Source organism: Anopheles cruzii, chromosome 2 (assembly GCF_943734635.1).
Source record: "Anopheles cruzii chromosome 2, idAnoCruzAS_RS32_06, whole genome shotgun sequence".
Classification (NCBI taxonomy): Eukaryota; Metazoa; Arthropoda; class Insecta; order Diptera; family Culicidae; genus Anopheles; species Anopheles cruzii.
The window spans coordinates 25,945,697-26,016,469 of record NC_069144.1 but is presented as its reverse complement, the minus strand read 5'-3'; the positions used below and the strand labels follow the sequence as shown (position 1 = coordinate 26,016,469).

The following is a 70,773-nucleotide window of genomic DNA, read 5'->3' as shown; positions in this document are numbered from 1 at the left end:
CCGAGGTTGGGCAGGATAACTGCAGCCGTTTTGCCGGCTTCGGCTTCCACGAGTCCTGGGGTTCGCCCCAAAAACTCTTCACAGGGATGGAAAATGGAACGAATCCCAGGCGAGGTTCCGACAAGCGACAACACATCAACCAGCCAGCCAACCAACCAGCCACAAACGTGTTTAATCTAAAAACACATCACCTCGCAAAGAAAACGGGATGCAAGCGGGAAACCCCGGATGAGCGGGCGGTTATTTTCTTGCCACCGTTTTCCGGAAGCAACGTTTTCTGATGTGTCGCATCCATGGCCTCGCCGGTGCAGCACTCCCGGGAGGGTCTTTCCCGGGGCACGGGACCTCCGAGCCGTGTGGTTTTCTCTTCTTATCGACGGGCCCCGAAATCCGTTACCTTATCGCCCAAGAATCCATTAAATTTAATGAAAATATATCTTTCATTCGGTCGCTTCCGGCGGTCGCTTACGGGATTACGCCGGCTCGTTACGCCGGCAACAGAAACGCTACCAACACCGATCGCTATTTAGGGCACGTTTAAGGGGGTCAAAAATTGTGCTTCAAAGTGCACGAAAATTAAGTTATTTTTCTAGATTTTAAGCACCAAAACCAACACCAACCTTAACCGGTTCGTTTTTACGCCACAGATGTGACACGCCGCCACGTATCACGGCTTGACGTCGCCCTTAATGATGGGGTCCCTGCACAAAACTCGCGACACACAGGCGGTCGGCTATTTCCGGACGGGTCCGGCGCCCCAATTTAACTCCCTTACACCATTTTGCGCTTCAAATGTGCCCAAATTACCCCATTCAGTTCAGCGCTGCGAAGTGCGAAATGAATTTAAAAATAACGTAACGCTGTCGTTAAACCCAAACCCGCCCCCAGCGCTCCAGGGAGCCCTTTTTTGCCGCCGGCCGGCCATCGTATTGCATATGTTTATTGGGCGCATTAAACAATTTGGGCGCCAAATCGACGGGCACACACACGGCAAAAAAACGACAGATGGACACAGTCCGGCGCTACCTTTTATGGGTGATTTTCCACCGAACGGAAAAGAGCAAAAAAAAGGAAAAACTTTCCCGGTCCAAACCCGGGTAGGGGGATAAATAATTCATGTCCGTAATCCCTGGGTCCCTCGCGTGCTCGCGCGGGGACGCCTGTCTGATTGGCGGTATTGCTTCGCGCAGGACACGGCGTTCGTGTGACGCGTGAGCGACTTCATCATCAGCATTTATTGTTTGTAATTTTCTCTGGCGCGCCCCTTTTGCGCCCCGCTTCATCGGATGGGCCGAAGTTTCGGGGTTTTTTTTTTCACCCTTCCGACGTTTCGAAAACCTCAAACCGAGGCTCCATGGACGGGCCCCCGAAAATCCTACACCCGCTAATAGTTGCTAAAAGTTTCGCAATCAATTTAATTGGATTTATGGTGTCCTCCCTGTGTGCCGCCGCCAAAGTGGGGTCACCGTTTTAAAGTGGACTCAGTGGTCGGTTTGGTTGACGAAAAACTCCTGACGTTGGGGATTTTCATTTTCAAAGTTCAGGCCTCGGACCGGGGCTCAGCTGTAACGGTAATCGTAGTCAAACGGTCTTTTCGCTCCGAACGCTATGTTTACGAACTCTCTCCTCCCGCGGTTGGTTTGCCAAATGAGGGACATCTTTCTGGGTGAAAGATGGAGCGAGAAAGCGGGACCGAAAACCAACCTCCGGAAGGTGAATTTATTAGAAATTAGCATTTGCGCCATTTGGGCAAAAACTCAAATAGTTACGGATCCCGGACGGTGCGGTGCGGTGGTTTGTCCACAGTGAGTGGTTTTCAATTAGACGGTTATTCAACACTTCTGTGTCCCCACCGGGACACTGGACACACCCGGCCCGGAGTGGGAAAAATTAAATAAAAAAGAAAACCGAGGGAAAACTGCAGCCACAGCAGCAGCAGCAGCGGGACCGACCGAAAATGTAAATGAGCTGTGAAAGTTTGCCGGTGACAGATGCATTGAAAACAGTGAAATTGGAATCGGGAAATTGGAGAAAATGTTGTGCGCCACGCCGAAGGTCGGGAACGGGGTTTCCATTTTTTTTTATTTTGGACCCGGAACCGGAACGTGAATTCGTTTAGTTGGATTCAAATTAAATAATCTGTCCCACCATCGGAGGCAAACCGGAGCATAAGGGAAAAAAGCGCACGCCGGACACTTCCGAATGGAGCGAAATTAACTTTTAACACAACAACACCCGCGTGCAATGGTCGCGCAAGATCCGGAGGAAGGAAAAACTCAACCATAACGGCCCCGCACACGACGGTGGCAGGGCGGCATGTATCATGAACAGCAAAGCGCAAACAAGAAATTTCATTACCAGAAAGCGCTCCATTCCGTCCTTAGAACAGTAATTAAACTCCGACTCCGTTCGGGGCCCGTCCCAGGCACCAAACCGCAACACTAGCGGCAGCAGGCGCCAACCGTTTAGCCCGTTTTGCTTAACCCCCCGGCCAATGTATCCTTCACAAACCTCAAGGTTCCACAAAAAGGAAGACCACCGACCCGAACTGCGCGGGAGCAATTGATTATCCTTTGAGGGGGCAAGCATCTGCCACAGCCGTTCAAGAGCCGTCGGTTCTCCCCCGGAAAAACGTAAACAAAGAAAGGACGAGGTGAGTCAATGACCCACCTTTCACGCGGAGGTAGTGAAGTTTGTGGCCAACGACACCGGAAAGGGGCTGCCTGGAGTGTTCTTGGGACTGTTCGGCGAAACCAAAACACTTGAAAGCGGGGATGCCACGTTTTTGTCGGCACCGGAGGGACCCCGAATTGGGCACTTCCTGGTACTCCTGGAACTCCTGGTGATCCTCATCCAGATTAGGGGGTTTTCGCCCAACTGAATCCCTCCGGTATGGGTGCGAAAGGGAAAATGCGTCCGAAATGTCCGAAGATACACAAAAAACAAGCAAATACGAGACAAATCCAAACAGGATGCGCTCTTCCCGGAGGGTGGACCCCAGGACCCCGATGATAAATGATGATAATGATAACAAATTGATAACGGCGCGTAAACAGAGGACGCACGCATCGTCGTATCCTGGCCGGATGTGAAGAGCCCATCGTCAAGCGCCGCAGGGGGAGCCCGAAAAATTCGGACTGTCCAGACGAGAACCATCCGGACGTCCCCGAGTTCCGACGATTTTTCGTTTGATTTCGCCCCGAAAGAGAACGCCCACAAACAAGAGGTCCCATGTCCGGTGGCAATGTTTCTTTCCGTTTTCGGAAGCCTCGAGCCACGATTCCAATCGGAACCAGAACCCAGAGATAACTGTTGTGAGGTGGGGTGGTTCCCTGAAGGCCCGAATGGCATGCGTTGGGTCGGCGGCCAACCGTCGGCCGACCGTCGAGAGCTGCCCAAAGCGGGCACCAACTGAACTCGGGACATTCCTCGGCCGAGCAGAGAGCCAACCACAATGGCGCGCCCTGAGGTTGGAGATAAAATGGCCGACGCTTGTAGCAGCCCTCTGGCGCGGTGGTGACCGGTGATGACGGTCACGAGGATGATGATGATTATAATTGCGGTGTGCGTGTGTGTGTGGCATGGAAATTGAACACGGTGCCACCATCACCACCGGGCACTCTCAGTGCACCTGCACCGAAGGCTCAGCATTCCCGCTTCCGGTGGAGGGTTCACTTCAGCGTGCGTGTGGCGGTGGCTTTTGCTGTCGGCCCAGCGCGATAGGAAGAGGCCTACTGTGGCTCGAGAGCCTGGCGAGAGCCTCTGCGTACGACTGCAAGGCAGCGCACACACATTTCCTGCCCTGGTGTCCTGGCTTGCAAAGTATGCCCCGGAATGCCGGAGCCCACTTTTCCGAGACCGCCCGTCTCGATCCACCAGCGGAGGGCCCTTCTAACAAGAGCTTAACAAGAGTAATGAAACACGTTGCACGTTGCGGAATCGGCTCCATAATGCTCCGGCCACAATGTTGCAGTCGCCGGACCCTGGACGGTGCCGGCCGACCGGCTACGCCAATGATTTTCCATCTTGCATAAACCACACTTATGGTCTCCCGAGAGAGAGAGAAAGGGCCTGGGCTTCACATAATTACATCAACTATTATACATGCTTCGATTGAACCCGGCCAGGTAGAGTGCCGCGGTGAAGCCACTTTGTGTGTGAGTTTTTGCTCCGTTTTGAGCCTTAAAATTGAAAGACTTCGGAAAAATCAACCTGTGTTGTGTTCAGTGTTTACCTCACAGCGCTTCCATTTTGGTTGCTTCGCCTACTTCGTATGCCTTCAAGGTTTGGGTTCGAAGGTCGATCCAAACCAGCCTCGTTTGTTTGAAGTTTCATCGAAGAGAAGCATCCAAAAGTGTCAGCCCACGACGCCGCGTTGTTTCACGCTGCTGGTGCAAAGTAAATTTCGTCGTCGTCGGAAATTGGTTCCGGTGCCCGAAGTGCCCGAAATTGGCTGCGCTGACACCGCCGCAGGCCAGCGGCGGCGTATTATGACGCAAGCACAAACCATCTCACGGGTGGCCACGGGAGTCCTCGCACATCCTGACGTGCACGTGGGCTCCCACGCACACGGCCTCGGGGGCGGATGTGAGTTCAAACGTTTGCCCGGCATCACGACCAATGCCTTCAAGTGGTCCGCTCTCGACTCCCCCGGTACTCCCGACTTGACCGTAAGGAGCCTAATCCGTCTCGAAGGAAATGAGGAGGAGAGTCTATCGGAACGCCTTGTGCGTGTGTCTGTGTGCACCTCAAACGACGCGTCGAAACCTCAAAGCGCTCTTCCTTTGCCCCCCCCCCCCGACGAAAACGCGTCCCCAAGAGGGGGGGTGGCGGGGGCGGGGGGGGAGGGATAATTTCTGCCGGCTTTCAGTTGCAGAGAGAACGTGTCCGGAGTGTTGAGTTCCCCGTCTCGGCCGCAACCGAGGGCCTCCGGGCACCACCCGGGACGGCTGCCAAGGATGCGTTTCGCTTAACGGAAGCCGGCGGCGTGTGTAGCTTGTTAGTTCGTTTGTTCGCATTTCTTCGTCCAGTTCACTCCGACCACACTGGACTCCACCCGGCCGCCCGCGACCCTCGGAGAAAGTACCGGAACCGGAATGTTTACGTTTGCGTTTTCTTCTGCCCCGCCGTGCCGTGGCGTTCTTCTTTCCAGACTGCCTTCACCTGCAGCTGTACCGCGACTCGAAGGACCGCTACAAGAATGGCCAGACGAAGGCGTCGCTCTCGCTGCAGCACTTTCTCGGCGTGGAGTCGGGCTTCACGCTGGACAAGGAGTCCAACACGATAGCAATCATCTGCCAGGATGTGATCGTCGTCCTGGCATTCGATACCCGCGAAAGACTGATACAGTGGCAGGTAGGTGCCGCAGCCGCGCGCCCCGTCGCCCCCTTTTCCCTCGTCTTGGACCGGCATTAATCCGCCCCCCCGCGGTGCGTTCTCTCTTCGTTCTGTACTTCGCAAAAACCAGGTGAAAATATCCAACAATCTTGGCGATGATCTCCAGTACCTGGTGCTGGTCTCGTCGGCACCACCGAAAGCCAAACTCTCGACCGGCCCGGCCCGGATGCACATTCAGGACCATCGGTTTTGCCTGACGACCGGTGTACCGCCGCGGTTAACGGGAACGTGGCAAATTGAGCACTTAAGGTAGGAGCTGCATAATCCTTGCACACCCCACGATAACGTTCGCTGCATTCCACCCCACCACAGACCAATTCCCCCGCAACCGAGTGTGGTGGTCTGTGGTCACGGGAAATCAACATGTACCTAACCATGTTTTTTTTTCTCTCACTCGTCGGTATCTTCCACAGACGGTACGGTGTGGTGGACAATCGATTTTGCTTCGAAGGTGGCTCCAGCTGCGGGAAGGGCGAAGGACTGTACGTGTTCGTGACGGACTTGGGCGATGAAATCACGCACACCTTCAAGCTGGCCTCGCAGGGTAAGCTGGCCAGCAAGAAGCGGGCTGCGGCGAGAAAAATTGCCGGTAAGCGATTGGTACTATTGGGCCGGGGGCAAATTTGGAAATGGTCCATTTTCTTCTCACTTTCTTCTGCTCCACGTCAACAGCCCTCGATAGTCCGCGGAAGGGCGGAGTGGAGTCACGGTGCGCGAACTATAACGACGAAATCTGCACGGTGCACATCGAGAACTCGAACTGCACCTGCCGCAACTCCTACTGGCCGTCGACGGAGTCGCGTGACCTGGACAGCAATTACGGCTGCGGCGACACGGTCTCGGTGTCCGAGGTCCACGACAGCATCAACGATATGGATTCGTTTCCCAGGTAGGCTCCTGGGCCGTGCCCTGTTCGCCTTCAACTATAGCGTGGTCCAGCTCTAGTGTTTGGATTGCGAAGATGGGCCACCGTTGCAGCCAAATGTAGTCCATGTTTTCTACTTCAAATTTACCGAAGAACCAATCAGTCACTCGTTGTGGGTGCATTGGCTTCTCTTGCACGAAGTGTGGGTTAAAGTTTGTCAAAGTTTTTACTAAATGTTTACAACTTCCGGAACGAAGTTTGACGTTTTAAAAGTCAAGTAATTGGTAGTTTAAAATCCAAACACTTGTGGGATCACCTTATCGCCAAGCTCAGGGTAGTAGCGCCCTCCTCGCTATGTCTCTGTTTCTGATCAAGACCTTCGACTCCTTGCGATATTCCTATCCACAGAAGTGCGGTGGCCAATCTGGAGCGTTGCATGAGCTGCATCTCGAAGCTCGGCGCCCCGTCCATGTCGCGCAGCTCGACGATCACCGGGACGCCCGGTGCCGTAGCTCCGATCCCGGCCTGGCACATGATGACCGAGCAGCACAACAACCACATCAACCAATCGCACAAACTCCCACCGCTACAAACGCCAGGCCTCGACCGGATGTCGCTCTGTTCACACGGCAGCAGCAGCAACAACTCGGAGTACTCGATCCCGCGCCAAACCTGCGGCCCCGGTACGGAGGCCGCCTGGTACGAGAAGGTCCCGGCGACCGGTTCCCTGTGTGGCCACAATCGACCGACATCCCCATGCGCCGCCTGCCCACCGGGGCGACCACCGAAACCCCGAGAGATGCCGCTTCACATCACCGCTCCGCTTCACAACGCAATCAGCATGTCCTCCTGCAAGTCTCCCCAGCAGCAGCACAGTGTCGGTCCGTACGAGAACTACGACATACCGAAGACACCGATCGCCATCGACGGCTCGAGCGGGCTGACGCCGGGCGAGAACTACGATACGCCGAAGAAAATACAAGAGTACCTGTCGAGGGAGACACCCTGCAAGGAGCTGGCGGTGGACGGTAGCAGCTACGGTAACTACGACATGCCGATGTCGCTGACGAAAGCAGTCTGCAGCTGCCTGACCGGCGACGGAGGGTCCTCGAAGGTGCAGAGCTGCGTGCACGAGCAACGCCTGCAGGAGGCGCCCCGAGTCGACTGCACCTGCAACCGGGTGATGTCCTGGGCGGACAACTGGATCTCACTGCCGCTCTGCAAGCGAGGGAACGGCATCGAGCACACGGGCGTGCAGATCAACAAGGTGAAGCTGAGCGGTGAAGGCAAGATGCCGGTAATGGACGCGAGCGGTGGTTCGGTCGATGGCGCGATCTACGCGACGGTTGACGTAACGAAGAAGATCCGCCGGAAGCTGGGCGAGGGTCCGAGTTCCTGTGCGTGCGAAGAGCCGTCACCACTCATCACTCAACCCCAGGCCGGCGGTGCGAAACTCCCGAGCAGCTACGATAACTACGAAGACGTGGAGATCACGACGCAGGAACCACAGCCGGCCAACTACGCCAATCTGGAGTTTGAGCGATCGCTGGAGAACTACGAAAACTCGAAGGAGGTGCTACAGCGGGCGGGCTTGTGTCTCCGGGAGCTACAGGAGGAGTACGCAGGGGACGAAGAGCCAAAAGTGTGCCACAAGTGTGGCCACCCGAGTGCGAAAACTCCGGACACGGGCCCGGATCGCGAGGAGCACACCAGCACCACGGCGGCGGTCGAAGACAAGCAGGAGAACTACATGATGATGGAACCGGGCAACCGGAAGTCCAAGTTCCCGGGCTACATACCGATGTCACCGGCGGCTCCTTCGGCGACTACGGCTGCTGGTACCGCAGACCCCGCTATGCCACCGGATGGCACCCAGTCACCGACGGCTCCGCCCCTGCCATCGAAATCGGATCTGCTGAAGCAGCGCATGAATCGGATCATCGGCGAGAAGTCGGCCAGCAATCCGAGCCTTTCGGGCCCTGCCGTCGACCGCAGCCGGAAGCGTATAGACGATGGGACGCGCGTCCCCGGCAGTGCCATGCTGAGGGCGACGCTGGCCAGCCCGTACGCTCGCAAGCAGCTCATGGACAGCAGCGATCTGCTGCCGTGCGGTGACAGTCGTCTGTCACCCCGGAAGCGGTCGGCGTCCGCGGAATCCTCGCGCTTTCTGGACGAAGGAGAAGAGATCGAAAGTCCACTCAGTGGCACTGCGTCGCCCAGCACCGAAACGTTGCTCCGCAAGACGCCGACACCGGGTGGTACCGGAACGTTGCGACGATCTTCCTCACCGTGCGTCCACCAGGAGATGGAACCGGGTTGCCCGGCCGACGGGTGCTGCGATGCGGCCGCCGACAAACAGTCGACGACGGCTCCGGAGACGGAGGACGAGATGTCGGGCTCGACGAACCCACCGAGCCAGGCCTCGCAATCGGTCTACATCCGCCGATCGGAGAGCGTCCCGTGTAAGGCACAGAATCGTGACAGTTCCAGCTCGAACGATTCCGGCGTATCGACCGGTTCGCTCCGGCAACGCGGGACCGATTTCACGGACTTTGAGCTCCCGCTGACGACGGCCATGTCGGCACGACGCCACCAGCGGCACGTGCTGCCCCAGCAGAACTGTGTCCATGCGTCGCTGCCACGGCGCTCGAAGTCGTTCGATCCGCTGCGGGAACTGTCGTTCCAGTTCCAGAAGATTCGCGTCCCCGAGAAGAGCACGTCCGCCGAGGCCGAGGTGCCGGTGTGTCCACCGAAGGTGAAGGGTACGCCCGCGTACGGCGGGAGCCCGGACGTGATGGCGGCCCCCGGGGCACCGTACATCGATTCGCGCAGCACCAGCAGCGGTACGTCCGACATGTCGGACTACATCGAGACGCTTTCGCTCTCTAGTCACAGTTCCTCCGACACGCCCGAGGGCATGAGGTGAGCTAGCTAGCCGACGACGGTTTTGGGGCGGTTCTTGGGACTTAGTTTTTCGGTTCTCCATTCCACTCGACGGACCCGCAGGCACATTCGGCAGGCGACCTCGACGTTGCGGCCCCGGTCGGGCAAGGAGTACCAGAACATCGACCGCTCGATACTGTCCCTCACGCAGCCGACCACCGAGACGGCGGCCAAGATGCCGGGCACGCCGTCGCAGCTGCGCGGGCTGCTCTCGTGCTCCGCCAACTACGCCAACATCACGCCCGTGCCAGAGAACGCCGAGTCGCCCAGTCCCGGCTACCAGAGCGGCACGTCTCCGCAGGAGGCACAGGGTCAGCATTTTATGTTTAAGGTGAGTGCTCGCTGGACCGTTGCATAGCGCTTTCTGTTTTTTGTTATCTTTTCTGTTCACCCTTTTTCAACGCTGTCAATTTTATAACACTGTCAATTTTGTATGCCGATTTTGCGTTAGGTTTTTCATATTTTGTGCTTTTTGGTTTTTGGAATGCTTTTTTGAATCTTTCTCTTCATTTGCTTTGTTTGTCAATTTCGGTTTCGAAAAAAGTCTCAAACAGTTAGCCACTGTCACGGCGAAACGTTGGAAATGTTAAAACGGTTTTTTTCAAAACTTTCTTCTTACAGAACTCATCGTAAAACCAAAAAAAAGAAAATGATAATATTAAACGTGTAGATTGTACAGACCTTTAACGAGTAAGAGAACGATAAGATTACGAAATGCGTATACAGTCATAACAGCACACAAAATGCCACAAGACAAAGTTACAAATACAACATTCGATGAAAGCAATAACATAACTAAGCGTTACATTAAAATAAACGCAAACCCCCCGCAACGTTTTTTGTAAGTATTTAAGCGTAAACGGTACATAAAGGACTAGTAAATCAAAATCATTGTCGATCCACGCGAAACAGTACAGCGCAGCTATGTATGGTTGGTGAAAACACGAAGGACTTCACAGAGAGCCAATTGTACAGTTTTTCCTACGAAGTCGTCGTGTGTGAAACGATTGCATACACACTCTGGCGAACCTTAATGCACTGTAAACAAACACCTCGAGATCGAGGAGGAGGAGCTGCCCACAAACCCGAGCAGCTTTCGAGCAGCAATTTTCCGCTTTCGAGCAAGAACCTTCACCCGAAACACGGTGAAAATTCAAACGATTATTTGGTGCCCGTTCTGTGTTTGATTGTAATTATTTAACCTTCCGATCCCTCACGACATCATTCGTTTCCCATCAGCATCATCATCATCATCATCATCAAAATCAACGCCATCGTGGCGTTTCTCTTCGCTTGCTTACCGGCAGCAATGAACCGTGGCCAAGCCCTTCCAGCGTTCTGGGCGCACCGTACAGACGGAGGTCCTCGGAAGTCCGTTGCCCTCCGGGCTGCGAAACAATAAACAATTGCGGGGAGACCAGCCGTCCCCCGAATGTGTTTCCCGTGCAGCGGCGCTACCGGCATTCCCATTTCCGTCGGAGTTCGTGGGGAACAAAATGGAGACAATGAAGCGAAAGAATTGCTTTCTTGTGAGAAGCAATAATAAGTTTCCGATGAGTATGTTCGGTTTCGGTACCCGGGATGCGGTGGTGGGCGGTGAAAACAAATAGCCCGCCAACCTCCCGCCGGTCGCTGCCTCCCACCTACCTGCCGCTGTGGAGGGATAGAATGATAAATAAAATCCTCGTGCCCGGCGAGGACCGAGACGAAGACGACACCAAGTGTCTTATTTTGCCACGTTGCGAACAATAGGCACAATGGGTACGGATGTGTGCGAGAAAGCATATTGCCATGTTTACTACGGTCTGTTGCTGTTGTCTGGGATGGGCCCATGGATCAGAGGTTCGGTCGCCGAACTAACAGAACTCCAAATTGATCCCCAGGACCAGGATTTTGGGTTCGCTGGGCGGTGTGTGTGTGTGTGTGTCAAACGAAGGAGAAAATTTTTCGAGAATAAAACAAACATTTCCGACGCTTTAGGGAGCACCGGACGGGCGGGCAGCACCGTGAGTGTGGCCAGTCAACTTTGGTGGGTTTACTATATCGATTCCTTTTTTTCGCCTGATATTTTCTGGAATCAACTTTTACTTCTTCACCGGAGCCATCTGGTGCAAATATTTGTTTGGCAAGTTGGAAGATATAGCTCTCAGGTGACCCCAGTGGTCCCAGGGATTCCGTCGAACTTCGGTACCCTTTTCCCAATTTTTGTTTTGTGGTTCGATATTTTTGAACTTTGGACGAAAAATGGCCCACGTGACGACAAATGTTACAACGTTGCGGGCTACGGTGTCTTTTGTTGCTGGCCTGAGTTATTTATCTTGCGCCTAAGAACACCTGAGCCACGCGAAAAGAGCAAGATGATAAAGAGCAAGTTGCACAGCCGGCAAACAAGAGAGATTGTAAATAGAATCAGTCACTAGCGTCAGGGTAACCAATCATAATGCCGATACCATCAGATGCTGCTCGAAGGCATTGCCGTGGGATGTGCGCCGGCACAACACACAGGAGCATATTTATTTTGGAAAAACTATAACGGTTTGTTTGGCCACATACGTACATGGGACTCAAATGATGAACTGTTTGACTGAGTTTTTCTATTTTTGAAAATGTAAAAAAGTGATTGTAAATACGAAACCTTCGTATCGTCTACATCTCAGTCTCTGCTCCTATGGGCCATCCATCCTGTGTGGGCCCAACCACATATACTCACTGTCACCATCCTAGTCACGCTACATAACATACTCTGGAATGCTACCCGAATAGTGTTACTATGTAATCGATAGCAGGTTGTTGAGCCCTTTTGGGTTCCATCCATTTCTCGAAACAACCAGCTTACTTTCCATCCACCCCGAAACATCGACAAGAACATAAATCCATGCCTTAAGCCTAATATCTTTTTTTGAATAATTTTTCATACAGACATCATGAGACACTCAGACATCAACATCACTTTGTAATATAAACTAAATACACCACAATAACGAGCACTGAAACCCCAGAGCAAAGAGCGGAGTGATTGAGACTTTAGCCACAGTTAGCACAATTTTACCACCCCTCGAGAACGACACACCAAACAGCTTCCGACTCCAGCGAGCGAGCGAGGAGAGAGACAGAGATTTTTGGAGCAAACGTGTCCTTTAGCATAAATTGGCCAGCGTGTGATGACGCAAACGCACACCGGTAGTCCGGTGTGATCGAAACAAGTGAAAAGCACAAGGAAAAATTGCAAATAGAAAAAATTAACCATTGTACCATAGTAACTGTTGTGAAGCAAAGCAAATGGAAAGGAAAATGGAAAAAACGAGACTCGCAAAATTAGCAAACCCATTGGAGTAAATGTTGGTTAATGGAAACACACACAAAGCAGAAACCTAAGAGACTATTGCCCATCGGTCATGAGAGAAAAACTAAGCAAACCAAATGTTTCCTTCGTACACGGTTGCGGGCCGCTGCAGTTTTGCTGGCGGCTTTCGAAAAACAGAAAACTTTCCTTTCTTTTCTATACGTATATAACTATATTAAAGTGTATTCTATACAGGGAAAACGGTTTAGAAAAAAAACAAAAACTCACACGACACAAACACACACACACAGTAAAGACAACATTACCTAGCGCGAACTGTTGCGTGCGAGAACCGGTGGCTCACTGTTGACCGAGTAAGGAACCGAGAACTCATAGCCGTGCTCTCTATCCGCGAGCTGTTTTGTTCGAGGATGGATTGGAGCATAAGCGAGAATGTAGACGACCGAAAACTGATGTATCGAACGATAAAAAAAAACCGACCTTTAGTTTAGGTGTACCATTTTTTGTACCAATTTTACATGCAACCTAAAAAAGATGTCAAGGAAAATGGTGGAAAATCAGACGTAGATTGCTCGAGCGGAACAAAATCATTCAATCCGCCATCAGCAGTCAAGAAAGCCAACGAAGGATTACGGACACACGGCAGCGAATAAAACAGAGAACGCATGGAAGGGCACATCCTTACGATTAAGCGCTAAGCGGAGAGTTTCGACGAGACCGGAGTTTGTGTTTGTGCTAAAAAAGGTCATTTTTGAGTGGTTTGAGTTTTTCTGAAATCTACTTTACTCCTACTCGATTTAATCACCCACTACCGAGAGTTCTTCATTCGTTTCTAAGCTTTTCTCGAATAGGTTAAATTATAACAGCACGAAAAGATTGCACCTTTCGCGGTGCCCGCGGTAGGAGAAAGTATGGCGCACACTGTGCAAAAGTCTGTAAATAGGAATTACGTAAACCCCGAAAAGTCAACCCATATTATCACTATTTGAGTATTTATTGGATTAACGAAACCAAAAAAAATCAGCAGAGAAGGAAAACGAAGCGAAAGAGATGTAAGGCTAAACGAACACGGATAGTGGAAGAACCTGAAACCGGCTTCGCAATGCCTGCGTCCGGTCTCGGAGGATGGAGCAGATGAGAAAAAGACACATACACCCACAGGAAAACACAAACTGTACACCGGATCACCAACGATAACGATGGCGTGAAGAAAAGAAAGGTGATGAAAATGTCCCGATTTACAAACCCCGATGTGAAACGTTACAGTGCGAATTACTCGGAGTAAATGGGATGACACGATGGATGGCTAGTCGCCCGGAAAAAAGCATAGTCAAGACGCAACAGCAACAGTCCAAAAATAAAGATTAACGACACTTTCATGAAACATTATGCAAAGCGAAAGCGCCGTTGATGGAGACTGGTGGACATCCGAAAACAGTTTCTAAAGGAAGGAGAGAAGCAGCCGGTCAGGTGCTATTAATTCCACCGTACAAGGTAAGCTCATTAACATCAATCTGGCGTACCAACGAGCGCTATTTTAAGCACACAACTTGCACCGTTTCTCGTGTACCGAAATTAATTGGTACTGGAATTTTGGGCAGAATGTGATTAATTCTCGCGTGAAGCCTTCACGCCCAACGTTCGTAGCCTCGCTTTAAGGTGAGCGCAACTTCTCCGCAACTCTTTTGTGAAGGAACTTTGCGTCGAATTCAAACATTGTTGTTTCCTTTTCGTACTTTCAATTTTAGGTGAACTGTTTGATTTTCAGTTGCCTACTAAAACATACGTTTCATGCAAAAGACTTTCGTCTGTTCTTGCAAACCGAAACATTGTCGTTTACGGGTAAAAAGCGGAAACCACTGAACAGCGCGAATAGAAAAGTTTGGGGAATCATTTCCGCTTAAAAACCTTATCGCTCCATGCTAAAAACGTTACTGAAGCACCGCGTCGTAAAAGCTTTATCTATTTAATTTCCACCAACCCCAACATGCAACTATCTCCACAAGGATGCGCTTCAAAGAGCTGTTTCCCGTGGTTTTCTTCGCGCCTCGGGACACGGGCCCCGGGACCTCCGAGATCCGGTACCGGCGAAACCATATTTACACCTCCTAAAGTAAACGTTATCATACGCTTCGAGTGAGGCCGTTTCATCGCCCACCGCCGGTCTGAGAGGGGAAATTTGTTCCCCAAGCTCGTGGCTCTGAAGGAAGGACGTAAAAAAACTCCTATCATCCCCTATCAGAGGACCCGGCTTGGGCTTCCGGTGGTGGCGAGGAAAATAAAAACGCCAAGAAAATGGACGCCTCAACTCGCTCGCTCGTTCGAAACAAAGCACACACCGAGCACCGAACCAGACGTCCGCAAATACGCCCGGGGCTATGTTATTCCATGCATACCGTAGTAGGCGAAGGATTTGCAGACGAGAGCATACACTTGCCGTTGCTGCTGCATTGGCACCCAGCCTGCCGAGCATTGATCGAAGCCACCTCGCAGCCGGGCAGATCGGGCAGAAGCAGGAAGCAACCGAAATAGTTGATGCTGGTCGGTTCGAATCAACGTTGATTGCATGGTTGATTGGGATGGATTAGACCGACACCGCCGGGGACCCCCGATAGGAGCAAAATTATCTTAAAACTGTGGAACGAATGGATGTGACCGGGGCCCCCACTGAGGCGGTCGCAATGAGCATAAATTTTGGGCCTATCTTATGCTCTTATGGGCTGCCGACGACGATGCCATCCTTCTTGCGATTGACGGAAGGCATGTGTTATCGAGCGGAGAACGGTTTTAAATTTCCCCTTAAGCCGTGGCCGAGACTAAGCTTCCAAGGATTGCGTGAGTGATGTGTGCGGTCTCATACAGCCGGTCCTGCACGTGCTCGAGATTGCGAGAAAGTGGCGTTCCTTCTCGAATCTCGTGCCCACCAGAAGATGAAACCCGAGTGGATGGATTTGGGAAGGATACGTTCGAACAACTATTTGTTTCGAAACTTTCGGAAAGTTTAATTGGAAGACGTGGGTGCCTGAAGCGATTAAGAAGCGACATCCCTTTGGGGGTTGATGGGAGGCACAAGTAGACGTCTTTCGACGCATGATCCATTTTCTGCAATCTGCTAATTCTTTGTCATACTATTTGCGACAAGTACAAGAAGTCAGAGCGTCCAAAAATCCACCTTAAACGCATTTGGCTCACGAGACTCGGGTGTCACTACTGGAAGTTACACCTTCACACTACTTTCCACATTAACCAATCAATTGGCCTATCGGCTTATCGTAATTCAATTTAAGCGCCCTTCGCGTGTTAGATAAATACCGCTCCCCGCGAGCCGGCGTGATTGGGCCTGGCCAAAGACGAGTTAAGCAACACAGCCCAACCCATTAGCAAAATGGCACCCGACAAGGGATTTTCTTAATGCTCGATGCTTTATATATTCTCGGCAAAGGAATAAAAAAGGGAAAAGTTCCAATCGAACTCCAGCCGTTGCCAACAAGTTGCCCAATCAAGTCTACCGTTTTTCTCCACCGGTGCTCCACGGTGGGGAAAAGGGGAGAAGATTTGGCAGCAACGGGACACAGCAGTGAAATGCGATTTTAATTTTCCACACACTCCGCCGCCAGGTCTGCGCTTTCCACTCTGCTGCCAAACGTGTCTGTCAACGGCGCAGCGGAAAGTGGAAAAGCTTCCACAATCCGACCGGTGGTGGCCACTGCCACCACCACCACCACCGACAGCGCAGCACTTTGCTAAGCCCCTTTTCGCGTGGAGTGGTGCGCGCATTATGCAGGAACCGTCGCGCTGTGTCCGGGGCCGAATCCCCGATGTTCCAATCACGGACCCGCAGCAGTCGGCATGCCCGGCTGGCTGCCAACCGGTTCGGTTCGGTTCCGGTGCAACAGAAGGTTCCCAGCAAGCCAGCCATCGCAAAGCTCGGCGCGCCGTGTATTATCAACTCAGCACTACTACCGGTCGGAATGGCAAAAGGGACATCCTTCGCTTCGACCCCCGCCGGGGTCCACCCTTCGGGGTCGAGCGTTTCGAAATCGAATTGTGAAATGGGGAGAAAATGAATTTCACTCGAAATAAGATCAGGTATTTGTGCCAGGAATTGATGATGTGTAATGGAGAAAATTGAATTTCTCACCTTCTTTACCTGGGCGCCGCACGAAAGAATCCTCTGCCAGGACCCTGGTGGTGCTGCCATCATGCGCTGACGGAAAGCTGATGGTCGTCTCGTGATGCTAGAGGATGACGGGAAAGTTTGTTTCTTGGTAGTGCAGTGTCTTGGAGCCCGCACCGGAAGTCCTCGGTGTCCACAGTGTTGCGTGGAATTGGAGCAACTGTTGGCATTGTCCTGATTCTGACTGAAATTGAAAATTGCTTCTTTTCAACTCCAAGATCTTTTGAAAACAAAAACATGTTTAGCCTCGGTTCGTATTTTCTCTAAGCTCGCTCTAATTTTTGTTAAAAATTATTCCAAAAGCAAGCTCCGTTTGCCATTGCATCGTGCGTCGGATCAATCTGTGTGAAGCTAAACTGTTTGTCTTCCGCCAGCTTGATTGTGTGCTGGCTGGGTGTTGGTTGACAAAGTTTCGAATTCCACCCCGAACGGCTCCCCGACACCGACTTATCCGGTTATCTGCAAATCGTCATCGAACGCCTCCGATGCTGCTGCTGAGCCTGGCACTTTCCCGGCGAATCAGATTTGCGAATGGAGTACCGATAATGGTAGCGTAGCGGTAGTAGTAACGGTGAATGCTGCTGCTGGGCGAATGCCACCGGATCGCAGGCTTCGTCCACGTCCACCCTGATGGAAGGCTGCTGTTGCTGCTGTTGCTGCTGGGTCGGGCACCGGGCATCGGATTGCAAGGGTAGGGTCTGCGTAAATTAAGACGTCGTTTTAATCCGAACCCGGACGCCCGGGACGGAGCACGAAGTCCTGCCCCCGCCGCCGGGGCTGTGGGTCCGGGTGTTAATCTTCCAAATCTCGTTAGGAATTCAATTGTTTCTATCTTCCGTCGCATGCCAAAGGATGCAATTATCGGGCCGTGATTGGAATGGATCGAGCAGATTGTGATGCTGGGGCGGCCCTCTTCTGGCGAAACAAACGCCTGTCCGGGCCTGTTTGGGATGCTGTGGAATCGTTTTCCGTGCACCGAACGTACTGCGACAAATTAATAACATTGCTTCATTATCGATCAAAACGGTACTCCATTGTGCTGCGGAGGGCCGCGAGGTGGATGTAATTTTCGGACCAATAAAAAGGAAACATAACCTTTGCGGAGCGATTGAACAGTCTTCAAACTAGCAAAATTGAATTTAAATCGAATAAGTAGCCGTTTTTTTCTGTTATACAGTTCCATTATTAAAAATAATATGGCCAAAAAATATCGGGAATTCGCTTATAACTGGAGCAATCTTTCTGTGTTCTTCTAAATCTATGTCATTGCCTTTAAAATATTCCCTACTCTATGCAATAGATTTATGTCTACATTTGTTCGAATTTTTAAAACGGTCCGAAAAGTGTGGGAATAGTCCTCAACATATTCTTCGTTTCGAAGTGCATCTCAACTATTGGCTGTAAAAGGTGTCCTCTGATAGGCCTTAGCAGGTGTGGTTAGGTTCAACAGCACCTTAGGTTATGGCATTCTCCTTGGGCATTCTTCGTTCGTCAGGCGCAAAATTGCGACGACTTCTCCGCGCGAACCGACTCCAGAAGTGCAAAGACTTTACAAGGTTTCCAATCAATTGCAAACCGACACAACGGCCTAAAGGCCTAAAGGCGGCCAATAATTCATGGCTCACTTCCTGCGCTTTACAGCCATCAAAGTGCGCGGCCCGATGTTCCTGTTGGCCGCAGCATCCCGTGGGGCGCCCGAATCCTTTTGATCCTCGCCCCAGAAGCGCAGGTTGCCGTGTGTCGTGCCGTTCCCGGGATACACTTGACAGTTGAAAGCGAACTCATCCGGCCGTACGCCGTGACGCGTGCCGCTCGGAGACGCTTTAGCACCTCTCGAGGACCCGTTCCGTTTTGGCGCCGACCAACGCTGTTTGACGTTCCTGGGACCCACTTTTTTTGTCGATGCAGTACGCGGTCCCCACTGTGCACCTGACGATGCCTTTGAAATAATTATGCAATCACCATCCCGGCCTGGATACCGGAAATCGTGTAGCTCCGCGCCAATCCGCCCCCGGCGGCGGGATGATTATCGTGGCGGGAGCGCTTATTATGTTACCGTGTCCTTAGTATGTCTCGAATGGGAGCCCGGAAAAGCATGGTGGTAATGGCGTTCGTCGGCGTTTTTGCTTTCATCGCTGCCCCACGATTGCTTCGGACTTTGGCGAGCACCCGTTGTGGTCCTTACTAGATGGCTAGAGAGAGAGAGACAGAAAAGTCGCGAAAAGCCAGAAGCCCTCACGGTACTAAACCCCGAGCTGGCCCAAATACGTGCGCAAGGATAACGGCTTCAAAAGGACAGTGGCGACACAAAAGGACACACTGAAAGGGAACTCAAGCCGATGCTCCACCGTGTCATCATGAAGCAAAAAGGATAAAAGGCAGGAGCGCAAAAATCACGAACTACAAACAGCCACCGAGCATGCGGCGCGAGCGACAAAATAATTAAATAAAAGACGTTAAATAATTAACCCAATTAACGTTTGGCCGCCAGCGCCTCGGCTCAAATGCGCGTCAGCCCCTTGCGGGCCCGGGCTTTTCCCACCAGCGGCTTTTCTTACCGCGCAACGATTGTGAGGGAAGAAAAGGAAGCAAAGTAGTTGATAATGTAGCGCCGTGCGCCGGAGTGCTCGCAAATTACGCTCGCTGTGAAGCATCAGGAAACATTACCGGGTAGTTTGTAAGCGAAGCGAAAAAAAACCCTGTTGTTCGGGACACAATATTCAGGTGCTCAGCATAAATTGCCATTAAGGGGTGGTTTATTTTCGACGATCTACTAAACTCCCGTAATATCGTCGCAGTGCTCAGCGGCGCTCCAAACTTACAACGCGCGCGCGTCATCAGCAATCGTTTAGCTACGGAGCACTAAATTCTGCCGCGGGTGATTAGAGCTTTAGTTGCAATCATAGCATGGTACGCGTCAAACATCCTGTCTACTCCGCTCCGAAACGGCACACCTGGTTCCCTTGGCACACCATCTCTTCACTTCACAAACTTCAGCCCAGAGCCCAGAGTAAGTTGATGGAAACAATAGTGGAGGACTGCGTGTGTGTGTGTGCGAACAACACCCGAAACATATCATCACCCGCTCCGACTCACCGCCTCCGTCTCTCGCCTATTTCCCGGGAGCTGAAGTCAACGTTGCCGGTGTACACCGGTGTACCGGCGTACAAAGTGCAGAAAGCTCTCAAACAAACTGCTAACTACGGTGCCCGGAACCCGGGTACCCACCCGGCCCGGACGCCTAGCAAGGATGCTGGAAACAAGTTCTCAATCTCACCCACCTCTTCGGGCGCGCGTGAGTATGTTCGGTCGAAAGTTATGAATTGTTTCACGGGCGAGACGAACGCTGTGTTGCGATGGTTCTTTGCCAGCTCTCGACACGGGATCAGAATGCGGAGGCATCCGCCGCGATTTACTGCAACTACCACCTTCCCTACCACGTGGAACCCATTCGGAAGTTCGGAAATGTGTTTTCGCTCTTTTTTACCCGAGCGATGCCGAGAAAACTTCCGTTAATTAAAGTGCTTTCGGCCGTGTGGGGCTCGTGTGTGTGTGTGTGAAGCATTTTCACGAACTAGGTCAACGGCATCCAAGGCCCTCTGCGCCAAGTACTCCTCGGCAGGATCGGCAGTCATCGGATCGGCTGGGTATTGATTGGTCGCCCCCGGGAGGCCGATCGGAGCGCCGTTCAGCCTTTCGGCAGGTGACCATGTGTGTGTGTGTGCGTCGTTTGTTGCCTCATCAAAGCAGTCAATTTCTGGCCCAATTCAATTATGGAAATAAGGCTAACCGGGCCGTCCTCGTCCGTCGGGGAAAGTGTGTCAATATTTTGCTCCTACGCCTGCCGGAATGCGGTGACACCTCATCGGGAAGCACACTCGGTTGGGGTTGATTCCGTCCGCAGGGCGGCCGTATCACCTTGGAGACGATTCCTGAAGCGGGAGCGCCCGGAAGCGGCAGCACCAACAGCAACAGAGTGAGAGGAATTCAATTTATCGTAAAATGTATGCAAATTTAATGCGACTATCCATTTTGCAGCCCAAAGATGGGGGAGATAGTTGTCTCCAGCTGGTCCGGCGCGGGCTGCCCGCGGCCAATCGTCGTCCAACGATGGTCAATCAACCAATCAACCAGAGGCACCGTCAGCACTCTGAAGACACTAAGTCACCGCATCGATCGCCAGCGGACACTCGGTCTGTGAGGACACCATCTGTGTCCGGGTGGCTCAAGTGTCTCGTTGATGACTGATTTTTAAGATATTGCTTCCGTAGAAGAAACCTGAGTCCAACCGGGCACCAGTTGTGAGTCGAAAATTTAAAGAACTCCCCAGAGCAGTCAGTCAGTAGTCTGCACCGCTTCGGGCAACCTGGCACGGGAGCAAATTATACTAATCTGAGAAAGTTGACAGATTGTTTGTCTTGCGAAGCACGGAACGGTTGCTTAATTTCCATCAACCACACGGCAGCCGCGCATTTTCGGGGCTTGTGATTTAAATTTCCCATTTTTCATCTCATCCCCATCCGGGCCGCAGGAAAAGCGCTCCTCAGGCGACCCACTCACTCACTTACTCGCGCGGCGAGCACGTTACAACGCTTTTGACAGTCGTCGCAACATCCGTCGGAGATCCGCTACATAATTTAGCAACGTCGCTAAGCAGTCCAAACGAACGAACGAACGAACGAACGGACGAAAAGTTGCGCTCCGGAAAGCGGAACTTTGGTAGCGATGATTAAAAGAGAGGAAATGTTAACCGACTTTTCCGCCGACAATTACGGCCACCACACGGTCACGCTACGGCTGCTGACTGTGGGAACTTGGAGCCGACAACTTTGTAGTGTTTCGTGATGGGCATGACGTTGAGTTGTTACACAAATATGTGTGCAGGTTGCACCACAATCTGTGGCGGAAATGTCCCAATGGGAGTTGCCCATTCAACGACTCTCTATAATTTCCCTCCCAAAAAAGGTAGAACAAAGTATTTAATTGTTTGTCTGCTTTATATGCCATATAGGATCGCTTAAAGATGCACAATCTACGTCCTGTCGACCCGTGACCTAATAAATATTCTAATATTTTTTATTGCATATTCAAATCTCTGAAAAAAGGGAAACGTTATTGATTTTATGTAAAATCGTATCCGAAAACGATCGCAAGTGAGCTTTTCCCAAACCCAACTCATCTTCGGAATGGTCCCATACGAACCGAAAGCTTACCGGCTAAGCCCGTCATGAAATGCTGATTAAAAAAAACCCGGATCGCATCACGGATTGCGCCGTAGCTGAAGCCGGCAAATGAATGAGTAACGAGCGAGCGTAGCGTAAATTGTGGGCCGCGGTTTCTCACACGACGACCGCGTAGCCGTCGTGGCGCGAATGGAATTTTCTTTAACAAACCAACACCGTACAGGAGAACGTGGCCCCAGATCGAGATTCTGCGCCGCGAGTGGGTAACAACGGGTGGATGGATTGTAAAAGTTATGAATATGCATGCCATTCTGTCATTCCGCGCGGTGCCCCCGGCCCGGGTGTGGCGCTGAATTTCGGTCTAGCTGCATTTAATGAAGTTATGCAAATTTGTCTAGAATTTATCCTGCCTCGACCGCCCGCCGCTCGACACCTCGTGGTGCTCGTGGTTTCGCGGGGGGGGGGGGGGGGCAAGGCACTCTCTCTGCCACGGCGCGCCCTGTGTCAACGGGTGCCGGTTCCGCCTTTTTCTTTTCCGTCCACCGGTTTTATGCTTCGTCCTCTTGTCGTAATCCGGAGCGGAACAAAAGAACCGCTACGCTCGAGGGCCGCCCCGGAGGGTGGCGTGGAAGGATTAAGAACTGGAATGCCCGGGCAAGGCGTGTCCCGTCGCGTGAGAGACACCATGAACCGAATGTGTTTGCAGATGTCCCTGTGCCTTTGATTCGCAGCGCGCCATTGAAGCTGACCTCCTGGGCAAAAAATCTGCACCAAGAAAACCCGTTGGAAAACTCTTGTTAGTTTTTCTTCTCTCTTCCCGAAGGAGGGGCCGCTTTCGGATTACAAATAAAAACATAAACCATATCCGATATCCCAATGAGCGCATTATCGGTTTATTTTAGCTTCTTCCCGGAAACGCTTCCCGGGACCGCGTGGGCCCATCGCCCGGTTGTGCTTAAATTCCACTTCAAGCCATTTATTTCGCCATCGCCCCGATTATGAACATCCGACTCGACGATGGTCCTGGGGGGGCTTTGGTCGAGATTGTTGTAAGAAAATATTTACTCTCTGCGCTTGTCTGCTCAATATGGTGCTGGGTCGTTCTTTTTTCCACCGGCCACCGGAAGCCCCAGTCCTGCTGGGTGGCAATATTTGATTTTGCCAACTCCACCGGCATTTGCCGCAACGAGCATCGTGTCCGGTCCAGGTCTTCCCATGGTCCGTGCCATTATGGAAGTCAACTCGTTTTCTTTTATTTCCCCTCGATGGGCGATCTGGACGGTGTTCCCGGTGGGAAACGATTGAATTAAATCCATTACTTTTGAGTTATGCACCAATCGTGGCTCAATTAGACAACTTTATGCCCAGCGCCCGGCAGGAAACCGTTGGTACCGTAGTCGGAGGCACCAGGCACCGTCAGAAGCGTAACCGATTACCGAAAGGATTACTTACGACCAGAATGGCGGAATGAAGACCGATCAGGGATGCTCGTAAAGCAGTAGTATTAGTACAGTTTTGATGGTGCAAAATAAAGACCATTAAATCGAGATGATTCCAAACTTCTACCATCTCCGCCGAGTGGTGCTCGTTCTCGTCCTCGCGCATCTATTCATATTCCACCACACAAGTGATTTTTACGCTTTAGCTACTCATTTGTTCCAACAAAACCCTCACGAGCGGCCAAAAAAGCAAACCAACGATTCGGTTTCTCAACATCCACGCAAATCCCGCTTATTAATGGCCACTGTTTGATTAATGAACCGCCAGCGCCAAACGCCATCTTCTGTCGGGCTTCCCGCAGGGCCGAGGACAATCTCGCCAAAAAAATCGCTCGCTTTCACGGACGACCGACACAAAATAACTAATAGCGCAGCGGACGGACGGAGCGAATTTGCAGCCTGTCCAGCAGACCGGAGCTTAAACTGTCACTGGGCCGGTGCCACGGGATTAGGCCCTCCCCCCGTGTTGTGAGTGGTAGTAAACATGACAGGTTTCCATCCTCCCGTGCGGTGGGCGGAGGACGTATCCAGTCACTAATGCATCAAGGGCGCTTGGTTTTGTGGACCGCCTCAGGAATGTACTTTTTATTTCACCGTCATTTGCCCCAGTCTTTGCCACAGTTGGACTCTGATTGAATCATCTACACCGGACCGGGAAAGAGTGCCGTGCAAGGTGAAGAGTGGCAGCTTTTTAGTGCTCTTTGACGGATCGATTCAGCATCTTGTGCCGGCGTGGCGAACGCTCCCATTTGCGATAGATAATTGCGCTGCTGGTCCCTTAGAACAGCGACCCGGAGAAGCGCGCCGTGGGACTGGATCTCATCGTCAGTGAGACAGCCAAGTCTGACAAGCGGCCCACGGCCAGCTTCGGGGTCCTTACAAAGAAAAGACTGTCTTTCTGCTGGCGCGCCACCACGCTGACAGCAAATTAATGGCCCAATGTGACAGAATACCGCCTGTACGCTGTGCACCGTAGTCCCGCGCAATTCCGTAGCCACACCCGAGTCTTCCTATTTGTGGGCGATACTTCAAGGTCCACTCGATGTCCGCGAAGCTAATCTGAACCGTGTTGCGAACAAGTTGTGCACCGGAACTCGACAGCCCTCGCAAATAGTTTCGGACATTAAATATTTATCCAAGCGCTTAAGCAACGTCCTCACCGGCTTCGGTGTATTACTGGAATCCTCGGGCCGGAACCGGCGAACGATGGTACTTCAGAGCGCTATCAGCGCAAACCTTGAACCGAGTACCTCCAAGCTGTTCCGTCGTCGTGTTGGCGGGTTTGTTGCAACAAACCTGAAAACAATACCGCCCTTCAAGAGCCTCGCTCTCGAGCCAAGTGACTGGGAGGGTGGCGCATCTAGCGATGCATGAATTTTCATGCCGCACCACGCCGCGGTGCATAAACAAATTATGCTGCAACCCGGGCGATGCACCCGAACGCTTAAGCGGAGTTTTTTGAAGGCATCCTTTCGCCACTCCAGAGCGGGGCCACGGTTACTCCAAAATACCGGTCCAACAAGCGATGAACGAACGGAAAATTGTGTCCAAACGAGGCGAAAGTTTCCTTTCGTTTATAATTAATTTATGTGAAAACACAATTATTACGCTTTGATGTTTTCGGCGTCGGTCGTTGGCGATGCTTTTCTTCGTCCCCCGGCGGAACTGAACCCTGGCTTTTGATTTATGCCTCATTTTAGTCTATTCCAATCGTTCCTGGTATTTCTGGCAGTATTTTCCACCGCAAAAGAGAGAGAGAGACCACGAAACCAGGGGCTCGAGAAAACAGATCGCACTAAACCGAGTCACAACTACGCAGCGCCAGCACAGCTCACGCCACATTATTCATTATTCTAGCAGATTCGAACGCAAACTACGTCAGAAACTATGCCGAGCACTGTCTGGATGGTACCACCACTCCGTAGCGATTGAGCCGCTCCCATTCATGAGGCCAACAGGAAGGCTCCCCTAAACATATCGATGCCTCCGTAACCCCGAGAGTCAGACGAGACGTGACGTGTAGCATTGACCTTGTCAACTAATCAATCGAGCCGGATCTGGCCGCGCAGTGTGAGGTGAGGCCCAGCATCACCACGACGACGACGATGCGCATATAGACCACGACACAGTGACTTATCAGCAGTTTCGAAAGATTGCTCGACAAATCCAGACGCTTTAAACGGGACGCCTGATGCATTCCATAATCCCGCAGTTGGCCGCTGCTGTCATCATCTGCTGGTCGGTAGTAGGCGCGGGCGAATCGACAAAAGTGATTGCAGAACCCTCTCGTTGCACGGTCGAGCTCAACCCCGGAGCAATCGCAGTAGGTATCGCCAACAGAACGTTCAACGATGTGCCGTTCTGTGCGTACCTTGGACTACGCTACGCTGCACCCCCCCTTGGAGAGCTACGCTTTGCGGTAAGAGCCTTATCAGGACACGCGGACTGCTGGCTCCGTTCATTCACCGATCGTTCCATTCGCGCTCCGGTAGGATCCAGTGCTGTACCGCGAACCGGAAGGCCTGCGTAACTACACCGCGTACGGGAGCGCCTGTGCGCAGTTTGAAAACATCAACGACCAGACGGAAGTTGAGGGCAATGAGGACTGTTTGTTCATCAATGTTTTCAGCCCCGCACCGGAGGGGTCCACCACCAAGTATCCGGTGTTGGTGTTCATCCACGGTGGAAGCTTTGCGGCTGGTTCCGGCGAACTGCGCGGTGTGGACCTGCTCATGGAACATGTTCGTATATCGGAGCCGGTGGACAGTTGAGTGGCTTTGTTTAGAACAACCGATTCTCGTGTCTCGAATTGCCCACAGGAAGTGATCGTAGTGACTCTGAACTATCGTCTCGGGGTGCTTGGGTTCCTCAAGCACGAACGGTACAACATAACGGGAAACTACGGACTGAAAGATCAGCTGGTGGCCTTGCGGTGGTTACACCGCTACGTCCACCAGTTTGGTGGAGATCCGCAACGGGTGACGCTCATGGGACACAGTGCGGGGGCCGGTGCCGTAACACACCATCTGTATAATGCCCGCGCGCAGCCTCTCTTCCAAGGCGCCATGATACTGGGAGGCTCAGGGCTGGCCTCGTGGGCAATGCTGTACGAACATCGGAAGTGCGTCAGTAACTACTTGCGCGATCTGGGCGCAACAACTCTGACCGAGCTGCGGGAACTAGAGTTCCAGAAGTTCTTCATTAAAGACACCAAGCTTCGACACGCGTTTGCGTTTAGCAGCATGTTCTATCCCTGCTTCATTCCAACGCTGGACACGGACCAGTCGGAGTCAGCCTACTTCGACCGCTCTGTTCATCAGCAGGTGCTGGTCGGTTCGCCTCCTGCGATACCGCTGCTGGTGAGTGAAACAGCTAACGAGTTTGAGCTGCTGCTGAAGCACGTCACGGACTTCTGGATGAGCGACAACTATCCCAACAATCGACATCCGACCATCAAGCGGCGGATGTGGGAGGTACTCGAGCACCTCAGCAACTGGGCCGTCCACCACGGGCTCGAAGAGTCCAAGAAGCGTTTCTATCAAAAGATGGCCAACATGGCGAACCTGCGGTACCCTATTAGGCGGCTCTTGAACACACTGACCAGCGATCCGCTGTACTACATGCGGTTCGAGTTCGATGGCAAGTTTGGCGAGAACAAGCGGAAAACGTACGCCTGGTACATCGAACCAAACAAATATGGAGCCATCCACGGGGATGAGCTGAGCTATATCTTCACGCCGTACAACTTGCAAGAGGCACTGACGAATCGATCCGAATACCGTGAGGAACTGGCCGTTCACTTCAAGACCGTCGAGTTGGTGACTAATTTCGTAAAATATGGGTAAGGTGTGCCCGTTACCTAGCCGAGCCTATTCTTAACAGATTGTCGTTTTCTAGAAATCCCACACCCAAACGCAGTAAACTGTCGAACGTTGTCTGGCCAGCGTACAACAAAGAGCACAACCAGACACAGTACCTGAATGTGGACAGCGAATTCACGTTGCGTACCGTCGAAGACCGACGCGATATGTATTACATTGTGTGGAGCGTTTTCTACAACTGTCTGTACTACTTCGACTGCCAACCCGTCGACGGACTGGAGCATCTGTTGGAGGAGTGCGGTGTATCGAAGACACCCCCCAGTTATGACCTAGACAGTGACGATCAGGATGAGAATTTCAAAAATAATAATGACTAAGTAGAGAACAAAAGGTAGTAATGGCACTGTCAACTTTCGACCCACTAATTACAGCACACACAAGTCACTATGATAAGCGTAAGGCAATACCACCGCCAGCTCTGGAACACCAAAGGTTACCAACGGGATGTTATGCTCTGTATTTAAAGGGAGTAAAATTGAGCTTTGTCTTTCGGGACAGAATATAGATAGAAGCCAGGCCCCTTCGTTGGACCACTAGGTGACTATATCTGGGGGAATATCTGGCCCGACGGAACCGTGGCTCAAAGCAATGCACAATGATAAGATTGGATTGAACGATTTTGCGAAACATAATGCTTATCTCTGGGCATCATTTAAAGTGAGTTCTACTCGTTTGCCCCGTAGATAGCATCGTTGACTGCAGACACAACGGCATGCAGTCGGCACAACCACCGGGAGCAACCCATTTTCCCCAGAGATTGATAAGAGCTGTACACTTCCGTACACAGGTCGCATTGGCTCCCCAAAATCATATTTTGCTGCCGATACACTTTGCGCTTGGCAATCTTCGAGAAGAAGATGGAAAAAAATATGGAAAACAAACGCCATCTCCCGAAGGAATAACATTTATGCAAAAGGCCACGGCGCCCCCAATCCGGATCAACAGCAGAGCGAGCGGAAGGATGAAACTTTACATTCTTCTGTCGGCGCTTTTTTATGGCCGTAAAATGGCGGAGTGAAAAACCTCGCTTTCTCTCTCTATCTCTCTACTTATTCATACGGAAATTCACGGCTACAGCCTTCTTCCGGGTGGGACGAAGGACTCAACGCAGCGGAATGCACGCGCGCGCCCGCTTCAATGTCCCTTAATGTCCTGGTCCCACGTAACAATCATTGGGTCGGACGGCTTTCCGGGCTTTCTTTCCCTCTCGGGCATTCGTTCACTTTGGTCCATTTGCAGATTTACCTGGACCAATGGTTGGGACGAATTCTTGCCCTCCATTACACTTCCGCTTGGCCGGCTTCCCTCGTCCGCAGTGGAACGCTCTCCAAGTGCTCGAGCCATATCGACAGCCCAGACAGCTCCACTCCGAAGAAGGAATTCACGAACCATTCCAGTGCCCATTCGGTGCTGGTGGGAGAAAATCCTTCGCCGCACTCTTGAAGGAAGCACAAAAAGGAAGAAGCCACCCATCCGAAATACTAATTCTGAAAATGTTTTCCCAACTGCATTACCGTAAACCGGAAATGCTCTCGAATTTATTCACTGTAACAATGGCGCTACTGCTGGGCAGTGTGCTTTCGTTTGTCTGGTTTAAAGTTTGTCTGTCACCTCCGGGCACAAGAAAGGGCGGCCACCATCTTTGGGCTTCCCGTGCGCGCCGCCAATCCGATCTGCGAGAGCAGCTCCATCCATCGGGTGGAAGACTCGTCATCGATAAAATATGAATGTGCTTCAATCTTATCGAAATGGCAGAGCTCGAAGCAGAGCTCAATCGCCAATTCTCCGAATGTTGCCGCCCAACGCTGTTGGGACGGTACATCAGGACGCGAAAGCAAATGCCATGCAATATTCGGTACAATTACGCAATAATGATTAACTCTGAGGAACGTTTCTGGGAAACGGAAGGCGAGTCAAAAATTCATTTCATTCTGCCAACGACGGTGCGGAACTTGGAAATATATTTCCATCATTAATGTTAATTTGCAACGAACGCCGGTTAAAAATGAGCTAACTAACCTTGTACGTGAGGCGCCCAAAATTAAATTCATACAATAAATTAAACCATACTCCGGTGACTAGTGGCATGTTTTGAATCTTTCTACCACTTTATTCAATTTCTCCCGGTCAAAATGAGTCACGCTGGAGAAAAAATAGTTTCTCGCTGTGCTCTCCATTAAGTGGGTTACGAAACCGAAACCGTGTCCTGGCCTCGCACAACGCATAAAGCCGCCGTCGTGCGCCTGGCGCCATCGCAGCCAACAAATCCCGGGACACGGTCTGGCTGAGCCGACTGACCGGTTGTTAAGCCCGGCATGTCCGTTGTTTATCTTCGCGGCTCATTAATTATCGTTCCGCTTTTCGGGTGTCATTATCATCTTCACGAGCGGCGCCGAGAACGAGAAGCCGACAGCCAACAAGGAAAGCAAAGCAAAAAAAAACCACCCAATGGCCTCGCGATTATCGCCGGCCCACGTTGTAGTCGGAAAATCTCGCCATGTGCCGAAATGGCGCTGCCGAGATTAGTGGAAGAAAAATACGCGTTCCCCAGATAGTCGGACCGACAGTCGGGTTTGGTATTCCTTTTTTCTTTTATTCCCGCTGCCATCGCTGCCGTAAACCATTTTTGGGGAGGCCCGCGCAGGAAGATGTATAGCCTCGGCGGAGTCCTGAATCCCTGACCCGTCCCGTGAGTTCTGGGACGGTTCGCTGAAAAGCTGGCAGCCACACGATGAAATCATTTTCCGGGCACACAAGATGGATCCTTTTCGGGGAGCTTACGGTGGAAAATTTGTAACGATTCTTCGGTGGACCGCGACGTGACCCCTAACTGTAGTGGCGCCCCGCGGGAAACTTCGGTGGATACGAACTTTATTTTCCACGCCAGTGAATTATGGCCACAGTGATATAAAGTTGGCTGGCACATTTATGAAACGCGATCTGATTTTAATTTCATTAGAGTGTTGCACATCTGGCCGCCCGGCATCGCCGCCATTAATTTCCATTCTTCGCGTGGAGCCACATTTTCTCGACAGTAACTAGTTTTCATTATGGTTTAAGAAAAAAAAGAGTGAATTTATGATTTACATCAAGTTATTTTGAAGAATTAACATCGTTCTGCTTTGATTTCTGCCTGCGACATAAAACTTGTTTGCTCAAGCACAAGCCCTTATCATGCCGGCAAAAACAAAATCACGCCCAACAACACACACGGATCGGATCGGAATTACAGTGAAAAAAACCCGTGCCATGTAGCTGTAATAACTCAGGCGAAAGTCAAAAAGCTGGGCGACGATGATGACGTCGGGTGCAGTTCGCATTTCCGGCGATCTCCCGCACGGGGAGCATCCGGGTGTTCCGGGCTCCCGGAAACCACACCACATTCGACCGATTTATTCAACCACGAAGGCAAGCACTGTTACAGAAAATTTTCCCCATATTTCACCCTGCCACGATAGGAAACCGCGTTAAACCGGGCCGGCCACTAGCATCCTAGTTCTCAATCGCCAGGTTTGTCGGTCGGCGTTCTACTTATGCTCCAATTGCGATACTGTTTTCAACGGGTTTCATTTTTTCCCACCCTTTCGCACCGGATGCCTGTTTTCGCCCCTTTTGGCCACCGCATTACTCAATACACCGCTCAAAATCATTCAAATGATTCGCCGTTTTTTTTTTGTTGGGCTGGTAAACAAGTGGAGCGCCAAACTTTGCCAAATGAAAATAATTGAAAAAAGCGTCCGTAGCCCGGGCTTCTCGAACATGACACACGGCAGCGGATCTGTCGGAGGGGTGGGACAAGGGCACTTCCGCTGGCCGTGGTTGGCCCGAAAACTATGCTCGGCTCACACATTCGGTTTCGGGTTTGTCGGTTCGTTGCATAGGCAAGCGGCCGTTAGCTGGCTACGTTTTTTTTTATGTTTTCCACGGTTTTTTCTTTTATTTCTGGGAAAGGAAATGGATTTCGGGGCGAGAAAAATTATGTTTTATCATCGGTCGGAGGCACGGGCACAGTTGGGAACAAAAAAGGTGGCCACGATACCACATTTTATTTTGCATACAATTCAGAATATCGAAACTTTATTCGAATGAAAGATAAGACTTTTCAATGGGATCGCTTCGTTTAGAAAATGTTAACCTTTATTTGAGATATCCTACGGATATTGGTGCGTCAATCCGTGTCCCGAGCAAAGGCCCGTTCACGAATGCATGCAAAAGTTGGCACTGCGGTTGCGCTCGGTGGTGAGAAAATAAATTTTCACATGGTTCTCGGGCCATTCGAAGTCACTGAACCGGTGCCGGTTACGATCCCGATGCCCATCGCCAAGACGAGCACGACGAGCGCCAACTCTCCAGCGTCCAGCCCACGGGCAAATTTTTGGACCAACCCACAGACTTCCGGTTGATGGCGCCGCCCCGAGTGCGGCTTTTCTGCGACTTCCATCGTCAGGCCGCGACCTATAGAGGAGCTTGTTGCGGATCGTTAATCCACAGAAACAGCGGATACGATGGACAATTGCCCGTGCATGCCGCAAACCGTCACACACACACACACACACCCTCCAACTCGTGCGTCCTGTGCGGACAAGGACGAACACCGAACGCAACTTGTTTTATTAATTAAAAATTTTCACCCAACTAAACCGCACGAGAGCCGAGTCCAACCGAGGGCCTTGATGCTCGGCAGAGTGCCCGGAGGCACTCGAGTTCGAAACAAATGATGACGATGATGATGATGATGGCGCTTCAAGTGGCCACTCCGATGCCAACAGATTGCAATCGTTCGAAGTGGATGATGCGCTGCTACGCTAGGCGGCGGTGGGATTACAGAAGTTGTGAAGAATTAATCAAAAGTAGCAGACACAAAAAGTAGCCAGACTACCCCGGATAGCTGGCACAATCCGATGGAAGCCAGAGCAACTCACTCGGCCGTGGTTGTTCTGCGGATAAGTATAGCAATGAGCAATTAGCAAAGCCAATAAGAGTGCCTCTATTCTTTAATACTTTTCAACCACTTGTTGGTTTGAGATAGGAAAGGAACTGTATTGGAAATAGAATCCTGTTCAAGTTCACAATCTTTTAAATGCTTAGACCTTACATAAACCTAAACAGGTAATAAAACGTATCATTTTATTCCGAAAAAATGAAGCCCAAATACGTCACACGTTAAACTTGGGCGAAAACACTCCCTGGAACCGAAAACACTCCCTGGACAGCCCCTGGGGGAATCTCTGGGGCCTCCGGTGTGGTTTTATTCGTCCAATATTTGTCGACCGATTTTTATTACCTAACGACTGGCTACACTCTCCTTCATCATCATCCCGTTCGCGCATGCAGCATGGAAATGAAAGGAAAACCATCCGCTCCCGGGGTCGCCATTGAATATTGATCCACCGGGTCCATGGGGCCTCACGTCCTGGGAAATCCACTTAATATGCAACCTTCTGCCGGGGTGCCACAAGACCACCGACGAGCCCTGACCGACGACGGCTACGGCAAGCGAAAGCGAAGCGAAAGAAACCAAATCACCGTCGGAGTCAGTCTAGGCGAACTGTGTTTGCTCTGGCAAGGCACACAGATCCGGCACACCGACCGACCGCCCCGACGGTGACGGTGATGATGATGTTGACTTTGACGAGTACGTCACCAACTCGCCCGGCCCGGTCTGGCCCACAAAACGGTTTAACATCCCGGACCGCTGTCCGTCCGTCCGTTGCAGGATGCGACACCTACACCTAGCGGGGGGCACCGGACACCGAGACACGGCCGAGCAGCTCTGGTACGGAAAAACATCCAATAACGACAGTGGGTTGGTAGAAAAAAAAAAAGGTAAATATTTGACAAAATCTGCTCATTTGCCAGGATTGGTTACCCGGGGCCCGGCCAGGGCCAGCGCGCTGCTGGGGCCGGTGGCCGTAATTTGCTGTGTTGTGGTTGTAATTTTATTAACCTCCGGTGCCTCGGTGAAGTGATTGACTGAGAGGCACTTCGGTTTCCGAATTGGCAACGCCAGGTTCTTCCGTCACACGTCCTTTTGCGCCATTGCTTGTCTTCAGTGCGAAATTACACTCTTGACGAAGTGGTCCGTCCCTTCTTGGAGCTTTCCGTACACTTCATTTGCTAATTGAACGGCTCTTACTTTGGCAGAGCCGACGCAAAGATTGGTATATTTTAGTTTTTTTTTCGATGTTTCCTTAAAGCTTCGTTAAGTAAGAAAGTAGCTTCGTAGCTTGAAGTTGTTGAAGTCTCCAATGCCTTCCTTTGACCATGTGTCATAATGTTTCCACGGATTACCGGCGGGCTCATAAGCGTCACAGCACGGGCAACTAATCCCATGGAAAGTCCCGTTCGCGCACTGCAGTCGTAATTTTTCTTGTCCCACACCTTCGCTTTCACACGGCCAGACTTCAACAAATCCCGGCCCAGACGACGGGCGGAAAAGCGGTTCGGCCGCGAAGGCGACGCATTAGCGTAAACTTTCCCTTTCGAACTTTGCACTCCAGACGCAGGAAGACAAATAATCCTTAGCACAAAAAGAGAGAGAGGCAGAGAGTGAGAGAAATGAGAGGAGAATGCTTTTGCCGGAAGTAGAAAATATTTGCATTAGCTGTCGGAACTCGGGCCGTGGGGTTGGCGCTCGTTAGCTCCAAGGAAAAACGAACACAAACTTATGCGCACGAGTGAAAGAATTTTAAGCAGCGAAAGTAAAACATGAATGCAACCTGCGTTGCCTTATTGCGCCCACAAGGCAAGGATTCGGGACCCACGGCCCGAGGTGGCACTTTCTCCAATTATGGCCGAACATGTCTGGGAATGTTTTCGGAATTGAATCTCGAGGGCCTGGGGTTTGTGACAAGTTTAAAATCCAATGCATACGTAAGTAGGCCGTTTGTTTAACGACAAATTTACCACAAATAACGAAACCAGCATCAGAAAGCATACTTTTGCAAGCTTTTTAAGTTATTGTTATAAAACTGCACCATTGTGACCTCAGATGGCCGGGACCGTAAGAGTAAGTCCAGCCGGCACCAGCCCCGGTTATAAACATAACGCCACTCGAACGCCGGCACGTATTATTATTGCGAAACAAATTAAAAACGAATAACCTCGAGGGCGGCAAACTTTTCCGACTTCCGGGTGAAACTTTCCACCACTGACACGTTCTGTGTGGCACGGCGCTACTATTTTCGTCCCGTTCGCGGTGAAAAGTTTTGCGAAATCGAATACTAACGCTCGGAAGGTTCTGCATGTGTTCCAGCCAAGCGACGAAGGTCTCGCGTCCTGCGATATGGCCTGCGGTTTTCACGGTCACCAGCTGTCGCGCCCCTCTTCTTCGACTCGACTCGGCAGTCACGCGTCCCCTGAAGAAGAAACTCGCTGAAATGTGTTCATGTAAATTCGTTCGACCTTACCAAAACCTTTTGCGACGGGTTGGGAGTCTGACTTCTACATTTTAAGGCAACATTTAATTCACAACCAAGCGGATTGCTTGTAATGGGAACACAGCTGTAAGAAGATCCAGGGTGAACAGCAAGTGGAGAGACCTCCAAACAGATTCCAAGTCGCGGCAGTTCGCTAGAAATGCTCTCTCAAAGCTCTGCCGATAGTTTAAAAAAAAGGTCTATTGTGTTGTAGACACTATAGTGTCCAGTACTTCCAGCAGTACTCATTACCCGATTTTACACCCAATAGTGTAAAGTTTATTTGAATCTTACGTCCTTCGTATCATTTTCGCACACATTTTAGAGCCACTGCAGCCTTTTTTCGTAAAAGTCGATCACCAATTCCGGACAGTGTTGGCGAACTTCCTTCGAGCGTACAAATTCCTGCACGTTCCGGTTCCGCCAGCGTATTAGGAACCATAGCTCACCGTTTTGCTTGGAAACGCCTACGATCTTCTCCACTGTGTAACCCTTTGCAAAGCCGCTCATTTTGTTTTCAGCTTCTATATTTCCAGATTGGGATACTGTTTTGGAATTCACGACGTTCGCGGTGTTATAACGATGGTCGTTTTCGATTCTTCTACGATTTCTACGAATGGTGCGCGCTAATACGCAATTGTTTCGTAATACGATTCTTCCACCTATAATTCAAGATGATCGGCGTTGGGCTATTTCCATGTAGCGATATGCGATTGGGCTTTTTTACCAAAAATCATTACCTATTTTTATCCAAAACTAACAAATGTGTGTTTACTTAAGCGCAACCAAACAAAACTTTCCGAGTTTCTGTCCTTCTTGGTGTGATATCCACACGCACGCATACTGAAAACGGATCGCTGCATGAGCTACTACCTGTTTATGAGCCTCCGATTGAAAACTTGACACGTTTATGAACGCTAGATCGGCAGATCAGACTAGATCCACAAAATTCTAATGCTCAAGCGAAATAACGATGGATTCCCCGGATACAGCGTCCTAATTTTCTAAATAACTAATCCAAGAACATCAAACACCGAAAAGATTTCGAACAATACGATTCAATTCAACCTTGACAGCCAGACGCACATGGCACACCTTCTTTAAAATCTCTAGCAACCTTGTTCTCGTCTCTTTGCTCAAACGGACGGTTGAAAGTCCTTTGACATATTTCAATTTTAAAATCAAGCAACCGACGCGTGCCTTAGAATGCTCCATCCACAACAACATACGCGAATTACTAACCATCATACATCGTACTGGAAACTTTTGCCAAAAAAAGCTTATGCTCCTGGCGCTCGCAATGGCCACTACCGTTTGGACTCACAGCGTTCCAACACCGGGCGACCAGCAAAATGCCATGAATAATCATTTATTAATTATGATACGGGAAGTTTTCGTAGCCTACCCCCCAGGGAAGCTGTTAATGTTCACCACTTTGGGTCAGATTGTACGAACATTGCTACTGCCCGCTCGCCATCGTTCGGTATCGGCTTTCCGGAAGGCGGCTTCTTCGCTGCCACCCGGCAACTCGGCAAGAATTAAGGGCCTCGAGGCTCGTCCACCATCAGGCCGGTAACCGAGCCACAGCGTGGGGCAAACAGGTCGATACCAGCGTGCGGAAACTTGCCCAGGTTTTGTTGTCACCCGGCGCTCTACCGAAAATCTTGGTTCCTGCCTAGCGCATTGTCCCGGTGGGTTCCAGAAACGCACCGGGACCGTCGGGGGCAAACTTTGACGGTCCAGAACGTTCGTTTGCGTCCCGTGTGGTGTTCGGGTTATGCAGACCCCGCATTCGGTCAGGCTTCGGTCGGTCGGTCCCTGTTTGCTGTGTTTGCCACTAGGCTCCGCCATGTCCTCCGTGCTAGAACCGGAACACCGGAGGCTGGCTGGGTTGTGGTCGGCCAACCGATTTTCACCTGTCCATGCAAACACTTGCCAACACGGCTCCTACCCGCCTCCGCTCCACCTTACCACCCACTAATGGGTGCGGGTTTTTCCCGCAACAAGCACCAGCGCCAGCATACTTTCGGGTTCACGCTTCGCTCACTGCACTCACTTACTGTCGGTGAGTTTGTAATTAAATTAGCCGAAATGTTAATTTTCGGCCCGGTCCCTTTTACAGCGCCAGCGCCAGCAGCAGCAGCACATTTGTGGCCACCTAGCCGGGCGCCGCCGGCAAGGAAAGTTTGTCGGGAGGTCGGGCACGGCGAGCGCCACCTGCTTGGCCGCTTTTAGGCAAATTGATCTTTTATGCTGCCCCGGTCCAAGCGCGTAACTCGATATGCGCCCGAGTTTCCCGCCCGCCAAACTGCTGTGGGCTTTCTTTCTACCGAAGAACATAAAGCACAACTCAACGATCATACAAGCTACGCCGTGCGCCGCTCATACCGCTAATGGCGGCACTCTTCCGGCCAGGTCAAGTCCACTCCACGTCCAGTCCATGCCACTCCAACGAAAGGATTTACGCAAATTTGAAACTGTCCAAAGTGCCGCCAGTGGGCGCTGTCAGTTCCGTTCACTTTCCGGCGTAGCTGCCCTTTGGGCGCCGTGAGCTTTGAGCGGGGAACATTGTTTCAAAGTTGTTGTCGAAAACTTACACACAGTGCAAGGTGGTCGGGTGTGTGCAAGAGTTCCAGGGCGGCGGTCTTTAACCGACCAAAAGGTGGTCATTCGATTAGTCGCAAAAATGGTCGCCACCCCAAAACCGAGTTTTACAGCTGACGCTCATGTCCTCAAATTAAACCAAATTATTATCACCCACATGTGCGGTGGTGCAAAATGCAACACTTTTCCGCGTGCATCAGCAACCTTCCGGGCAACATTAGTGGCACCATTTTGAGCTCCTTTTTATGGATGTAAAGGCGCATTAAAATCGCGGATGACTTCCACAAAAGAACCCGCCGCCACGCTTACTTGGGCTTACCGGTGTGGCAGTCGGCGTGGAAAATCTTTCATTCGCACCGCGAGGTTGGACCGGCTGATTATGAACCAACCAGCCCTACACGGTACCGTACGTACATCGGTGGAGATTATTGCATTTTCAGCGAGCGCCGGCTGGAACAGCTCATGCCACGTGCATCTACCCGGAGCCTGGGCTGGTGCCGTGCTTCGTCTCCGTGGAGTAGTTATTAAAAAAGCATTTACTACGGTGGCCATGCAATCTCGGCGGATCGCTCTCGAGTGCAGAGATCCCCGGCTCGCAGCAGGTATTCATTAGAAATGCTCCCCGTTTACTGGTTGCGGTTGTGCTGCTGATCACCGTGCCCCATGATGAGGATCCAGGACCAGTCGGGTTTTTTTCTAAAGCGCTCCACAGACAGCCTTCATGCTGTCTCTCGCTCGCTGGCGAGACACTTTGGGCAACAAGGACTCTGCGCCGGGGTCCAAATTACTGAGGCGTGAAAAACTTGCTCCTTCGCACCGTGGGGCACCGTACCGTGCGTTAATATGCAAAAGTTTTTTAATTATCTCATTTTAAGTATGCTAATACCCGCCAGTCCACCAGTCCGCCAGGGTGGCGATGTTTCCTTTTGTTTTTTTTTCTTCCCCCATGTTCCTTCGCGGCTGCCTTGGCCTTTGAATGAACTCCGGGACCGGGGACGTGTGGTACACACCTGCAGCAGCACGCGTAAAGTGTAATCTTAACGAACGGGAAGAAGCTTCCAGCACACACACACATACACACGCCGGAACGAATATCCTTGTTCATCACGTACCGGGCCGCACTCCGTTGCCAACCGGAAGAGCGTGAAAATGAGGGGCCGCCTCGTTCCGGAAGGCACGGAGACAAGTTTCTTGGAAATGGCGAGGCCCTCGAATGGGACAACATTTTGGCTTTGGCCAAATATTATGCAAATGCAGGACCCGAGGACACCGTCGTGGTGGTGCAGCGACGTGCTGGCGAAGTGGTTTGTTAGTTTTGTAACGCGACACTATTTGGCGAACCGCGGGTTCGTGTGGGCCGTGGGGACTTTGAAGAAAGTAATGAGGCCCACCAGGCAGCGCAACCGGCCCTCGGGTTTTGGGCGCACGAACACGAACTGGTCTCGTTGAAGTGGCGAAACGCGAAACTTGTAATGCGACAATAAGCAAGTGAAAACACTCGACGGAACCAGTCCGGAACCTTCAGGCGCTTTTCGGGCGCTTGTTAACGCTCGGTCCACGTGGCCCAAGTATTGGTTGTTGGTTGTTTTTACTTTACAAAGCCAAATGAATTAGTGTTGTTGTGTTCAAGAGCAATCACAATGGCCGCCAAGCAATTGTCCAAACGGATAGAATGAGCCGTCATAAGAACCGATCATACGAAACAGGATATTATCCGCCTTTTCGCGTGTTACTGTGGCTTGCTCTTGGTCGCTGACTGTAATAACATACTTTGCAGATGTTAATGCTGTTCGGTGAGATAAAGTGAACATCGGAAAAATCATTCCACACTCCAATTGGCTTGTTCATTTTCGGGGCCAGAAACAGTTTTCCGTAACAATATTAATGTGAGTGTGCGGCAAAGATTAAATCTTCTCCGGAGCGCGAACGATCGGTCCTGACAGGACCGAAAGCCCAATCGATGACAATCAGCTGTTGGTGCGCGCGTTGGTTGGTTCCCCCCGCACTTTTTGGCCATTTTCCTCCACCCGATTCCTGGTGATCCGAAGAACATCGCACCGAGGGCCAGGGCCCGGTCTGTTTCCGTTGTTCCAACGGTTCACGGAGAGCTTTACGGGAGTTTTATTGGTGCTGAAAGCTATTTTTATTTGACAATTTATGAGTTCGGTGCGCATTTTTTTTGTCTCCTTTACGTGTTGGTGTTGCGTGTTTCGGTTGGGTTTTAATTTTAACTCGCCAGCCGAAAGCCGTGCACGGTGTTTGTCACGAGCTTTCCAGGGCCCCGTCATCGACGGCGTGGCTTGTGGCTAGCCCGATAACCCGTGGCGAGGCCTTCACAGCGAAACCGAAAGAGGGAGAAAAAACCAGGACACGCGCAATCGGACACGTTCGGCAAAATCGGAATGAAAGGAAAACAATTGGACGCTGGACAAATTATAACGTTGTCAACATGGCGGTCCCGGTTTTTCCGCGTCGTCGTGTTGTTTCCCAGCTTTTTACCGGCCACCGGCGAAAACAGATGCCGGATACGGATGTCGCGCAACACACAGCAAAAAAAAAGGTGGTACGAATCGAAACAGGATGCGTGATAATTCGGTGCGATACGCACCAGTCGTCGTTGGTGGCGCTAGGTTTTTGTTTTGCCACTACTCGGGCTTGCGTTCATTTATTCTGTACGTCCGCGCGACTGGCTGTGTATTTATATTTCATTTCCATCTTTTTTTTGGATTCGTTTCCGTTTTTCCGCCGTCGCTGCCGCCGCCACCGAATGTTTTCTGTTGGTTGGCCCCGGTAAACGATAATATAAGCGGCGGCATCGATGCGCAGGACCTGGCCAGTGAAATATAACCAATTCTCGAAAGCAGCCCTACCCGGTTGCTCATCCGGGTGAAAAGTTTTTCCCCAAAACACCCCAAGCGAGTGGGGGAAAAAAAAACCGGACAAGACGTCGAATCGCCTCCAACCAGGGGCCCGGTCTGTTTTTGTCCCTTTTACTACAGGCCATCGTGTTAAAACTCCGCCAAAAATGCGCTCCAACGTTTATCTTATTTTTCACTTTCGTTCGGGGTTTTTCTTATTTCGGGTCGCCCCACGAAGGGGCAAAAACGGAGAAAATTCTGCCTCGAGGAGCTCCATTTTAAAGCTTGCTCGGTCCCCGGTTCGCAACGAAACTTCTTCCGGAGGCTCCACTAAGATTCGGCTGCCCTTTCCCGGTGGCCCGCGGCGCTAGCGAGTGCACTCCAGACCTCGGTTTAGCCCGCCTCAACGGCCCAATATCGCCAGAGGCCAAACATTAATTGAAAGTTTTTCCTCGACTGTCTCGGGAACGGGCGCGTTCTCTCTTTCTCTTCACTTTGGGTGGTAATAATTGTGCTCTTCGCGCATCATCACCAAGCGCCGACGCCAACAGCAACAGATTGTTGGGGGGGCCTCTGTTTTGTACTGGTGCTTCCTTTCTGGAAAATTCGCACTCTTGCCATTTTTTTCCATCGCCTCCATCCGGGCTCTTCACACTCGCGGATGCTCGTGAGAGGCGGCCAAGATGCTGAGATCAAATCACCCACAGGCTTATCTCGCGTTGGCGCGGAAGTTCTTGACAGCGTCTGCCCGGGCTCAAAGGCGGACTTTAAGCGGCCGCAGGCATTAACATGTTTACTGCTTGGAAATTAAAGCTCGATTTATCGCTCACCATTAAAGCTTTGCTTTAGCATCGTTCAAACTGTTGCAACGTTCGTCAATTTCGCCGCATACATGACATATTTGGCAACATTCATCAGTTTGACGATATTCGTTACGGTTTGCGATGTTTACAGAGCTGCTCACGCTCAAGACACCCGGAAATGGCTCATTTCGGGACAGAACACACAGCGGTGCAGTGATATGTGTGTTACCTTCGCTGCAACCCAAAAACAACGCATCGTTCATCGTCACGTTCGTAGCAATCGTAACTTTTGATTACAAATCGCACCACCCGAGAGCCATGGACCAAGGCCGAGCTTCGCTCCAGGAATCCCGGCGTGTCCTTATGGCGTTGGCGTGCATATTTACCCTGCCACACACGTGTTGTTCTGACACCCACAGGATCAGAAGGATTCGCCGCGCATCGGTCTCACGCGCGCTTTGCTTGAAGGCAATTTAAATAAATTCACTTCTTTGATCGCAAGCACAGCATCGGTGCCATGCCATGCCATGGTGAGCGATTGCACTTCGCATCCGGTGCCTCACTCTTCGGTCGCCCCCTTTTTGTTGATCTACTGCAACAAACGGAGATAAATGTGCCGCGCGTCTGAACGCGTCTACCAAAAACCCCTTCGCGACGACAAGTGTGTTGGACGGCACCACCGGATTGCCGGAAGTAAAAACAATTGCAGCTGGTTCGGCCCTTGCGGTTGTTTATCGTGCGTCGCTCGGAATCGCAATTTGTGCAGGTCGGTCTAGAGGCGAGCGTCTTTGTGGCGAAAATTTCGCTCGAGCTACAGAAATTGAACCGCTTTTCGCGATAAACGGAGCGTAATGAAGGGGATTCGCCACCAGGATGCGCCCCGTCGTTGCGCCGGCCACTTCCGGTGGCCCGGTTGGCCGTTGGGAAGCTCGGACGTTCGAATGGTGGTGTCGTTGCATAAATTTAAAGGCCCAACAAGGATGAGTAACAACTTCCGGGCAGGCCATTCGGCCTCTGGGCGATACTTTGGGTCTTAACGAAACATTTGCCCGAGCTCAAAGAACCCGGAGAGCAGCAGTTGTCCTTATTTAGCAGCACGTATTGAAGTTGTGAATAATTTGCCAAGATTTGTAAAGAAATTTGTTTTTTGGAAAACCATTCAAATGACTTCTATATATTAAGCATATTTATCTTGTACGCATTGGGATGTTGCTGGTAAAGAGTCGCAAAATAAGAAAGAACTGGAACCGCTTGTCCCGAATCACAATACGCATCGCCGTAACAATAAACAAGGTGCGCCATTGCGTGCATATTTTGGGAGCTTATTCCAACACAAAACTCCTCAGCATCACCTGCAGCAGCTCCCGAAGTATCCTTGCGGGGCCTGTTGCAACACCGCTCCTCGGTCGTTCGGAAACCCGGAACACGGATGCATCCCTCCCGGGGCCCTGGCGGCCCCGGCAAAATGGAATGAAATGTAAACAAAACATAAAATAATGATAAGACATCAACAACACGATTAGCTCCTTTCTAGCGTTGCTGGTGTCGGTCTGTCTCTTGTCGCTCGCCGTGGTGCAGATCGGGTCGACGATCGACGACGTCGTCGAGTGTTCGGTCCGTGTCGTGCAGCGCCTCAAAACGCGTGCCGGAAAACGCGTTGTCTACATTCGCCTGATGCGTGTTGCTTTCCGGGTTAGAAGCGAGCGAGTTTGTCGAAGTGTTTCCGTGTTTACACGGCTGGCTTCTGGGCGCCGGGCGCCAGCGAGCCAGCAGGCAGTCCGGAATCTCCTAAGCAGCAGCAGCAGCAGCAAAGAGCTCTTCATGATTGGCACGATGGTATGACAACTGCATCTTCTCGCTGTCGTCGTTGTCGTCGTCGGATCCAAGGGCCAAGAACAATAGACAGCAAGCTCTGTATATCCCGCCAGTGGGTCGTTGCCGACGTCTTTGAGGATTACGCTCGAGTGTTTGCATTTAGCGCCAGCTATCGATGCCATCAATGAGCGCCGATGGACGAAGGGCGTGATTCCTGGATCCATAATCCATGCCTTGATTATTAATTCAATTATGATTATCGCAAAACCGGGGCGTATATGGATTTCTGTGGAAGTCTTGTTTGAAACCGGATATTGATATTGCAAAAAGCCATCTACGGTCTTTGCGTATTGCCGATGCACTGCTTAAATATTGGACCGTAATCAATGATAATAAATGAAAACTTAAGACAAATTAAATCAAGCTTAAAGCACAAGAAATCCGTTTCTGGCCGGGATCGATTTTGGCATTCACCTCGCACGCTCCTTTGGAGCAATAATTTCGAACTGACAATCGCCAGGGAGAGCGTTTCTAGGCGCCGACCCCAAATTCGTTTCGCACCGAAAAAAAGCCAATCAACTTGAACGACTAAATCATAAAAATGGCTCATAAACTCCCCGTTCTATTCGGTCCGGCCCGGCCAGGTAATGGGGCCGTGCCACGGGGTAGCGAAGCAACGAAGCGCTGGACAAAATTAACGTCATCAATCGTAAAACTGTCATAACGTTTCTGTTTTCCCGGGGATGGTTCTCCGGCTCCCCGATAGGATTTGGATCCGAAAACTGCAGCCCCACCGGTGTCGGAGCGCACGAAAACTGACACGGTGGCCGATAATTTACTGCTTAAACTTTTAACGAGTGGCACCGTTTAGCCGCCGCCGCCGCCAGAGAATCATAATAGGACACAGGAAGACATACGCGCCTAGATCCGTGGCTCTACGAATCTATGGTCACCGTCGGCATTGTGACTCGCGTCCGCCCAAAAGACGGCCAACATGGGCCGTAGGTACCGTTGGTTGGGGTTTTTATCGGTTTCTGTTAAGCCATTATGGCCACCAGACGTCAGACAGACACCGGGACACCGGGAAACAACTTTGCGAAAAACGCCAACTTCTCAGGGCACGTGAGACGCGTCCAACCATAACAACGGCCGCGTAACAACACAATAGTCCCCCGGAGTCCGGAAACTCGGGGCTAGGTATCGTAAAAATGAGGTATCGAATTCCTTGCGACTAATGGATTGCGAGTGCACCGAGGCGGGCCGAGCGGTCTCCGGCGGGACCATAAACGCTCAGAAAATTGACATCTTTTATACGCGACACGGGATTACGTGTGTGAGGGATGTTTTATGATTTGATGGAGTTGTGTTGCCTCTGTGGACAGGACTAACCAGCTCGTCATTTTGAGGGCCAAATATAGCCATTTTCCAAATTATGATTTGATCCATTAAATTATCCAACTCTTTCTACTGTCAACAACTTCAACTTCTTTCTCTGTCACTTTAGGAAAAGGTTGTCGTGTTTTAAAGTACCGGCCCGGCCCGGCCTGGCACTCCTTAAAATGTGCTTAGGCCATACCCTGAACACTCCCAGCTCTTGCGCATCGCACGAACATATTAAGCGAAGCAGAACCAATGATGGAAATGGCCAATAAATCACCGCCCCGGGGGCCAGCAGGATCGCGCAGGGCTGCAGTTGAAGTGGCGTGCCAAGAATGACACGCCATCGGCCAGGAGTTCCTTCGGTGCACCTCGCACATTCGTTATTTGCATTTGCGGTTTGTGTTAGCCGGTGGTTGGGGAGCGGTCCTGAAATTGACAGTCGATTCGTAAGGATGCCCCTCGCCTGTACCTGCCTGCACCTAGGATGGCGGGGCCACTCGAGACGCCATATTTGGGTCAGCAACTTGTGCCGGGTCCAATCAGGCATTACGTCAACACCGTTCGTGTTCCATTAACGGTGTCATAAGGCTTGGCCCCGTTACGCTCCTTCGCTCCGCAGCCGTAAGATGTTTCTCAGGGCACCGTGTGCTGCAGTTTTCGTACCGCCCCTCGCCGGAGCTGGCCGTTACATTATTGCTTTACCGCAACAAACACGGTGACGGTAACAACAATTAACGGGCTGTGCGTTCATAAATCTTCATGCACGGCACACCGTAAACGCTAACGACGGTAGCGCCGGCCAGCGCCGTCTTTCGCATCCTTGGTCGGTGTCGGGAAGGAGCGCCGAGGTACCCGGCATGAATACCTCGAAAGCAAATTATGCTCAACGTAAGCCGTCACCTCCTAACGACGACGACGGGTGTGGCCAGAAGCCGCGAACTGCTGAACTTTGAACCGCGACGGGCTGTGTGTGGTTCTGGCAACCGGCGTGGAAGTGTTTGATCGTAATTGATTGAAACACATCCGCGGGCCTTCGGGCCTGGCGAACAGTTAACTAATTTCGTTTGTATTTTCGGAGTGGCTCATAGAAATGGAACAATACAATCGGGGTAGTAATCAAGAATCCATTTCTACGGATTCCAGCGTTCCGACTAATGCGTCGTCGGAGGTATTGTAAGGCTTTAAAACCCGCAAGTAGCTCTGCTCTGAGCGCTAGCTTGCAACCTTATCGCGTCTCTCAGCAAGAGAATTGGTAGGATTTATTGTTGAACAACCGGGATTACTTATTAACGCTGGATCAATGACTGTTAAGAATCAGACTGTTACGTTATAAACAGTATACACTAATTATGCTTGATGAAGTATCATTTTTGTGTGTGTTTTAAGAGTACCTCAATCTCATACCGGTCTTTAGGAACCGTATCATTCGGAAATTTGCCCTTTAACAATAGTATTTTATATTCGTCTTCAATCATTATGAAGTACGAAGTTATGAAGTCTGCACTTCATCGCAAACATCAACTTGTTGGCAGAACATGGAATTGAATTAGATCCATACAAGAGGGTTGAATTGAGTATTTCCTTTTCAAGAGCATCATTTATTCAATCCAGAGAACTGTTTTCGACCAAAATTCTCAAATCGAATGAATGAATTAAGTTTTCTCACGAGTTCAAGTCAACAGTTATAATAGTTAATAGTGATTGGCTTAGCCACATGCTTCGTTTTAGCTCAAGCTTAGCTCATAATTGAGAAAATAATTGTAAAACAATCCAAATTCCTATGTTGGACTGTTAACAAACGTTCCTTAAACACTAGACGCCAACCTCGCTACAATTCCCTTCAGCGTACGGCACATTTTACGACCAACGAACTTATCCTGCTCATCCCATCTATTTCTCGATCGTTAAACGTACAACGTGAAACGGGCTGCCTTATGCTACGCCTCACGCGTCGTATTTAGAGAATCATCCTGTGCCATCCCGACAATTTATGAGTCCGACTCTCCCCAATTTCTTAACCCAAAACCCGCACCGGTCAAACAACAGGGCACTGCGCCGTGAGACGAAGAAGAAAGTAAACTACTAATGTTTTATTAATTCGCGTCCTCGGAATGGGAATAGGCCCCTCGTAAAGTGGAACTTTTTAGCACGCGTCAGGATGGGGAACTCCACAAGGGCTGCCGGTCGTGGTTGTTGTTATCGGGACGATTTTCACGCTTTTTTCCCGTAACTTCCCAAACAGGAGAAACACATTCACGAAAACATTACTACTTTATTCCGTTTGATATTTCATCGTTTTCTTCTGTCGCACGGTCGTTATGTGGGCCCGTTGTCGTTATTGGGGGGCCGAAGCTTCGCCCTTCCGGTCCGGCAGGAATGGCAAAAGTTGTTTCTTCCTTAAGAAGCCGCAGAAGATCACCGACTCCTCACGGAGCCTACCGGAAAATGGGGATAATTTTGCCCCCGCTCGCAAACCAATTCCACCCTGTCTGCTGCCGCCCGGGGGCGGACAGAATTGGGCTAGACGGGCAAGAACTGCCACACAACTGCCAAACTGCATCCCGCTGTGTTTCGTTCAACTTCACTTTCTTCTGTGTCTTCCCCTTTGTCTTTAGGTTTTCCCGGCCCACTATCTTCCGGCCACTTGCGGCCATCTTTTTGTCTTCCATTTCGTCCCTGCCCGGAAGTTAGATGGTGGAAATTTTCCACATTATGGCCACCATTATGGTGCCTCGGACATCCTTCCGCTTTTTTGTTGCCTGCGGGGGGCGGGTGACGAACTGTCGGTGAACTACTGCTCTTAAAGTATCTGGCCGTTGGTTCACCTCAATGAGGTCGTTACGGCGTTCGGTTTTTCGTTTTTTGAGCCTCCAACAGAATGAAGACGGAAGTCAAAAGTCTTGAAATACAATACACAAAGCACAGCCACAAAAACGGGCCTCGGGAAACGAAGTCACGGTGAAGATGGAGTGCCTTAAAGACTTGTGCGCCTGACAACGGCCACTCCACCCGATTGAGGTGCTCTCCGCTGCGCCCGTAAGATGCGGCGGGTGGGCTGCACAGTAAAAAGTACAAATGAAAAATAAAACCTCTGCTACCGGGAGGACACACAGATTATCTTCCTTACAAAGGCGAAAAGTCTTTACCGGGTTCACCCTAGCAAGGATTCAGCGTCTGTCGGACGCTTCGGCAGCGAAAGAGGTAATGGTGCCGGTGTCAGGATCGAAGGCGTGAGGCTGGATTTAAATCGTCTCCCGAGCACGTCGGTTCGGAATTTGTGGCATTGCAATAACGCACCGCCATTCGTGGGGCGCATTCTCGGAAGTCGGAACCAGAACGCGCCGCGTCGGATAAGTATCGCAAACGACAGCTCCCGGGTGGCCCATAAGCACCGGTTGGATTCCGCAGCACCAGACCCTGCTCTAAACGCCATGGTTCGCCAATAAAGTGCCGCCGACGCCATCGATAGTCGCCAATGATTTGCGCCACGCCAGCAGCAAAAGTCAAGGAAAGGAAGCAAAGGAAAATCGATTACCCAACGGCCACGACAACCGACCGGCCAGGTACCGGAGCGGCTCTTTAATCTTCATAAATCACCTGAAACCGCCCAATGGCCACCGCGGCCATTGCTCGCGTAGCCAAGACGGAAGCAGTTTCCGATTTGCCGATTGCATCTCCGGTTCCGGGTCGGAAGCCGGCGGATCCTCATTGAAAGCCCAAACCGTTTCCTCCGCCGGTCGACGAGAAGGGGCTTCAGAGCCGTCGTCGTCGTCGTCGTTGTCGTCGGTGTATTTCATTTACTCAATTCCTTTGATGACACCTGGAGGGAATTCCTGGAGGTCCGCCGGTGACAGTGGACGGTGCAAAGTAAGTGTTGTAGCAGATTACTTGGGCCCGCCACTTGATGCCTCCCGGCGGTCGGAATCAGATTACCGGCGATGGTAATCCTTCTTCGGCGTTAGTTGGTGAGCTGCGTCGCGGGGTCCCTTGTTACTGTCCTAGGTGCCATTTTTCTTCTGTTTGCGGCCCTCGTTTTATGGGGGGTCGCACTGCAAATTGAGCGTTTAATGTACTCCACAATGGATACATTGTGACACTTTGGTTCATCGATTTCGATCGGATCAATTTTATTGTGTTGCCATCGTTTTTTACAATAAGGCCATCGTTGCTATCCATGAGTAAGAACGATAATTACAGGACGTCGAAAACCATTTTGATTGATTGTAGCAGAATATTATGAAAAAAGTTTTAGTAACCGAAAGTCAGCGTTGACAGCCTTCCTTCGACTTCTAGAACAGATAACGTAAATTCTAGAAATGAGTTAAGGAACTCTACATTTTCAAATATCCGTTTTTAATTATCGTATTTGTGGAGACACAATATCGTCCCGAAACCACCATATTCACCTGATTTAGCACTATGTGACTTTTGGCTATTCGCTAAACTCAAGAGATCACTCCGTGGACACCTTTCACAGTCAACAGTTGAGATAGAAACCGAAACGAAGAATGTGTTGAACGCTATTCTTGAAAAGGACCTTTTCTGACCGATTCAAAAGTTGGAACAAATGTAGACATAAATCTTTTGCTTAGGATTATTATTTTAATGGCGGTGACAAAGATTTAAAAAATGAAGAAAGATTTTTTGAGTCATAAGTAAATTCCCGATATTTTTTGGCTACAGTAGTATTATATTATGGCAAAGCTACACCGCGCAACAGTTTCTTAAGCCTTTTTGAAGATCAACATAAGTATTTATCAGATCGATCATCATATAGGCGGTCTATTAAACTCTTTCTTTCACCGGGATCGCTAGCTCGCTAAGCTCGCTTCTTACACAAATAAAACGTCGACTAAGAAACTGACTGAGATACTTCCTTCCGTTGGCTTCACGCTGTGTTCAGATTGATGCGATCAGAGTGTGTTCAGATTGATGCGATAAAGACTTTAATCAATTGCTAAACTTCTCTAAGGAAGGCCCTCATCCATCCAATTGCCTTCCCCGAGCGCATCAAATTGGGATACTTTGCAAAGGCCTCACAAACATCGATTCCTTTTCCTCCGGTGATGTTCCGGGCAAGCGATCGATCGATCAGCGTGCTCAGATTAATTGAATCAAACCGTTTCCCCGCCGACGCGGTGGCCCGCACCATTGCGAAGCTTCCTTGATTCTTGATCGATTCCGATGGGTTGGGCCGGCCGCGTGAGAGTTTGTTGCGCGCCCGGATCGATCGACCGGAAAAGCCCGACCGGACGCCGGCGGGGGCAGGTTGATTGATAGTGGGTGCGGAACGATCGGCCCCTCAGCACTTTGTACGCAAAACAATCGACACAGCACCGAATGCGCTCCGACGGGTGGAACAAGTGCTCACTCCTTTTCAACTCGGGAACGCTCGGCGCTCGGCACCATTCGCCCCGATGCCTTGGTCAAACGCTGCTGACGGTCGGCCGTCATCGCCGCTTTGTAGACAAAATGTATTTTCTAATAAAGTTTACCTTTCGGCCGAGGCCACCGCCACCCAGCGAACATAAAATGGCTTCAGTGCCCACTGAGGGGGGTTGGGTTCGGTAAGTGCTTCTAATATGAAATGATAAAATCGTTCCGGCCACCGGGCGGTGCGAGCCGCAACTTGTTCAACCGGACGAGAAGCTGGCGAACAATGGCCAACATTCGCAAGTTACTATCTCGCGCGGGGCGCTTTTTATTGTTTTCGGGTGGTGGTGGCGGTGGTGCGTAGGGAGAAAAAGGAGACCACCCAACCCGGACAGAGTTGCATCGGTGCATCGGTACACATCAATTCTGCTGATGCCGCTGCTGCTTCCGCTGCTGCTGCTGCATCCGCCAGTGGCCAGTGGAGTAGAAAAATAATACTCTCCAGCGCCGAAAGTCCGGGATCTGTAAAATATGCACAGCCCCAGCATTCTCCCGATGGCCACCCCTATGCGGGTATGCTGCTGCTGCGGTTGGTTATAAACAATTTTATGCTCACCGCAACCGAAAGGGGCGATTCCGACCTCCCGGGCGTTGGCGTTTGATGTTGCAGCCACACGGCTCACGGCACAGACCGGCAATCCTGGTCCTGCTGGAAACGCCAATCCTCATTGATCCTTCGCCAAGCGCACAGCTCAACTCCGGCGTCGGTTTGATGAAGAGCTTCGCAGCGAACCCGGTCCGTCCGTCCGTCCGGGATGGTTCCGTGGCAGAACCGCCAGTGGCGTCAATCAGGCTGCAATGTTCACACACGCGGGATCCGCTCATAATGTGGCATCGCAACGCAACGGGCATCGCAGCCGCCAGCGTCAGCGTCACCGACCGACCGACAGTTGGGACACGCGCTGGGAGTGGATCGATGGCGGTGGCAAAGTGTTTGGCTAACAGATTACATGTGCTTCACGCCCGCGCTCCGGGACGGACTTGAATGACATTTATCAACACGCGGCACGCAAGGTTGTCAGATTTTGCGTAATCAAATTTTTGCAACTCCGCGAATTGATATTCAACCACTTTTAAATCGCTTTTTTGCCGTTTTCACTGTATTCGTTCGCTTTTAATGCGTACTTTTGTTTGCTGGATGTTTCGAAATAGAAATAAATTTTGATCATGCGTCCGGTTTACCGTGCGCTCCTTGCCAACAGATGAATCTCATGCGTTGCGTCCCCCGGAAACGATGCTCACGATTTATTTCCCAAAACAATTTCCGAATTTTGGCACGATAACCCACATTTTGGCCGTCCGCCCCACGGCCAGATGTTTGTCCGCTTTCACCATAAAACCAAGTGGCGCCCGGGTTATCCATAAATTTTTTCCGACCTTCGGCTAGAACGGCCCCTTTTGGCCTCTGTTGGCCCAAATGGGGAATCAGGAGATGGTTGAAGTATTGCAAAACTTCGCTAAGAAACAGTTTGGCAATCGGAAAGTTCAGCCTAAAGGTATAAAGCGCATCTAAGCGTGACTCACGTGACGGCGATGGCTAGTGCCATGTTCGCGGGTGCTAATTATTGTAATTCCAAAACACCGCGCTACAGCCCGTGGCACTCCGGCAGACACTCTCGATGGTGTTAATTAAGAATCGCCCAGGCCAGGTTGTCGTGAGCCGCATCATCGCTAGACTCAGCCTGGTTTCTCTTTCTATAAATTTGGAGCAGTTAGCTACCGTGAATCTATTCCATTTAGTGACCCCTGCCATCAACAATTCTGGAGTTCCCTAGATGGCGGACCGCACGGGATAACCAGAGCAAGATCCGGCTCCGGGGATATCCGGAATCCACAATTGGTCACTGGATAGATTTCTGCATCAATTCGATCGCGAATCGGTCGTAAACGTTCGCATCCCGGCCTAATTAGCAGCAACTGTTTCAGGTTCTTTCTAATTGCCCAGGAATCCACCAGTCCGGGGAAACCGACCCAGGAGCAAAACATCGTTCGATCCACCACCGGAGAACCGGATTATTTATAATATCTGCGACAAGCGCCACCCCATAGTTCAGTCTTCGGGTTAGTCGCTTCGCACGCGGATCGTCTCTAGGTCCCAGTATTCGGGATATTACGTATACTTAGCAAACCCAAAAAATGCGTTTCTTGTCTATCGTGAGTGCTGTGTTTAAGGACAAACGTTGTTCCACCCAGGCACTGGTACGATTCAATGTTGCGACTTTAACCTTGCAGCTTGTGTTAGGTTTCCTGAATGGCGCCACAGCGTACCGTATCGATGTGAACGTTCCGAACGCGCAATCGTACCATGACCAGCGAGATGACGAAAGTAAGACCCACGGTCACGGTCACCGGGTGTTGGCACATTTGAAAGTTACCTCCCTGTTTTTGGTTCCAAATCAAGATCACTTCAAGTACGGCTACCAGGTGGAGAACATAAGCGAGCAGTTCCAGCACAAGCAGCAAGGTCCGGACGATGTGACGTACGGATGTTACGGGCATGTGGATCCCGTCGGCGGCAACCATCTTACGTACTTTGTGGCCGACCGCCGCGGCTATCGACCGGTGCTGACCGCGCGTGCCGTAACCGTTTTTCCCTTCTCGGGACCAAATGATGGGTAAGTGGGGCCCACATACCGAAGGTTGCACAACTCATTTCTATCAATTTGTGTCCATATCTGGCCAGTTCGGACGACTCCCAGGGTACGACGATCGAATGGAAAGATCTACCGTTTCCTATCGCTTGTCAATCACCGTCCACCGCGGGTAGTCCTGCATCATCAACTGTTGCCGATCGTGGCCAACGGATCGGCGAGCCTCTGGTCGGGTCGGCATCGCGCGGTGAAGCAGGCATCCGGCGTGGCAACGAGATTGCCACATCAGGCGATGGTCTGGAGGTACCGGTCGAGTATCAATCGTTTACCGATCACGATCTGGCCGAAAGTCAGCTAAGCAGCAACGATCATAGTGTGATTTACGTACAACCGAATGCTGGCGACGATGGCCAAGATTACGCCGAGACAGCAGCATCTGCCAATTATCAAACCCAATCCAGTTCCTGGTCACCGTTTATCTGCAAAGGTGACTCACTGCAACTGCGACCGGCGGTCTGCGAACAGCAGGGGCACGGATCGAACCCGCAGCAAACTCCGGTCACGTTGTACATTCCGTTCCGCGTTCTGTGTTCCGATATTGAGGAATTTCAGGTGCAACTACAACAACTCGTCAATCGCTTCAGCCAATAGACGTTTGAAGTTCAAAATAAAAAAACGGAAACGGAATCACACGAATCGGTACTATTTATTCGAGTGTCGCCACAATTAGTCGGAAGTAAATCGGTGGACAAAAATACGGAAACTACGGTTCATCATATTATTTGCCGTGTAGTTTAACATACTCTCGTCAATCGTTACATCAACAAAAGGGGCGAACAATGCGCTGAGCAAACGCGAATCCTCTGCGAAACGGAGACGTTTCGGCGGAGAATGTTGCGAAAAGATCGCGAAAACATTGAATTCTCCTATTGTCCAGCTTCGAGAAAAAAAAGAAATACAAACATAGTAAAGAAAAGTCCCCAAAAAAGGCAACGATGAATTGCAGATCAAACATTGCTGCATAAACGGCATTGGCACGTGACCTTCAGCCGAGAGGTTCGTTATCCCAAAGGTCACTACTTTCTTTTTCGTCTACCGTTTTGGGTCACTCCTGTACCACCCAAAACGGTGACCAACAACAGTGGCGTGTGTTTACCCATTTCATAACCCCTATCCTATCAGCGCGATCGCGAGAAATCCGGTTTGCGAATTAGATCTAGCCGCGGGTCCTCGAGAACCCGTTGGGAGGGAAGTTGTTGGGGAACTCCCCACTCTTTAGGAGGAGGGGGGAGTGCAACGTGCCGGCGGCCCGGTGCGTCTGCCAAAAATTGTGCGCCAATATTGATTCATCGTGTGTACCGCTGACGATGATCACCGAATCACCGTCGGTGATCGAAAGCTTTAAATTGAACGCCCAACTCCTTGGACACAGTCAGTCCCACCGGAGACTGCCGTGCGATCCCATCCATCTTCGGCGCGGAGATAGTTGACCTTTCACAGTCCCCCTCCACGAAAATCGCCAGGTGGCCATTTCATAACCAAGCTTTTGGGGCCAGTGACATCCAGTGCCATTTTGCTGCTCGTTAGTCATTGCAGTGCAACGAAAGTGGAAGTGTTGGGTCACCCGGGCACCGTGAAGTCGAACCGCGGCGAGTGTGTGTTTCACGGCCATTCGAAGGTGCTAATGAGCGATGTTTGTGAGTAAAAGCCCTCAAAACGCACCCTCGGCAAAGTGAGTGATCTTACGATGTTGGTGTTTGGGACATTCCTTTACAGCGCCTCGCAGGAACGGTCCTGACGCTGTGTTCCGTCGCGTTGGTCTCACCGTTGGACGATTCGTACAACATTGAGCTGAAGCAGAAAGATGCCGAAGTGTATCACGAGCAGAGCTTCGGAAGAAGTAATTATGGCGAGGGACCGCACAAGTCACATTCGTGTAACCCCCCAAATTCTTGACTTGATCGTTTTTGTAGACGAGTTTAGCTACGGCTATCAGGTGGAGAAAACGAACAGTCAGTTCCAGCACAAGGTGAAGGGTCCGGATGATGTCACGTACGGGTGCTACGGGTACATCGATCCGGACGGGGAGAAGCATCTCGTGTACTACATCGCCGATCGGCTCGGTTACCGCTTGCTGGCACCGGACCAACCGACCAAGGTGTTTACCGATCGTGTGGCGAACAGTGTGTAAGTGTCCGGAACGGAACGGAACGACCGGTGCTCGGAACCATCATCGAGATGAACCATTTTGGAACTTCTCCATAGGAACAAATTGGACGCCGAGTTGCAGGGCCGCAAGCTGGACGAGAAGGTAGTGGCCTGGAACGATCTCTACCTTCCTGCGACTTGCCGGCGGCTGGACGAGATCGTTAGCATCACGCCACCGCCGACACCACCGCCGACACAGAAGACCACGACTTCGACCACGAGCTACGGGGCAAACCAAATCCGACCCGTCCGGACTGAGCGGCCAGCTACGGGAAATAGTATTGACTCGTTCGGTGGCATTCAGGTCAACTCAGGTCCGTCGTCAGCGGACAGTGCCAACAGCTCGGGAGCATTTGTCGAGGAGGCACCCGTGAAGGTTCTATTACCGACCGATATTGACGAGACTGGAACACTTGGACCCACCCCAGGAAGTGTGCCAGACCCGGTCGTTTCTGGTGGTTCCGACCGCAGCCCAAAGGACGTGCCGAAAGGTGCGATCGGTGTGATAGGGATCAACCAAGGTGGTTCCATCGATGTGTCAAGGTCCGATGACTTGGATAACGCCCTTATTTCGTCGTCCACGACGGCAAACACTTCACCAGGGGACAATCTGATCGACCCCGTTGAACCCTTTGGAAATCGGCTTCCAACAACGAAGCCACAGCCAAGCGTTGTCGTGAAGAGTCACCCAAATCCCCAACGACAGGCACCAGACTCCGGGTGTGGCCCAGGAACTGCGGGCGAATGGGAGTCTCCACGGCCAAAGTATCCGTCCCCGATGGGCCAGTTTAACGGATTCGTGTTTCCGATCAACCGCAACTGTGACGCCAGTGGCCGCAACACCGAACAGCTCCTTGCCCAAATGCAAAACATCAACGAGCTGGTGTTGCAGGTGAGCGAAACCCTCCACCGACTGATCGGGGACGATCGCAATCGGACCACCACCGGCTCCGACACCTGCGGGCGAGTTTTGGAGCTCCTCAACATCCAGCAGCCGGTGCCGCTGCTCGTCTACGTGCCCATCATGCTGCCTTACCTTGACGGTGGCATTCAAGGAGCCGAGCCACCCGGGACGACCCCACAAAAGCTCCTAATCAACCCCGCCAGCTACGCGTACGCCAAGACGTGCAGCGAGTGTAAATAGAGAGACGGTATGCTTAATCGACTCGATGTTGACATTTCGACACTCCCCGCGGCGGCGGCGGCAGTACTTAGTGCGCGCCGCTGTTTGTCTTTTCTACCCCTACTCTCCTACTGCCCCTTCTCTCTCGTGTGCTCTATCTCTCTGTCTCGCTCGTGTGGCCTCTGACTTTGACCATCGGCCCGAGGCGTAGATGATTGGCAGACGAGAGTCTGTGATTAAGCGCATGATGTAATTTGGCGACGCGTGATAATTCCTGTCTTTGATGCGTATATTTTGTGTACAAGTTTGAGAACTATAAATTATTTTTATTTAAATACAGACACCACTCACAGACACCTGTTTAACATCTAAACCTTCGATGACAAACTATTCTATTTAAAACTTATTCGAAGCATCGAATTAGTTCTCTTTAGGTTCGTTTAAAATTTGGATTGATTTGGAGTTCATTGATCAAAACAAGATAAAACTTCCAACGAATCAAATTTTTTTTACTCCTAACGTTTCGCTTCTGTTTTGTGAAATTACTCTCGAATACAGCGATTGTTGGATTAATTTCACAAAAATTCCACAACTCGACGACGCCATCGCCTAAATTAAATGATGCTCAAGTTTTCCGGAACAAATACGATCGATGTCTGCCGATCGGCACCGTCATCGCCTTCACGCTTTGGTGCAATTTCCAATAGCGGAATTTCGAAATTGATTCGCTGATAAAGCAATAAAACAATCTTTTCCATTCGCCGCTCGGTGCACTTTTCCCTTCCGTGCGCAAAATACCATGAAAAATGATCCCCCTGCAAGGGCTCCACGGGAAGGATGGTAATAATTTTCCCTCGGGCGCATTCAGTCCGCATTGCTCCCTTCAATCGACAACTCACGCAAATGCGCGCTGCAACCGGACGAAAAGAAAAAGAAACGAATTATGATCAACTTCCCACAGGCCAACCGAAAGACGCTACGCTGTGAGAGCGTCTTCCGAATTTCCCGGCCACGGGGCATCTTCGCTGCAACCAACCGGGGAAACTCCGTGCCGTCCCGCGCGAAATAGTTTTCCCGAGGCGCGCACCACCCGAAGGCGCACTTTGACGGGTCGGGAAAAATGAAACAATTTCCTCGCTGCAAATGGAAAATGGGCGGTGGCGCGGATTGTGTGAGGCTGCCGCGCAATGAGACGCAGTGAATGGAAACTTTTAAATAGATTCCTTGCAGCCGGTCTGAGGCCCGGCGGAACCCTTCGCGAATCTGGTGCTCGACGGATTCATCGTCGGGATTTAAATGGCACCGTTTTCTTGAGCTCCACGAATTTGCTGAGCGATGCCGAATTTTCGTATGCGCCAGCTCGACTGCATCGCAAATACGGGTGTTCATTGTTGACGCGTCATTTAACTAAAAGATTGTGAGAAATCCCTGAATTGCTGCGAAATATTGGTTTGGAACATTGGAAAATGACTCATTTTTATTTGAGTTTACACATTAAGTATTGCTTAGTTCTGGTTCCACTTTAATCCGTTTCCTCTGCAACTCTGCAACTTCCGCGGAACACATCTGTGAGTGGAGAGCTTTTTTCCGTGTTATTTACTTTACAAGAGCATGTCACCCATCGCTGGGCGTGTAAAGTGTGTGCTCCAAAGTAACATTCTGCTTTGAAATATTGCCAACTGGAGAACGCGCCAACAAATCCCCACAATTCTTCTTTCCGCTGGGCGACGAACTTACGAACTTCCGAACACACATACACACACACACACTCAATCTTTGTCCCCGTCAGGCGGCGTAGCAATAGTGTGTTCCGCATCCATTTATATCGTCGGGTCCTTGGCAGAGGGAGTTGCACTTCGGGTCTACTCAACCCGCGTCGGGCCGTCATGCATCATCAAAATGAAAACTTCTCACCATCCTTTAATAAACTTTTAATAGTAACATCTGCACACTGCCGATCCGGGCCCGGGACCAGGATCCTACTGCCTGCCTGGTCGTAAGAATCCAAGGCGCATTTGAGTGCCGACTGCCGAGGTCTGCACTCTGCAATGTTGCGGCTGCAAAACTCACTGACAGATGGAAAAATAAGACATCGCCCGAAGACTCGGTAGCAAATATTCGGCACTCGGCAGCACGAGCGAGGACTAAGTTTTGCGAATTGCGAATGGCAGACCGAGATTTTCCCCGGCACGGTCCTGAGGGACACCTGAGCCCGCCGGCAAAACGGATTATAATGAAGAAATGTAGATTTTCTATATCGTGTTTTAATTATCACCTGTTCCCGCTGCGGTTGGGGCTTTACATTCATTTGCCCATCGGGGGGAGCTTAACATTTTATTAGCAGACAGTCGGAGTCGGCAGTGTCTCCTAAGCTCGTAGGCCCCCTAAACTGGCTCGTTAATATTCGCTTACGCCACACACACGCCCGCACCCAATGGCCGAAGGATGAGTTAGGGCTTCGGGAGGGCATGTGTGTGTCCGGCAGAGATTATGCCAACTTTACGATGTTCCGATGCTGTTGAGCGCGATCAACTGCGATCGGAACCGAAGCCTGTATATTATGGAATTAAATTAAACTTCAATAATACCGTTTAATGGAGCTTTCGTCGAGTTCGCAACCATCAGCGCAGACGGTGACAAAAAAGGAACAACTTTCCGACGGTCCCATTCACGCATCAATTGGTCTCATTCTTTAAACCCGGCCGTGGCAACTGTGGCAACTGACAACCGCTTTAAACTCGATAAAACCCGGGCCCCGGCCCCGGGTGATTGTCCGGTTGTTGTTGATCATTCGCTTCGCCAGAATAGAACGTGGAAAGTTTCCCACGAAAAGCCAGCCGCCTTGCAAATCACTCGATTTACAAAATTTCCCCATTATGATGGTACATGATGTGAAAGGTCACATCATGGGTCACCCACGGGGCGAGATTAAGTTGGACGAAAGTTTGTTCACATGTGTGTGTGTGCCAAATCCGGACCGAAAGGTGAACTCAGTGGACAGAGGATGACTTCTGTCCTTTCACTTTCGCACCGCACTTTGCCTTGGGTCCAGCGAGTCCAGCACCACCGGACCAACTGAAACCACTCTTTAAGCATAACAAAAAACACATCGTTAACATCAACGTTGCTTAACCCGGACCGGCCGGTGATCCTGCCGTTGTTCCGTGCTGTCCCAAGGGAGGTTCGCCAAAGTCTTCGGCACGAAAGCTCACCATCTAGCTGAATAACAACGTTGCACTACTTTACCCGTCGTCATTATGTCCGTGTGGAAGGGCCATTGATTTTCTTCCTTTTTTATTATTGTTTCGATGTCCTTCCTTGTACACCTTCCGGCAACACAGTAAGGGGGCCTTCGTCGGGCGAGAAGTTTTCGGAGCTAAAGTTTTAAGTTCCCCAAAACGCCAAACTTTCACCGAGGCAATTTGTAGCTCACTTTGTAATTGTTTGACACCCGCTAGAACCCGGTGTCCGGTGGGCCATTGTGTCTTGGGGCAACAACGGCCCAGTCATTGTTTGCTCATTAGTGTCGCAAAGATTCATTTACTGTCGAATGGTAGACTTGGTGTTGGGTGCCACTTTACTTTACACACCACATAGACTTTAAGAGAGTCTTTTGGGAAGGTTACAAATATTTTACTAATAAGCAATTATTATAAGCATCAGAAACAAGAAATAATGTTATACATAAACCAGAAAAAATCATTAAAAATTCTCAATGCATTTCCGATGCCGGTTCAGCATTTTTCCATTTCAATTCCGTGTCGGGTTAATGCAGAATTAAAATCCACCAATGCATAGTAATTTAAAAATAAAACGGCCAATTCCCTGGCATGCAGCGGTCTCCACATCAATCACTAATGAACCGATAACCTGCCAATATCTGCTCCACGATGCGTCTGCTCGCTGCTCGATTCACACTTAAACCACGACCACCGACCGTGTGGCCTGTGGCGGTTACTTTCGGCACGAACGGGGCCGGATTCGGTTGCCGGCCCCGGATCCGGTGGCCCCGAGCAAAGGTCTTCAATAATTTACGCGGGCGCACCGCAGCCCCGACATGATGTAAGCAGGACCAGAAAATCCGATACTCCGACGGACCGGCGGCGAGGACCGCGCAACCCAGATACCACTGCCGCCGGACATGGAAAACCCATTTCGCATCGGATAACCGTTTTCCGTCGTTTTGTTCCGTGATGTTCCCCTGGATGGAACTTGTCGTGAGCATCCATGACAACCGGGTTTCCACACAGTAACCACAGAGATCGGCGGATGCCGATTCTGCGTGATTGGGATTAGATTCGACGCGAACGGAGATTGTATCGTTATTTTGGAATTGAAGTAAACTAATACTTCAGTGCGTTTGGTTTCTTGCTCAAACTTAAAGCCCCAGAACCTTCGTTACTTTAAGATCAATATTATATCTTCGGATTGGCCGGTCGCAGAAATCTAAGAAATGCTATGTGACCGCTCCGTCTTGTTTGTGGTCAGACCCGGCACTAATACCATCTCGATTGTTTGATGACCGCTCGGCCGCTCTCTGGAAATGCTTGTGACCAAAACCAGCTGCGAAGGCAGCATGTTTTATATGCAAATCTTTAATTGAAGTTATAAATACCAACGGACTATGGAAGGACAGCCGATTTCCAGCACCTTGTTGTTAAGAAGTTTCTTTTCGCCATAAACTTAAGAGAATCTGTCGAGAACGAACGTCGCGATATTTATCAAAAGAAGTTTTCAATTAAAATTGAGAAAGGATATTTCGCCCAACTCACAGTTCTCGGAAAACACAACTTTTGCTGCTCATCGTAATTCAGTTTGTCGTTTCGCCTCCAGAATCACGTTATAGAGTCAAACTTCATCGGACCGGAACCGTAAGGCCTGTTGCTTTTGCCTTCGCCACTCGAAGAAAAGTCGTTTGATGTTCTTTACGCCGAAACATTTCAATTCGTCTTATGTTTATTCAGTTTCGCTTTGGCCGTTCCGAAGCTCATCAATAATTCAAACAGCTGATTGCAAATTTGGAAATTCGAATTTCGCTGGTCAAAAAGTGCTCCGGGCATTGTTTTAATTCTGTTACCGACAGCAAATACCACAAAAGGTTTTCTGGCATCTCTAAACAACTCGAAAGTTAACAAATTATTGTCCATTTTTATTCATTGTTTCATTTAGCTTTGTATTTCATGTTTGCCACATTGAGCTGCTGTTCTAATCATTCGATAGACATTCACAATCGGACATCATCGCAAGAAGAGCCTAAACACACGCACACACGCAAGCACTCTAATCATCCACCGCAAGCAACCTTCGGCGGGAAGGAAAAACCCTCAACGTCTCCCTCGCGCTTGCAGCTTCTTATCAGCGTCTTATACCCCCAAGGAAACTTCACCCCCTACCCCTGGTGGCAACCCTTGCAACCGGCTTGCTGTCCCTGAGAGTGATACGCTTCCGGGCGGGCCGAACCGATCGGTTGATTAATGTTGTACTGGCCTTGCGCGTACGGGATCAGGATCGGCACGTAGACGAGCTGCGGTGTGCGGTTCTGGGTCTTGAGCAGCTGCACCACGCTGCGGCAGCTGCTCTCGTTGGCGTTAGCGAAAGCCGTCGGATTCGCGGCCATTCCGGCCAGCAGCATGTTGAGCGTGATAACCTGCGAGTTGACCGCCTCGATCTGGGCCAGCAACTGCGTGACGTTGAGGTTGTACTGGGCGCTCGAGAACTGACTCGTACCCGCGAAACCCTGCAGGGCATCCTGGGCCGATCCATCGTAGCTACCGGTGTGGACCGGATAAACCTGCCCATTGAACTGATCCAGGTTGATGTTAGCCGGATTGATGTCCGGAAGCGAACCCTGCCAGGTTTGTGGCTGCACTGGCGACTGCTGGCGACCCTGGTTGGCTGACTCCGGTACCCGAATCACTCCCACTCCACCCTGGTACGCGGGCTGCTGCTGGCCTCCATCGTGCGGGTCTGGCTGGTACGTATCGGTCTCCACTTCATTGACCGTATAGGCCGGTGTCGTTGGAATCGTGTACTGGGTCGGTTGCGGAAGTGCAGGTGCAGGTTTTGCCGGGTAGTGTACCGTTGGTCTATCCTGTTTCGGGACTTGCTGGGAGATCTTTGGGTACACCGGTACCGGTTGCTGCTGTTGGGGCGACTGATTGCTCGCGGCCGTCTCCAAAATCTCGTTCAGCCGGAAGCAAGAATCGGGCATGTACAGATTGTTCCACTCGACCACCCGCTCGTCGTAGTCCTTTCCCTTGACCGTACCGTCCAGCTTGTTCCTTGAAGTTTGCCAAACAAACCGAAACCCGATAAGAAACCACCCGGATAAGAAATGAACCCCGGATCCGAGGTCGGGTCGAAAACATACAAACTGTCCGCCAACTTTGCGCTGAAGATCTTCGTGGGCCGATTCGGGAAGATGATCCGGTAGCCCATCCGATCGGCGACGTAGTACACCAGGTGCTTCCGATGCGACGGGTCCACGTACCCGTAGCACCCGTACGTCACATCGTCTGGACCCTTCACCTTGTGCTGGAACTGATTGTTAACCGACTGCACGTGGTACCCGTAATCGAACTCGCCTGCGTTCGGTGAAAAACGGAGGGGACGTTACCGGGGGCCTCTAGAAGGACCTCACCAACCCACAGCGCTTACCCTTCTTCATGTCCTGCCGATGGTAAACTTGAGCATCCTGTTGGTTCAGGTTTATGTCTATAGTGCTGCCCACTACCAGCCGGATAATGATGGCCACGACGATCTGAAAATGGCGGGGGGGGTCCACAAAAAGTTTACCGACAGCTTCGAAGAAGTTTGCAAATTTTGGAGAGCTCCGCCGACTTACCGCTCCCAAAGCACCCATCTTGCAGAGTCAGAGTTCCGAAGTCCCGTTGTGCGGTCGCTCCGAACGGTCACTATCAACTGATTGCCCGCTGCCGTCTCTCGAGCTCTCAGGACTCGGCTCGGATGTTTGTGTCCCAAAACAACCGCGACCTGAGATTACACGCCTACTGAGGCGTACGAGGGCAACCGTGCTGGGGAATGTTGATAATAGGACCGAAGTACTCTTTCGCCTCCTTCGATAAGCCGACTGTCGGGGTTCGTTCGCGACGGAAACTTATCAATCCAATTAACCTATTTTTGTTTATTTTATTCAAACCACCAACGGTCATTCGCAGTCGCTACAAAAAAAACGAACGACGAACGCGCGAATCAAATGGAACACCAAACATGACGATGAGGTAATCTTATTTATTAATTTCAGTCTAGGGGACGCCACAAATACTTTCTTCGTTTGTAAAGGAACCGCATCTTCTTGACAACCAGTTTTCTTGGTGAAGTTTGCAATGTTGATGAATTAAAAGTCTCCTTGAACACAGCATCCTTCGGGCGGCGTAGCGTCGGCCAGGTGTGCCTGTAATGGAGAGAAATCCTGAATTCGTTTGTAAACTTTGACCATAATCTAACTCTGTTTGACCAACTCAAAGGCACCCCTTACCGACGAGGCGGCTCGCAATCACCAATCAAGCGGCATCGAGGATCCGATCCGAGCCAATCTCTGGTGCCTAGCTGAAGCACACGGTCAAGAAGACAGCAGCACGGTAGAGCATTAACAGCACCGACGCGAATGCGGTCACGATGAAGTCCATCTTGAGACTGCTGATTAGCCGGTCGTGCCCGGCGACATTTAAGCTCGTTCAAGCTGGCTCTGCCCACCACACCGGCCAGTACCTGTGGGTTTTTTCCGCCAAGGAGGTCCATTAGATGACGGGTAGAATAAAGAATGGTACACTCTGCACAGTGCGGAGTGCTTTACCCGCCGTGAACCCGGAGACAGTAACGATGTTGTTATGGACCATCGATTAAGCCACCTGTACCTGGCCTCAGCAGGGCAACCGTGCTGTAGGATTGTATGATATCCTTCGACAGGATAAATCGGCGTCGCTGACGACCAATAGCCCAAGCTGTGTTTGTGCTTTGCCAAACGGCCGGTCCGGCGCCCGGAAATGTCATCGCCCAACCCTTGGCGTGCGCCAAGAAGTTTGTGGCCCGGAACGGAACCGGGAACTACAACAACTCATCCGCAAAGGCCGTGTCGGGTGACGCTTTTATTATGCGCGAAATTAATTCCCCTATCGCGATTGGCCGGGGCCCAATTTGCGATCGGTCGCGTTCAGCGGTCCGTGCTGGCGATAAATTGCAAACCCATCCGACGCAGGGCCACCGACGGCCTGGCTGCGGCGGTACAATTTCAATCAAATTAAGTACATTTATGCGTTATTATTACCTGCCATTATCGCACTTTTAGCCCGCGTAACTAACCGCCACAACATTCCGCAATTGGCCGGCGGGCGATCCAGCCTCCAGCCTCTGGTTGGGAGGAAAATCAAACATCAAACCACCGGACAAGCGGGTCCACCCGCCGTTTCTGTTTCTGCCGTTTCGGTATCATTCCGTACCGCCGAAAAGCGGAAAGTCCCCACACCATCACTCGGGTGACGACCCCGACGAATGGCCGTTTGCCAATTTTTACACCATTTAAAGCGACACAAGGCGCCGCAGTCCCGCCCGGGAAAAATGTTTCCCAGCCGGGCGTGACGGCAACTCCGGTGCTGAAGTAACAATAATTGATATAAAATTTGAATAAATTAATTGAAAATAAATACATCGGCACAATCCGCTCCGGACGGGCCAGAAACCGGAAACCGGACCGCATAGCAAAGGACCGGACCGTCGATTTGAACACCGACCAGCGGACGCGGCTGGAACGTGTACAGAAGAGAGAGTCAGTAAATTTACTCTACCAATTATTGAAACATTTATTAGCCGGTACCGTTTTTAAGTGGATTACACCGAACAACCGAAATGCACTTTTGCAAACATTCGCCAATATGGCGTGCGGGCAAAAAATGGCCCCGGGCCTCGTAATTCAGCGAATTACGGGCGGGATCTCTAAGCTCGGGCGCACTGTTTTCATTAAAACCAGATTAGTGGGCTCAAAGCTGCTGACAACTGGCTGCTGACTGCTGCATGGCGTAAAAGTTTGGTCAGTTGTTTAACCAGTCACTATTCCGAAAGCTAGCTCCACGAGACTTGCCATCGCGCGAGGTTATCGCGACGGACTAACGACCCAAGTTGGCGCGGTAAGATCGCATGTCATCGTGGACGTGCGCTTTTCGACGAGAAATGATATTAAGTAATCATGCCGTGTAGAGCTCCGGCGAAGCGCACGGACTTTCTTTTGAAGTCCCTGAGTTGGTGGATCTCTCCGTCCGCACAACTCGACCCTGCGCGATGGCGCTGGCAAGTTGGCGGCATTTTCCGGCGGCACTCGCGAACAACTCCAAATCTCACGACCCCCGCACGAATCTTGACGTTTGGCATCATCGGCACAAGACGCTCGGCTTCGATCGCTACTGTAACTTAGCGAGGATTACGGACCCCGACGGGCGAAATCAGCAACGTCGTCGTCATCGCAAATGCCACTCGACGGGATGGCGTGTTTGTGCAAAATTGATACCGGCTGCCGGCTGCCGGCTCCGGACTAGCAGGACACGGACGCCTGGTTCCGTACGGAGTAAGTGAGCCACCGGCCAGGTCTGGTCCGCGCGCCCTACTCGGAAGAGGGGGCTCGGAGAATCGCATCAGCAAAACATAAACCCACATCCATAATGCACCGAGCCTTCGGTTGCAATCCGTTGCACTTTGCATCCTTATCGTTCGGTCGGTCGTTTGGTTGGTGGTCGAATGACAATCAAACCACCCTGCACCGCCGCCATGTACGTATGTGTGACCTCAATCCTTGCTGTAATCCGTTCGCTTGGCTCGTTAGAGTAGCGAGCGGGAGAGAATGGTAATTGCTTCGATGTTACTTCGCTGTAGGCACTCCGGATCTTGTGTTGTAAGTCTCTCGGAATTTTCTTGCATTAGCGTGAAGGGCTTTGATTTCCTGAGCTCCCGAAGAGATTGGTCCTTTTTTTCGTTGTTTCGTTGCACACTGAAATCTGATGGATTCACAAGAGCCACGCTCTCGGTATTGGTCTAAATCGAAACCGATTGCTATCGAATCCCTGGCCTAAGAGTGCTTCAAAACTATTGCCATAAAATAAACCAAATAGTAACCAAATAGTCACCAAATCGTAGTCAGCTCAGTAAAAACCCCCGTCAACCGGAACAGGGATAAATCTGCTCGAAACCCCGTCAAACGCAAAAAGCAAACGGGCCCGCCAATCCGCAATCCGCAGAGCGCCACAAAACCAAAACCACAAACGGACCAAACTCAACCCACTCGTGCCGTGCGTTGTTTTTAGGTTTTTGTTTAAACAAATATATCCGGGCGAAAAACCCGCAAAAAAAACCCCGGCCGGCAACATTACAATCACGTGCCCGCCCCGGATACGTGGTGAAAATATGGACCGAGCCGGCCCCCCAGGACGGAAGCATCGGAATTGCGTGCCCCAACGGGCAGCTCAAATGAAAACATTAACATTTCTTACTAATTTGCATGCGCCCACCAGACGGGGCCAGACTTTGTTTGGCGTCCTCGAAAGCTCATATGGTTTTCGGTGGGTGATTTGGGTGCGTTTTCGGATGCAAAATTGTTAACACGGTTCCCGGGCCCACCAATTTTCCTCCCGAGCTTCTCCCGGCCAGCTCGTATAATGTCAGGATTTTCCCACCGTGCCACTCTGTAATGCTTCGCGCCAATCGGGCCAACGAATTAAAAACCACCAACGTTTTGCTAAGCACTTTATTTTATTCACCTTTTTGCGCCTTGGCACTGTTTTGCCGGCCGCTGCTGGTTGAGTGATAGTTTCTGGTTTTTACTGGCCGCGGATTCTCCTAAATATTCATGGCCACGCGGCCGTGGTACTTCACCAGCACCAGGGGGACCACGGGGCTCTTGAGGCTTGAGCGATTGAAAATTGCTGCCAAAATTTTGCTCCCTCACCGAGCGCTTCCACTCTGAGCCAGAATTAAAATTCATCCCCCGTGGCCCCGATGGGATGGTAATAAAAACCCACTCACTGTTTGGGGACCCGGATTCGTCGGTTGCTACATTTTAATTACACCATTACTGTTGACAACGGGAACGACCGCATCTGGGATGATGACGCGCGCCAATTTTACGCTTTTCTCTTTGACCCATTTGAATGTGATTATGGAAGCGTTGGTTAGGTTGAAGCAGATGACAGTGATTTGGGCCTTTATTTATTACTCTAAACCTTTGCTAATACAGTTCGGTGTTGTTTTAATTGATTTTGACACTTTTTTATTAGCCAGCAGCAGCAGGAGCATTTATAACAAAACTATCACCGATCTGCAATAATTTCGCTAACAACCATTCTCGGCCATCACCGGTGAACCGTGTGACCGACCGACCAACAGCATAAAAAAGCGCCCGTTCCGGCTTCGGTGGATTTGTGCCAAATTTTGCATCCGGTCGCGTGTGATAAATCCGATTCGAAAATGTTCACTCCACTTAATTAAAACAAACCGATTCGTATCCGATGATCGGTGCCGCCGCTGGTGCACGGCAATCCGTTCGTTTGCTCGTTCATTCGCTAACCTCAGCTGAACCTGGAACCCTCCCGTTTGAGCATGCTGTTGTTCCGGAATGCATTTTAATTTTTGGTTTATGCGCTACCGGGCCCGCCGTGCAACGGTGTTATGCTTTTAGCAGCATCGGAGGCTGCTGCCGTGCGCCATTTTTCTAATCTGGGGAAAACTGGCTTCCAATTGACATAAACAACGGATTGCTTTTAGCTAATTAGTGCGCCGGGCCGGGCGGCGAATTTTGAAAGCGCTTTACCGATGGCGAAATTTACTCCGGTTCCGGTTGGACGCAGGCGCAGGGGCGCGTGTAAGTCCCGGCCCGTGGACCGATAGGCTCCGTTATGCTTTGGGCGGCCAGCATCGGGACACTTATGCTGTGTGTGGTCGCTAGAAATGGTTGGGTTATTTTCCAAAAAGCTCACCTTTTATTTTCTAACATTACTTAACATTGAAGCATCAATTGATCGACTGATCAACATCAAGCAGAAACTTCTGCTTTCGTCGAAAACAAATTATGTTTTATTCAGCGTTTTGTTTCTTGTAGAACCACATTTAATTACACCAGAGGGAATGATTAGAGAAGAAACGTACCCCCAATTTGTGTCTATAAATTAAGCTCTCCAATCTTGCAGTCTTTATGACCAAACTAAAAAATCCCGAAGCAAGTGTAAGAATCGCACAGAGTTCCTGGAACACCCTTCGCTTTAACCAGCTTATCGGTCTGCCTGGCCATCCAACTAACCAACCAACTTCGTGCTCGGTGTTAATTCGCCATTTTGGTTCCTTATCAAAGCACGCAACTCACATCGTCTCACGTCGCCACGGAACGCCTTAAAGCACGCAGTGCACGCGGATGCGGAGTGGAGCTCAAAAATGGGAAAATTGCTCCTCGTCGTCCTGCGAGTTCGCTGTATCAGAATCTTCAACTTTCGAGCCACTCGAACCAAACATCATCTGCGGAGACGTGATCAACAGTCCGATTGTTGATAGCCGCCGCAGATTGTGCATCTGTGTGTGTGTGTGTGAAAAGGGATGCAGTTTCCGAGGGTGCGATGCCGCTTGCGGTGCGGTCCCGGCCACCGACCACCGGTCGGGAAGATGAATGCTCACGCCACGGTGCTGCACCGGTGCGCCGTGTGTAATAATCGAAGATCAAATCGCTTCCGATTCGTGCTCGGCAAGCACAAGTTCCGACCCGGCATCGACCGACCCGCTTCCTGCCGGTTGCCCCCGGAAGTCGAGCTGCATTCCGGTGCCGGTCCTTTCTGAATAGGCCCCTTCGTCCCGTGCAGCAGTGGGGACGTGCCTTTCGTGTGCGCCTTCTGGGCTGCAACCGAAGCGCTGCGGTTTTCGGGGCCCGATGCTGATTGTGCCATTCCACAGCATATCTCACGGCCGGCGTAATGGCCTCTTGGCGGCCAGCGTGACGGAACTATGGGCTTAGGTGAGTGATAAATAATTAAAAGATACCCACATGCGTCACAATGTTTAAGTCAAACCGCCAACAGGTGGAGCCACTTATGAAAAGACCTTTTCGGTGTTTAAACTTAATCTCTCTTTAATGGCATAATATTAGATATTTCGTAGACTCCAATTTGTATGTTGCTGCACTATAGTGCGCACAAGAAGTTTGGTCAACTGGCTAATTGAGCACACTTTACAACCGGCACGATCAGGGCACGCCCGGCGCCCTAATCTATGCGCTCTGCTGATTGATTGCTTTCTGCGGCGCTAAAGTCGGTCTCCCGATCCGTGCTTGGGAATCGCCAACTGGACGGGGTTTCGATTCCTGGCCCGAAGGGTTATACGTGTTCGTCAACCTAAAGGTTTCTCCGGCGCAGGCATCAGGACGCGAATTGTCACTATTACAAACCCGCGAGAACATTGAAAATCCAATGCCGTCGTCGTCGTTGGCAGATTATCGAACCGGATTTCTGGAAGCGTGTTGTGCCGATCCCGGGCCACTCGCAGTGTCAAGCTGTCACAGCTGGAGGGTCGCTGGAAAATACATGCCGAGCACGACACAAAGAGAAGGCGGTGGCACCTCATCAGCGGTGAAAGCTTTCGCGTGGCACCAGGTACACATGTTCCACATCCTGCTGGGGAGCCTTTTTCACCGGAATTTCATCAACGGAATCAAAACAAAAACCATTTGCCAACAAACCGAAACAGACTGCGTGTGCGTGTGTGTCTATTGTGATATAAATACGGCCGCCGAGCCACGAAATTCCGGTGAAAAAAGGCGCATTTCGCTCGCAGGTGGAATGGATGCCGTTGCTATTCAGTCCGGGCCGCCGTCAATGTAATTTCGGGGCCCCAGCATCATCCCGGGCCGTCGATGACACTCGAGCCTACGGGCGCAACATTATGCGACAACAAGCCGGAATTCTCAAGCCCGGCGCGTGCTTTTGGAATATTTATGAATGAATCAATTTTGGAATGAAATTTGATTCTCTACTCGAACGTTGGGTCCTTTGTGTGGCTGCGGTTGGGTTACTTTTACGATTGGCAGGTTGGAAGGATTCTCCTGAATTGGAGGTAGATTGAAACAATTTTGCATGCCGATTTACGTAAGAGTTTTCTAATGTCACTTCCGTTCGGTTTCCATCTAATTTTATTACTTTAATTAAACAAACAATAGCGTTTCCTTCCCATCAAGAAAGAACAATATTTTCAACTTAACCAGCAGCAGGTCCCTTTTATGTGGCCTTCTTCAGCACTAATAAATACAAATCGTCAGTCAGCCAAAACAATATGAGAAATGATGTGTAGCGTTTCTGGTGCTCCCTTTTTTGTGTGTTCCTAAATCAACGGACGCCACGGGGGGCATGCGAGTACCAATAACACTTGTCGTATTCTTCCTTCAAAGGCTCCGAAGCTCCGGACACCCTCGAGCTAATCAGTCCTCCGAGAGACTGTACCAAGACGACAACGACGACGACGACGACGACGACGTTGGCGACCAAATTATTCCATCTTGCCACCCAAAGCCCCGGCGGCATCCGAGGCCTTCCCCCCTTGGAAGGAACGGCGGCATAAACCATGCCGGGCCGGGCTGGATCCGTAGCGTACGTTTTATTTTGGTCCCAGGATTTTTTCCCGTTTCCTCCCGGACACGCCAAGAATCACGTATCAGCGGCGCATCGCCGTCGTCGGCGCCCGAAAATCGTCGTACGTCTTGAGACGGCACCGTAGGACACACTTGACTCGTTATCCTTCGTTACCGTTGCGTTGGTTGAACCTGTAAATTGAATGATATTAAGAAGCGGTCCTAGGACCGGTCCCGGGCTGGGCTGGGCTCCACGATGGTAGCTCCCGGGCACGGGGGCACCCAGTTTTCGGAACAGCGGTTCTTTTTTCTCTATTTATTTTCTGCGCTCCCCGTGAGGAGACTTTCAGAGATTGGCTGTTAGTGAATCCTGCTGACACCTGGCAACGGCAGATACCCACCCCGGGGAGGGGGGGACCCACCCCGTCCCAGGGGCACGTTTGTTCGCATTCACATCACGCCTCACCACGGAGCCTCGGAAAACCCCCACCTTATGTCACCGCCAGGTCCAGGGCCCAATTCCAACCGCCCCGTGTCTGTATATTACTTTTCTCAAGTGGGCGTCCCCGGAACAGGAGGAGTAAGATGTTCGCCGGGAAGAAAAGTGATACATTTCGTCGTTTCCACCACCACGGGAGAGCATAATTTTTCTCTCCCGAGCACGGCACCCGTTGGCCACGCCGTTT

The 70,773-nt window shown here is 51.0% G+C and overlaps 5 protein-coding genes across 5 annotated transcripts in view; 4 read left to right on the top strand and 1 right to left on the bottom strand.

Moving 5' to 3' along the window:
* LOC128278756 (uncharacterized) overlaps positions 1-9,563 on the top strand; it is a 14,877-nt gene extending 5,314 nt beyond the window's left edge. The window contains exons 2-7 of the mRNA XM_053017485.1: positions 5,153-5,355; positions 5,468-5,646; positions 5,811-5,986; positions 6,070-6,286; positions 6,671-9,184; positions 9,269-9,563. Coding sequence (XP_052873445.1) covers positions 5,153-5,355; positions 5,468-5,646; positions 5,811-5,986; positions 6,070-6,286; positions 6,671-9,184; positions 9,269-9,563 — 3,584 coding nt within the window. The remainder of the gene's footprint in view (positions 1-5,152; positions 5,356-5,467; positions 5,647-5,810; positions 5,987-6,069; positions 6,287-6,670; positions 9,185-9,268) is intronic.
* Positions 9,564-25,559: 15,996 nt separating this feature from the next.
* LOC128278755 (para-nitrobenzyl esterase-like) lies at positions 25,560-27,566 on the top strand. The gene is made up of 4 exons (XM_053017484.1): positions 25,560-25,787; positions 25,861-26,109; positions 26,188-27,209; positions 27,266-27,566. The coding sequence occupies exons 1-4, from the start codon at positions 25,560-25,562 to the stop codon at positions 27,564-27,566; spliced, it is 1,800 nt and encodes a 599-aa protein (XP_052873444.1).
* Positions 27,567-46,906: 19,340 nt separating this feature from the next.
* On the top strand, positions 46,907-52,802 carry LOC128278754 (uncharacterized; the record flags this gene model as incomplete). The annotated part of the gene is made up of 4 exons (XM_053017483.1): positions 46,907-46,946; positions 51,803-51,886; positions 51,962-52,175; positions 52,244-52,802. Coding segments are annotated over 4 exons (897 nt in total), but the record flags the coding sequence as incomplete, so codon positions are not given.
* Positions 52,803-53,842: 1,040 nt separating this feature from the next.
* LOC128278753 (uncharacterized) lies at positions 53,843-55,503 on the top strand. The gene is made up of 5 exons (XM_053017482.1): positions 53,843-53,848; positions 53,928-54,051; positions 54,125-54,338; positions 54,417-54,714; positions 54,763-55,503. The coding sequence occupies exons 1-5, from the start codon at positions 53,843-53,845 to the stop codon at positions 55,501-55,503; spliced, it is 1,383 nt and encodes a 460-aa protein (XP_052873442.1).
* A 5,368-nt stretch (positions 55,504-60,871) lies between these two features.
* Positions 60,872-62,344, bottom strand: LOC128278752 (uncharacterized). The gene is made up of 4 exons (XM_053017480.1): positions 62,327-62,344; positions 62,140-62,242; positions 61,853-62,066; positions 60,872-61,763 (listed from the first exon to the last, which is right to left on the bottom strand). Exons 1-4 carry the CDS (start codon positions 62,342-62,344, stop codon positions 60,872-60,874), a joined length of 1,227 nt encoding a protein of 408 aa, XP_052873440.1.
* Between the last annotated feature and the right edge of the window lie 8,429 nt (positions 62,345-70,773).

Excerpts from the sequence above, each read along its gene's own strand:
- LOC128278755 (XM_053017484.1), top strand. The coding sequence starts at position 25,560 with ATGCATTCCATAATCCCGCAGTTGGCCGCTGCTGTCATCATCTGCTGG. Across the intron at positions 26,110-26,187 it reads TGGACCTGCTCATGGAACAT|GAAGTGATCGTAGTGACTCT; the intron begins GTTCGTATATCG and ends AATTGCCCACAG. Across the intron at positions 27,210-27,265 it reads ACTAATTTCGTAAAATATGG|AAATCCCACACCCAAACGCA; the intron begins GTAAGGTGTGCC and ends GTCGTTTTCTAG.
- LOC128278753 (XM_053017482.1), top strand. Across the intron at positions 54,052-54,124 it reads CGAGCAGAGCTTCGGAAGAA|ACGAGTTTAGCTACGGCTAT; the intron begins GTAATTATGGCG and ends TCGTTTTTGTAG. Across the intron at positions 54,339-54,416 it reads GATCGTGTGGCGAACAGTGT|GAACAAATTGGACGCCGAGT; the intron begins GTAAGTGTCCGG and ends ACTTCTCCATAG.
- LOC128278752 (XM_053017480.1), bottom strand. Across the intron at positions 62,067-62,139 it reads TCGGCAGGACATGAAGAAGG|GCGAGTTCGATTACGGGTAC; the intron begins GTAAGCGCTGTG and ends CACCGAACGCAG. Across the intron at positions 61,764-61,852 it reads GCAAAGTTGGCGGACAGTTT|GAACAAGCTGGACGGTACGG; the intron begins GTATGTTTTCGA and ends GCAAACTTCAAG.